General features: G+C 39.3%; 3 protein-coding genes across 9 annotated transcripts; all 3 read left to right on the forward strand.

Moving 5' to 3' along the window:
• Positions 1–19368: 19368 nt before the first annotated feature.
• LOC103401548 (uncharacterized) lies at positions 19369–23277 on the forward strand. The gene is made up of 4 exons (XM_029088127.2): positions 19369–19754; positions 21176–21473; positions 22266–22316; positions 22826–23277. Exons 1-4 carry the CDS (start codon positions 19483–19485, stop codon positions 23225–23227), a joined length of 1023 nt encoding a protein of 340 aa, XP_028943960.1. The 5' UTR covers positions 19369–19482; the 3' UTR covers positions 23228–23277.
• Positions 23278–25327: 2050 nt separating this feature from the next.
• Positions 25328–31026, forward strand: LOC103401539 (probable glycosyltransferase At5g03795). Of its 7 annotated transcripts, none has more exons than XR_011581873.1 (7): positions 25354–26088; positions 26732–27018; positions 27264–27496; positions 29918–30003; positions 30110–30267; positions 30437–30652; positions 30834–31026. XR_011581873.1 is itself a non-coding variant. In XM_008340255.4 (5 exons), exons 1-5 carry the CDS (start codon positions 25684–25686, stop codon positions 30536–30538), a joined length of 1185 nt encoding a protein of 394 aa, XP_008338477.3. In that variant the 5' UTR covers positions 25328–25683; the 3' UTR covers positions 30539–30785. The 7 variants fall into 7 exon arrangements, 1 of the variants encoding a protein (XP_008338477.3); XR_011581872.1 differs by having other exon boundaries at positions 29944–30003; positions 30437–30658; XR_011581868.1 differs by lacking the exon at positions 29918–30003 and having other exon boundaries at positions 30437–30658.
• A 36975-nt stretch (positions 31027–68001) lies between these two features.
• Positions 68002–72081, forward strand: LOC103415150 (1-deoxy-D-xylulose-5-phosphate synthase 2, chloroplastic-like). Its single transcript, XM_008353503.4, has 10 exons — positions 68002–68228; positions 68404–68565; positions 68706–68870; positions 69000–69150; positions 69290–69561; positions 70081–70354; positions 70434–70741; positions 70848–71129; positions 71209–71493; positions 71582–72081. Exons 1-10 carry the CDS (start codon positions 68130–68132, stop codon positions 71726–71728), a joined length of 2145 nt encoding a protein of 714 aa, XP_008351725.2. The 5' UTR covers positions 68002–68129; the 3' UTR covers positions 71729–72081.
• Positions 72082–72089: the final 8 nt, after the last annotated feature.

The raw sequence follows: 72089 nt of genomic DNA on the forward strand, positions 1-72089 counted from the left end.
TCAAAATCTTCAATGTTATGAGGTACCCTAGTGATTTAGAATCTTGTTTGTCTATTGATGCGTTTGACTATTTTGTGTAGGATTGTTTTAATGAAGGTGTGGGACAAGATAATTTAGAAAAGGCGTTAGTGCATAGCATTACACATGGAAATTTTAATTATTCAGAGCACATTGAAGAAGAATTAATCCAAACAGTGGCCTCTCTTGAGTCTCTTTTGCCAATTTGTGGTAAGTGTTCTTCCTATTTTATTTCTCTTCCTACTTCTAACGAAAAAACTCTTCCTTCTGTGATTCAGGCACCTAAATTGGAGCTTAAACCGATCCCTGAACATCTGAAGTATGCATTTTTGGGAGAGAATGAAACATTACCCGTCATCATATCGTCATAACTCACAGCAGAAGAGGGGGAGAAACTGATCCGGGTACTGAAGGATCACAAAACTGCCATAGCTTGGAGCATTGCAGATATCAAAGGTATAAATCCAGCTACATGTATGCATAGGATTCTGCTGGAAGAAGGTGCAAAACCAACTAGGGAAGCTCAACGCCTTTTGAACCTACTCATGATGGAGGTCGTTAAGAAAGAGGTTATCAAACTTCTTGATGTTGGCATCATATATCCTATCTCGGACAGCAAGTGGGTGAGCCTTGTTCAAGTAGTTCCGAAGCGATCCGGAGTCACAGTTGTTAAGAATGAAGCTAGTGAGCTAGTGCCTACACGTGTGCAAAATAGTTGGAGAGTCTGTACAGACTATCGGAAGATAAATAGCACCACATACAAGGATCACTTTCCAGTTCTGTTCATTGATCAAATGTTAGAAAGGTTAGTTGGTCATTCTCATTATTGCTTTCTTGATGGCTATTCTGGATATAATCAGATTGCAGTTGCTCCGGAGGATCAAGAAAAGACGACTTTCACATGTCCATTTGGCACATTTGCTTATAGAAGGATGCCGTTTGGACTTTGCAACGCCCCCGCCACATTTCAAAGGTGTATGGTAAGTATCTTTTCTGATATGATTGAGAAAATAATTGAAGTGTTCATTGATGATTTTTCAGTTTATGGTGATTCTTTTGATACATGTCTACATAATCTGTCCCTAGTTTTAAAACGTTGTCAAGAAACTAATCTAGTGTTAAATTGGGAAAAATGCCATTTCATGGTTTCGCATGGATTAGTTCTAGGGCATATCAAATCTGAAAAGGGAATTGAAGTTGATAAATCTAAAGTAGAACTTGTTAGTTCTTTACCCATCCCTACTACTGTCAGGGAGGTTCGTTCTTTTCTTGGACATGCAGGTTTCTACCATAGGTTTATGAAGGACTTCTCAATGATTTCTAGACCCTTGTGCCGTTTACTTCAAAAGGATGTAACATTTGATATGAATGAAGAGTGTGTGGTAGCATTCAACAAGCTTAAGGAGTTGTTATCCACGGCTCCTGTGATCATGCCACCAGATTGGAGTTTACCTTTTGAGTTGATGTGCGATTACTCAGACTATATTGTTGGTGCAGTTCTAGGGTAGCGTGTCAACAAAGTGCCATATGTCATCTATTATGCATCTCGAACACTCAATGATGCACAGTTGAATTATTCAACAACAGAGAATGAGCTTCTAGCTGTTGTATTTGCTTTAGAAAAATTTAGATCTTATCTGATTGGGACTAAAGTTATTGTGTTTTCTGACCATGCAGCTTTGAAGTATCTACTCACAAAAAAAGATGCAAAACCACGACTCATTCGATGGATACTTCTGCTTTAAGAGTTTGACTTGGAGATCAAGGATAAGAAAGGGAGTGAGAATGTTGTAGCAGATCATCTTAGCCGACTTGTGCATTCAAACACAGAGGAAGATCTCATCCCTTTACGTGAAAGTTTTCCGGATGAGCAACTGTTTTCATTAAAGATTACTGACCCTTGGTATGCAGATATTATCAATTATAAGGTCATCAAAAAGATTCCGGATGATTTTACACGTGCTCAAAAAGATAAGCTTGTCAAAACCGCCAAATACTACGAGTGGGATGATCCTTATTTGTGGAAATATTGCACTGATCAATTGATTAGAAGGTGTGTCCCCGAATCTGAGTTTAAATCTATTCTAACTTTTTGTCATTCTTATGCATGTGGTGGCCATTTTGGAGCAAAGAGGACAGTCCTGAAGGTGTTAGAGAGTGGTTTTTATTGGCCTAGTTTGTTTAAGGATGCGTACGAGTTTTGTGAAACATGTGATCGATGTCAACGAACAGGTAACTTAGGCCCAAGAAATCAAATGCCACAAACCCCTATTTTGGTTGTTGAGATCTTTGATGTGTGGGGCATTGATTTCATGGGACCTTTTCCATGTTCAAATGGTTTTCTTTACATATTATTGGCTGTGGATTATGTTTCTAAATGGGTGGAAGCAAAAGCCACCAAAACTAATGATTCAAAAGTTGTTTCAGATTTTATTAAGAGTAACATCTTTGCAAGATTTGGGATACCTAGAGCAATCATTAGCGATGGAGGGAGTCATTTTTGCAATCGAACATTTGAAGCGTTGCTTAGGAAGTACAATGTCACACATAAGGTGTCTACACCTTATCATCCACAAACTAGTGGTCAAGCAGAAATATCAAACCGTGAGGTGAAACAAGTTTTGGAGAAAACTGTGAGTCTTAGTAGGAAAGATTGGAGCATGCGCTTGAATGATGCATTGTGGGCTTATAGGACTGCTTATAAGACTCCTATTGGAATGTCCCCATTTCGGTTAGTTTATGGGAAACCATGCCATCTTCTAGTAGAGTTAGAGCACAAAGCTTATTGGGCAATCAAAGCCTACAACATGGACATGAGTGTTGCTGGACAACAGAGGAAGCTTCAATTGAATGAGTTAGACGAAATCCGGAATGATGCATACGAGTCTAGTCGAATATACAAGGAGAAATCAAAGGCATTTCATGACAAGATGATATCAAGGAAGAGCTTTTCCATTGGACAAAAAGTTCTTCTATTTAATTCTCGCCTTCGGTTATTTCCAGGTAAACTTCGTTCTCGATGGATTGGTCCATTTGTTATAACTAATATTTTTCCTCATGGTGCAGTGGAAATCCAAAGTGCAAAGACCGGAAACATGTTCAAAGTGAATGGGCATAGACTCAAGCCATATTATGAGTCTTTTGCAGAGCATGATGTGGAGGTTGTACCCCTCCAAGAACCATCTCCCCTTGGATGATTACTCTTGGTACCGTCCGGCTGCGGATGTAAAAGCAAGCGCTTATTGGGAGGCAACCCAATATTTCTTTCCATTGTCTTTTTCTGTCATTTTCCATTTTTCATTTTCTTTTCTTAATTTTCTTGCATGTTGAACTGAATTATTATTATTTTTTTTTTTGTAGGAACATATGGTTATGTCCACCTTTGGAGTTTATTGCAGAATTGCAGTTTGGGGGTCATTACTTGATTTTACTACAAATTGAGGAAGTTTTTAGTCCAAATGCTTTATTTTGTTTCTTTTTATTTTATTTTATGCATTAATGTGTTTTTTTGACATTGGGGACAATGTCCAGTTTAGGTTTGGGGGTAATGATTGAAAAAATGACCAAATTGAAAATTTTCGTACCTTCGACTAAGAACTGGATTGATTTGTTTTCTTTAAAAAAAAACCAAAAAAAAAAAAACATTCAGAAAATGTGAAAATCCAAAAAAATATTGTCTTATTTTCTTTATCGTTTTGAAGTAGATTTTTGTTAGTTTCCCGACCCAATGATATAATTGGATTGAATTTGAACCACGGTGATCAAGAATTTAGTAAGCATGTGTTGTGTGAAATTCCTTATTCTCTTGTTAGCCTTGTACATGTTTAATCATCTTTGAAAAACCAAATGCACATAGCTTTGTTGATGTGAAACTAAAGTATGACTTAAAACTTCGCATGTGAATATAGTGACCATATACAACCTATGTGAGTTTTTGAGCCTATTGAAAGTGTGTGCATTTTTCATACACTCATATTCTTTCATGTGTGATGAACTTATGTGAATTACATCTCTAGAACTTGCTTAACGATCTTTTGAAATGTTTGTCATTGATTGCATGAACTTGAAAATGATAGAGGCATTAGATTTATCATCATGGCCCAAATAAGCATGTTTCCTAAAGAAAAATGATATCATTAGATTGCCAATTTGAGCCGTATATGTTGAGCCTTTTATTTCTTATCACCAGATATGTCTCCCCTTATACCTTAAACATTTTTCCTTACCCTTTCCAAGCTAGCTAGTGAGCAATGTGAGATTGTCTTATGAGAAATATTTGTGAAGTACTTCGAAAGAGTCTGGCAAAAGAATAAGTGTGGGGGTATTTCATGTTTGTATTTAGTTATGTACGAAAATTGGATCAAAACAAAAAAAAAAACAAAACAAAACAAAAAGAGAAGAAAAAGAAAAGAAAAATTGTATACAAAGCAAATAAAAGTTTTTTTTTTTTTAAGTTTCAGTTTAGAGGTGTGGTTGGAGGTATTAGTAGAATGGTTGGAGAGCTTGAGTTCTTATAAATCTCAACAAGAGAATTGCTTGCAATGTAGCTTGGAACTTGTGTTTACCTATCCCTTCATTTCTATAACCCTTTCCCTAAGCCTCATTACAACCAATAAAAGTCTTCTTGATTTAAGTTTTGCAATTATGATTGTGGAGATGAGATCTTTATGCAAGCTTATGGTAGACCTTTCACATTTGATTCTTTGAGCGAAACACGTTAAACTAAACATATATGTGATTGAGTGTATGTCCCGTGAGAAGATCACTAGTTAGCATGTGGTGTTTTAAAAAAAAACTTGAAATTGCATTAGCATGGCTATTACACACACTACACTTCATGGATGATTAAAAGGTTACTGCTAACATTTGAATAAGGAAGATGAGCTTGGATTAGCTTGTTTGGTGCTAGCTAAGGTTCTTGATGATTTGTTTTCTTGAATGAAATTTTATGAGGGTCACATAGGGGGAAGCTATTGTTTTTCATGTTGCTACTTTTTCATATTTTCTTCATTTTGCTCGAGGACTAGCAAAAGCTAAGTGTGGGGGTATTTGATAAGCTCATATTTATATATATTTTACATCAAATTCACTTGTCTTTTCTTAGTTAGTTCCTTATATTTTTGAGCTATTTACTTTGTTTTTGTGTTTAGTAGGATTTGTCAAGCAAAGAAAAGAAAAATAGCACAAGTTGGATATTAAGTGACAAATTCGTCAAAACTGCCTGTGCAGGTCAGCTGACTTTGGAAGCAAGTTTCGAACAGCTCAGAATGAATTAGAGAATGAGCCTTATATTCTTAGAAAGCTACGGATGTCTATTTTCTGGAGCATTTTGCGGATTGTTCATATCATTTTTGTAGAAGAAGTTATGGCCGTTTTAACACTGAAAGGTTTCCAAGATGCTGTGCAGTTTGTAACTGCATTGAAGGCAATAAATCCAATAAAACTTGCAGCCAAGAACAAGCCAGCTGACATCTCCTCAAATATCAGATGAAATGGAATTAAAGATGAGGATTAAGTGGGAGTAATTGGCATAAAGGTTGCCCAAAGAGTTACAATTGTTTTACAATTTCCTCTCACTTATTGTCATCACTAAATGGCTGTTAGTGGGGTGAGTTATGGAGCAGAAATGGGGCAGCAAGCATGGGCATAAAGGCTGCAGGTTGCAGCAGCAAAGGAGAGTTCTTTAGAGAAAAAAAGATAGAAAAAGAAGGAAGGAAAGGAAGGAAAAAAAAAGCAAGGCTGCTGCGTTGAGAAAGGAAGGAAAGGAAGGAGGAAATCTTGGCATTCTCTTCTCTCGGTTTTATCTTCTCAAACTCATGTCTTTCTTTTGGTTTATTTTGAGAACTATGTGTAACTAATTTTTTAGAGGTTAGGGGCTGTTTTGAAGCCCCGAATATGATTGCAATTTTGTTATGACATTTCGTTAAATTATTTTTATGAATGGATGAAACTTGGTTCACTACTTGTCTCATTGATGAATTCTTTATTTGTTTTCTATGGATGCATACGTAGTAAGCATATATAGGATTCTAATGCTATGAGTATGTGTGTGCCTGCCCTTGTCGAATGAGGACCTACATATGTTCTAAAGTAGTACTTGTTAATTGCGATTAATATGTGAACCAATTTCTAGGATAAGTAAGACAACGCCAGTACTTACGATGCCTTGTGATGACTCAAACTCTTTTCGTTCTTAATGATTTCTACTTGTTAAATCTATGAACACGCCATTCTAGATTGCATGCTAGGGACTAAGTTAAGTTGAAAACGCCATTCTCTTAACATACTACGTAAGAAAGAGTAATAGGTTGAGTTCTAACATTGAGCCAACTTGAGCATCTTCATCCGGAAATAAAAGAAATTTGAATGAAACATAACATGTTTGCATGATTATTTGGTGGTGGATAGCAATACCCCTAACTCGTTTTTCTTAATTTGTGAACTACTTAAAATTTGTTTCTATCCTGTTTTTGTTCGATTTAATTTAAATAGCAAATCAACTCCAAAAATCCCAAATATTTGTGTGAGTGTAGCTTTGTGTGTCTAGTATCTACATATAAAATTTCGTAGACTTTAGATATGTATAAGTCAGTCTAATAATTATTTTTCGGTGGCTGGTCAGTAGGGACAGCAACCCAGTTTTTGTGACATTTTAGGTAGTTAGATAAAACAATCTTCTGCGGGAAAGACCCTTATTTTCATATGCTACAATTGACAAATCTTAGTGTTAATAAGGAAAATCAATAGGACATTTGTGTGCTACTTTGTGGTGTGCTTTTAATCCTATCAATAGGCTTTGTCCGCGAAGTCAATTATCCAACATGGGTAGCAAATGTTGTCCTTGTTAAGAAGAATCCGACCAAGGAAAGTCTCCTGCTCCAAAAGGTCTTGTGGAGAATATGTGTTGATTACACCGACCTAAACAAATGATGCCCAAAAGATAACTTTCCTCTTCCTTTCATAGACAGACTTATAGACTCTATGGTAGGGTGTGAACTCCTGAGCTTCATGGATGCTTACTCAGGATACAACCAAATCCTCATGAACCCTCCGGACCAAGAACACACAGCTTTCACTACTGACAATGGACTATATTGCTATAAAGTCATGCCCTTCGGCCTAAAGAATGCAGGAGCGACTTATCAGAGACTGGTCAATTCAATGTTCGCCGAACAGATTGGGAAGAGCATGGAAGTTTACATTGATGATATGCTAGTCAAGAGCAAACATGCTGACCAACACATCACCAACCTATCTAAAACTTTCACCATTCTGAAGAGGTATTGAATGAGGTTGAACCCCAACAAATGTGCCTTCGGCATAGGCTCTGGCAAATTCTTAGGCTTCATGATAAGCCAACGAGGCATTGAGGCTAATCCCGAGAAGATCAAAGTAATCATCGACATGAAGGAACTGGTAACTTCAAAAGACATCCAGAGCCTTACTAGCAATGTGGCAGCTTTAACTAGGTTCATCTCTAAGGCCACAGACAGATGTGCTCTTTTCTTCAACGCACTTAAGGAAAGTAAGAAATACATTACATGGACTGATGAATGTGCTGAGGCATTCAAGAGCCTCAAAAACTACATGAGTAAAGCCCCTTTGCTCTCAAAACCTAAGGTTGGTGACACTCTCATTATCTATCTGTCGGTATCGGCTTCAGCAGTAAGTTTCGTTCTCATTTGAAATGATGGTAATGTCGAACGGCCTGTCTACTACGTTAGCAAGGCCTTACAAGATGCGGAGACACAATACTCCAACATTGAGAAATCAGTTCTAGCATTGGTCATGTCTGCTGGAAAACTTCGCCCTTACTTCCAAGCACATTCCATCATCGTGCTTACCAATCATCCTCTTCGACAGATACTCCAAAGTCCTGACACTTCTGGGCGAATGATTAAATAGGCGATAGCATTGGGTAAGTTTGACATCTCCTACCAACCAAAGCCAGCTGAGAAGGGCCAAGCAGTGGTAGACTTCATCGCCAACTTCACATATCCTGTTGACATAATTTCTACGCCTAAAAAAGTGGTTTCATTACCCTCGGAAGCTCAGAAAATAGAACCAACAGCCCCAGCATGGAGTCGATATGTTGATGGCTCGTCCAACCAATACGGTTGTGGAGCAGGACTAGTCCTTACGACCCCTGACAAAGTGGCGATGGAGTATGCTCTTCGTTTCAAATTCAAGGCGTCGAACAATGAGGCCGAATATGAAGCCCTCCTAGCAGGCTTACGTTTGGCCAAACATCTTGGGGTTAAACGAATTGATATCTTCAGTGACTCCCAATTGGTAGTTAACCAAGTCACCAACAACTTTGATGCTAAGGATAGCTCCATGGCAGCATATCTGGCACAAACACAATTGTTGCTCAAGCACTTCCACTACCAGATCACCCAAATTCCTCGAGCGGCAAACAGTCATGCAGATGCTTTGGCTCACCTCGCCTCAGCGGTGGAAGACAAGATTGGGAGAAAAATTTAAGTTGAATTGTTGGCAACACCAAGCACCATGGCTGCAGAAGTGTGCAACTTACAACAGGGGGATAGTTGGATTACCCCAATTTATATATTCATTGCTCATGGCACCCTTCCAAATGACAAAGTCCAAGCTAAGCAAATTCGATACAAGGCTACCCGTTACTTGATCATTAATGACCAACTCTACAAGCGGGGTTTTAACCTACCATACTTAAGATGTCTTACACCTGCAGAGGCGGAAACTGTCATTCGGGAAATACATGAAGGAGTCTGGGGAGATCATGTTGGATCTCGATCCCTAGCAAACAAGGCTTTTCGCCAAGGATATTACTGGCCAACACTCCACCAAGATGCCATCAAAATATCCCGCTCATGCGATAAGTGTCAATGATATGCAACTATTCCTCACTCCCTTCCTGAGCCGCTAACTCCTATGATCATCCCTTGGCCCTTCGCTCAATGGGGACTTGATTTGATCGGCCCAATGCCTGCAGGGAAGGGCAAGGTTCCCTATGCAATCGTTGCAGTTGACTACTTCACGAAGTGGGCCGAAGTAGAACCCTTAGCAACCATTACTGAGGCAAAAATAGAAGACTTCGTATGGAAGAACATCCTTTGCAGATTCGACATTCCCAATGCAATAGTCACTGACAACGGGCGACAGTTCGACAACAATAAGTTCAGGATGTTCTGCTCTAAGTTCAACATCAACTTATGTTTTGCCTCCCTAGCTCATCCCTAGTCTAATGGATAAGTTGAAGCCATCGAAAAAATAATCAAGCGAACTTTGAAAACCAGCTTGGACAAGGCTAAAGGTTATTGGCCAGAATTTGTACCCCAAGTTCTTTGGTCATACCGCATTTCGTATCGGACATTAACAGGAGAAATCCCATTTTCACTTGCCTTTGGTACAGAGGCAGTTGTCCCAGTTGAGCTTGAGCAAGCAACATTCCAAGTCCAGAACTACGTGCAAAGCGAAAATGACAAACAACTTACCTTCAACTTAGATCTAGTTGAGGAACACAGAAACCAGACTCACTTGAGGAATGTTGCCTACAAGCAACGCATCTCCAATTACTATGACTCAAGGGTCAAACCTCATTTTTTTCAAAGTGGGGGATTAGGTATTGAAGAAAAGATTACTCTGCGACAGAGTCCCGAGTGAAGGAACACTTAGTCCAAACTGGGATGAACCGTTTGAAGATGTTGGCATCAGTCGCCCTGGCTCCTACAAGCTTAGAAGCTTCGATGGCAAGACCCTTGGCCATCCATGGAACGCTGATCACTTGAAGTACTATTACAAGTAAACTCACATTGTACAAGTGTTAAGCTTCAACTGTTCGACATCCTATGTAACGAAGACTATTTGGCATGAATTCAATAAAGAGGTGATTTAGACAACTCGGTCCTAATCCTCTTACATTCCTAGCAATGAAACACTCGGGTTCAAAGCTTCAACATGAATGCTTCCAACATGAAACAAAATCTAAGTATATGTCAACAAGACTATACAAATAAATGAACAGCTTTATAGCATATTCGTTCAATCATACATTCCAACACATTCATACATAAGCCAACTGTGCTTTGAAAGGGTTCAACATACTTTGTATCAATCGACATTTGCTACAATGTGACTAGACACCTTGCCCTTATTCTCACCAACCAGGTGATGAAATGTACAACCTGTACTCTCCTTCATGCCACAAACCAGGTGATGAAATGTACAACCCGTACTCTAATATCATTTGGCAACTTGCCATTCATGCCACCAACTAGGTGATGAAATGTACAACCCGTACTCTCCTTCATGCCATCAACCAGGTGATGAAATGTACAACCCATACTCTAATATCATTTGGCAACTTGCCACTCATGCCACCAACCAGGTGAAAAAGGAACTCATCTTCATGCCACAAACCAGGTGATGAAATGTACAACCCGTACTATCCTTCATGCCACCAACCAGGTGATGAAATGTACAACCCGTACTCTAATATCATTTGGCAACTTGCCATTTATGCCACCAACTAAGTGATGAAATGTACAACCCGTACTCTCCTTCATGCCACCAACCAGGTGATGAAATGTACAACCCATACTCTAATATCATTTGGCAGCTTGCCACTCATGCCACCAACCAAGTGAAGAAGGAGCTCATCTTCATGCCACCAACCAGGTAATGAAATGTACAACCTATACTCTCCTTCATGTCACCAACCAGGTGATGAAATGTACAACCCGTACTCTAATATCATTTGGTAACTTGCCATTCATGCCACTAACCAGAGGAAGAAGGAACTCATCCTCGTGCCACCAACCAGGCGATGAAATGTGATGAAGGTTATGAAGGAACTCACCTTCGTACCACCAACCAAGTGATGAAAGCAACTCACGATTTATTTCACTTACCAGAAGACGAGTGGTACAACTTGTACATGTGAACTCCTAGCATTCATAAATAATCAAAAACCCTCAAGCTTGACAACTCAACTAGGGGGAGCACTTATGCCCAACAAGAGTTATAGTCACCAACAAAGTCTTATTGCAAGCCAACAACAACTTCGGTGCATGGCATACGAAGATCAAGCTATTCAGCCCTCTTGCATCCGCTTCAAACATTTCCCTTCTGTAACAATGCAAACACTACAACTCGTAGAAAGCTTCACACACTCTTGATCAAGACGGTGTAAAGCAAAACCAATTTATGGTGCCAATTAGAGCTTCATCAAAGGAGTTCAACCACAATTCTCAAAAGCTTCACACACTCTTGATCGAGACAATGTGAAGCAAAACCAATTTATGGTGCCAACAAGAGCTTCATCAATGGAGGGCAACCACAATTCTCAAAAGCTTCACACACTCTTGATCAATACATTGTGAAGCAAAACCAATTTATGGTGCCAATAAAAGCTTCATCAATGGAGGGCAACTACAAATTCTCAAAAGCTTCACACTATCTTGATCAAGATAGTGTGAAGCAAATCAATTCATGGTACCCAACAAAAGTTTCAACTCCAAAGCTTCACCTACAAAGCTTCAACACAAAAGCTTTACCAACAAAAGCTTCATCAATGGAGGACAACTACAAATTCTCAAAAGCCTCACACTATCTTGATCAAGATAGTGTGAAGCAGAATCAATTCATGGTACCCAACAAAAGCTTCAACTCCAAAGCTTCACCTACAAAGCTTCAACTTCAAAGCTTCACCAACAAAAGCTTCATCAATGGAGGACAACTACAAATTCTTAAAAGCTTCACGTTATCTTGATCAAGATAGTGTGAAGCAAAATCAATTCATAGTACCCAACAAAAGCTTCAACATATAAGCTTCAACAAAAGAAAAAAATTCAAAGAACTTAGTGAAGAAGGCCTTGGTGTATTTAACACAATACGTTGAAATGAAACAAAGCTTGTTTATTGATATCTCCGATAAGTTACAAATATGTACATATACATGAATCAAAATAAACAAACAAGAAGGAGTCTTCACAAAGGTTGCTCATGAGAAGTCTCAGCAGTCGGCAGAGCCTCAGAAAGAGTAGGCACCGGAGGGTGATCATTTGGAGCCTCAGTACTGGGCAGAACCCCAGAAGGAGGAGGCACCAAAGGTTGATCATTCGAGCTTCATTACGCGGTACAGCCCCAGAAGACGAAGGCAATAAATGCTTTTGGAACAAACCCACAAACCTCTGATGATCAAGCAAAATCTGACCATCAGATTCCTACAGCTGGTCAAGCTTCCTCTTCATGTTTGTAGCATAATCATGTGTGAGACTGTGCAACTGTTTATTCTCATGCTTGAGCCCTCTGATCTCCTGTTTGAGACTTATCACTTCAGCCGCCAATGATTCAACTTGGTGAGTTCGAGCAAATAGGCGTTGGGCCATATTAGACACAAAACATGCACACTGAACACTAAGAGCCAGAGAATCCTTAACAACTAACTCATCAGACCGTTTTGAAAGTAGTCTGTTATCTTTAGGAGTGAGAAGGTTCCTGGCCACCACCGCAGCGGTCATATCATTCTTCATCACATAGTCCCTAACGGTAAGAGGACCAGTAGGGGATAAGAATGATGGGTGCCATACGTTGTCTTGAGAAGGCATGGCTGCCTCTTCACCAAAGTTCAAGTCAAAACGACGGTCGGATGGGCCAGACATTCTCAGAAATGATGAAGGAGAAATAAGGTGCAATAAATCTCTGAAGTAAAGGGAAAATTCCTACAAGCAATAACTCTCTGAATGTACTTCTTGCACACAATTGGTGCCCTTATAAAAGAAAGGGCAACATGGTCGTTGGTTTAAAAATCGAAGAGACACCATTCTCCGGATTCCGAAGAAGCACCACTTTCCACACGCAACATCAGCTTGTCGGGTACCACAGATAACTTTGCCAAAGATCTCTGACAAAGTTTAGACACATAAATTTTGAAGGTCCATCTACCCTACTATTACCCACAAAGGTAAAGGAATAACACCACTGCTTGATAACTAGAAAGTCCCAATGTGTGTCAACCTCCGTGCTCCGTGGCAAGGCAAACTGGAAAAAATGCCCAACCTTTACTCACATTCGAGAAAACACTCCTAACAAGATTTCTTGCTCAAAAATCGAAGAGGCACCGCTATCCGAATCTCGAGAGCTAGACTCCCAACAAGATTACTTTCTCAAAAATCGAAGAGACACTGCTCTCCGAATCTCAAGAGTCAGACTTCCAACAAGATTGCTTTCTAAAAAATCGAAGAGGCACCGCTCTCTGAATCTCGAGAGCCAGACTCCCAACATGATTACGTGCTCAAAAATTGAAGAGGCACCGCCCTCCAAATCTCGAGAGCCAAACTCCCAACAAGATTACTTTCTCAAAAATCGAAGAGACACTGCTCTCCGAATCTTGAGAGCCAGACTCCTAATAAGATTTCTTTCTAAAAAATCGAAGAGGTACAGCTCTCTGAATCTCGAGAGCCAGATATCTAACAGGATTGCTTGTTCGAAAACCGAAGAGGCACCGCTCTTCGAACTTCGAGAGCCAAATTTCCTTGGATAAAGCTTATCTGCAATCTTCACACGCAACATCAGCTTTCCAGATACCACATACCACTTTTTCAAAATGCTCTGACAAAGTTAAAACACGTGAAGCTTGCAGCTCCCACTATATTGCTATGACCAAGAAGGGTAAAGGAATAGCACTAGTACTTGTTGTTAGGGAGACTCCTATATATGTCGACCTCCATCCTCCACAGCCAGGCAAACCTGCAAATAAGAAAATGCTCAACTTTTCTTCACATCTGAGAGGGCACTCTCAGCAGAGTCTCTCGAAATACTCAGCTTCTTTTCCTCCCGATAATACCTTTGCAAACAAGCCATACTAGAGCAAAAATATCTCATATCATCAGGGTTAAAAGCAAGAGTATCCCATATTATGCTTTTTCCCTATCTTTTTCTTTGGCCTTGTTCTTACCTGCAAGACAAGGAGAAAGAGAGCAATCAGTCATTACTTGGAATTAAGCTTCTAGTCAGGAACTGACTGCCTGGAACCTCTTGCCTGATTACTTACCTGGCATTGCTCTTGAGTACTCATCTTCAACATCTTATGCTTCTAGAGAAGATACCACATCTGCTTGAGGAACAGATAGGGCAAGTGAGAAGGATACAAGGAAACATATGGAGACAAGCGTAACAGAACACGTGCCGATACATCCACTACTTTTTCAAAAGCAAAAGTATCCCATATCATCAGATTCCTACAGCTGGTCAAACTTCCTCTTCATGTTTGTAGCATAATCATGTGTGAGCCTGTGCAACTGTTTATTCTCATGCTTGAGCCATCTGATCTCCTGTTTGAGACTTATCACTTCAGCCGCCAATGATTCAACTTGGTGAGTTCGAGCAAATAGGCGTTGGGCCATATTAGACACAAAACCTACACACTGAACACTAAGAGCCAGAGAATCCTTAACAACCAACTCATCAGACCGTTTTGAAAGTAGTCTATTATCTTTAGGAGTGAGAAGGTTCTTGGCCACCACCGCAGCGGTCATATCATTCTTCATCACATAGTCCCTAACGGTAAGAGGACCAGTAGGGGATAAGAATGATGGGTGCCATACGTTGTCTTGAGAAGGCATGGCTGCCTCTTCACCAAAGTTCAAGTCAAAACGACGGTCAGATGGGCCAGACATTCTCAGAAATGATGAAGGAGAAATGAGGTGCAATAAATCTCTGAAGTAAAGGGAAAATTCCTACAAGCAATAACTCTCTGAATGTACTTCTTGCACACAATTGGTGCCCTTATAAAAGAAAGGGCAACATGGTCGTTGGTTTAAAAATCGAAGAGACACCATTCTCCGGAGTCCGAAGAAGCACCACTTTCCACACGCAACATCAGCTTGTCGGGTACCACAGATAACTTTGCCAAAGATCTCTGACAAAGTTTAGACACATAAATTTTGAAGGTCCATCTACCCTACTATTACCCACAAGGGTAAAGGAATAACACCACTACTTGATAACTAGAAAGTCCCAATGTGTGTCAACCTCCGTGCTCCGTGGCAAGGCAGACTGGAAAAAATGCCCAACCTTTACTCACATTCGAGAAAACACTCTTAACAAGATTTCTTGCTCAAAAATCGAAGAGGCACTGCTATCCGAATCTCGAGAGCCAGACTCCCAACAAGATTACTTTCTCAAAAATCGAAGAGACACTGCTCTCCGAATCTCAAGAGTCAGACGCCCAACAAGATTGCTTTCTAAAAAATCGAAGAGGCACCGTTCTCTGAATCTCGAGAGCCAGACTCCCAACAGGATTACGTGCTCAAAAATTGAAGAGGCACCGCCCTCCGAATCTCGAGAGCCAGACTCCCACAGGATTACTTTCTCAAAAATCGAAGAGACACTGCTTTCCGAATCTTGAGAACCAGACTCCCAATAAGATTGCTTTCTAAAAAATCGAAGAGGTACAGCTCTCTGAATCTCGAGAGCCAGATATCTAACAGGATTGCTTGTTCGAAAACCGAAGAGGCACCGCTCTTCGAACTTCGAGAGCCAAATTTCCTTGGATAAAGCTTATCTGCAATCTTCACACGCAACATCAGCTTTCCAGATACCACATACCACTTTTTCAAAGTGCTCTAACAAAGTTGAAACACGTGAAGCTTGCAGCTCCCACTATATTGCTATGACCAAGAAGGGTAAAGGAATAGCACTAGTACTTATTGTTAGGGAGACTCCTATATATGTCGACCTCCATCCTCCACAGCCAGGCAAACCTGCAAATAAAAAAATGCTCAACTTTTCTTCACATCCGAGAGGGCACTCTCAGCAAAGTCTCTCGAAATACTCAGCTTCTTTTCTTCCCGATAATACCTTTGCAAACAAGCCACACTAGAGCAAGAATATCTCATATCATCAGGGTTAAAAGCAAGAGTATCCCATATCATGTTTTTTCCCTATCTTTTCCTTTGGCCTTGTTCTTACCTGCAAGACAAAGAGAAAGAGAGCAATCAGTCATTACTTGGAATCAAGCTTCCAGTCAGGAACTGACTGCCTGGAACCTCTTGCCTGATTACTTACCTGGCATTGCTCTCGAGTACTCATCTTCAACATCTTATGCTTCCAGAGAAGATACCACATCTGGTTGAGGAACAGATAGGGCAAGTGAGAAGGATACAAGGAAGCATATGGAGACAAGCGTAACAGAACAAGTGCCGATACATCCACTACTTTATCAAAAGCAAAAGTATCCCATATCATCAGGGTCAAACGTACTCTAGATTTGATGGACTTGTTTTGACCCTCAAATTCTTGAGTCGGCCTTATACTCTGGAGGAAACCAGAAAACCCACTAGCCCAATTCAAGAATAAGCCTGTGGAAAGTTACTTCTTTAAAAGAAAAAGTATCTCGTATCATTTCTTCTTCATTTGCTTCTCCTTATCCTTTGTGTTATTTACGACAAAAGGAGAATGAGAACAATCAACTAGAAGCCGAAGTTGAACCTTCGATCCAGGTTGCTTGCTTGGAAGTCTGATTGCTTACCTTGTCTGTTACCTCCTTCGGCAAATCTCCTAGCTCGGTGACTTGGGGGACTCCTACTATAGGGTTTATATCGCACTTAACCAAGCCCGAAACTACAAGTAAGCTTCAAGTGAAATTGATACATTACCTTATGCATCTTCATCGGTTAAAGATACCACTCCTGGATGGAGGAAAAGTACTTCCAGAGAAGATGTCACATCTACATATGGGACAGATAAGGCAAGTGAAAATAATACCATACTTCGGTACTTAGAAGTTTCGTGATTAGTCAATAGCTTAGATCTTGCAAGTCCCCAACCGAGGAGTTTCCCTCACTCAGGAACTTAGGGGAGCACTGTGTGTACCATACTTGACTAATCCTGAAACTATTGAGGACTGGTCAACGTTATACCATCAATGACCCAGAAGAGTTTCCCTCCAACCAGGAGGCCAATCACAGCATGACACGTGTCGACATCAGAAGCCAATCATAGCGTGACATGTGTTAACATCAGAAGCCAATCACAACACGACATGTGTCAATGTCAGAATGAAACTAGAAACTCTCTTCTATAAATAGAGATCATTCTCTCACAATATTTCCTAATGTCATTTGTACTAAATTATTCACTAGTACTCACTAAAAGAGAGCTTAAACCTATGTACTTGTGTAAACCCTTCACAATTAATGAGAACTTCTTTACTCCGTGGACGTAACCAATCTGGGTGAACTACGTACATCTTATGTTTGCTTCCCTGTCTCTATCCATTTACATATTTATCCACACTAATGACCGGAGCAATCTAGCGAAGGTCACAAATTTAACACTTTCTGTTGTACCAAAGTCCTCACTGATTTTGTGTATCAAGATATTTCTTGGCATCACAGCTCTACATTGGAAATACCATTGCATATGGGTGCCAAACATACGCTGACCCCTCATATAGTATCGAGGCTGCATAGTGAAGGGATTAGTTTACTATCAATGTTTGGTCTGCAACATGCTTAAGTGTGAATAACTACCTAACTTCTATGAGTGATTCTAAATTAGTTAAAACGTTTTAAAACATTTAAAATAACTACCCAACGTTTTGAAAATTTAACATCGGTAAGCGACAAAAGTTAGGTGATAACTTCACCAATACTAAGTGATGGTATTAGTAACTTAAGTCATGTTCTAGATAATTACGTAAAGGGACATGTTTGGGTTTTCACTAATACGTCATCCATGGAGCTATGAGTCCGTAAATCAACCTCCTTTAGCCAATTGAACATAGGGGGTGTTTGTTTGACTTTCTTAGGTGGGACTGGACTAGACTACACTATAGTCTGATGTTTGGTATGGACAAGGATTAGATTTAATGGGATTAGATCCGACTCGCATGGATTAAACCCCTCGCTAAGAGTTCCTACGAGAGAGATCCTCGCTCATCCTGCGAGAGAGTGTCGTCGACCACCTCATCCCTCGCCTTCTCCTCCTCATCGCCTCTCATCGCCCACAATCTCATATATTTCTTCCTGTCCCTCCCAAACGTTGAAGAATCCAGAGCCTCCCTCGTCGTCCACCTCAGCAAGCTCCTATTCTTCAGATCCCCGATGTTATATGGTTCTTCCTATTCGAATAGTCGAATCCCTCAATTCCCGAGACTTGGAGCTCACTCGATTTAATCGAAGATGTGGGTCTTGTGTTTGTTGCACCTGAGCTTGCTCTGATTTTGATTTGCCAATTGATGTCCAGCTTGGAAGCTTAGGTGCAGGAGAATCAGAGCAACATTAAGAATTTGGAATCTGGTTTAAGATCGAGAAGGCAAAGCTAGAGAGGGGAGAAAAAGAGGCTGAGGGATGGAAAAAATTAGGAAAAAAAATAGGGATTTGAAGTAAGGGACTAGAAGCACCTGTGGGGATAGCAGGCAAAGAAAGATTTGAGATTCAGAATGAAGAGAAAAATAAGAGACCAGAAGCCTCTGGAAAGAAAAAGAGAGAAAAAAAAGAAGGTAGAGAAAAGAGAGAGAGAATTAAAAAAATGACAAAATATTTTATTCAAAAAATAATTTAGTCTATAACTTAGTTTGACACTGCACCAAACGCTTCACTAAGCTAGTCCAGTCCGGTGCAACAAACGTACCCTTAGGGTTTAACTTGGCAGAAAAGAGTTGCACGTGGAGCTTCATAGCTCCATAGATAACGTGTTGGTGAAAACTCGAAGATACCTTTTAGTATTTTCTCCCATCGTCACTTAACCCTGATGACTTCAATTTTTATTCTGCAATTGTCAAAACGTTATCTAAGTTAACATGAAATGTTTTAAAATGTTGTGAACAATAATAATTTTAATTTGGTTTTTTAGTCAAAATGATCCATGAAATCTTTGAGTTTGTCTACCATCAATCATTTTGGTCATTCCTTGAAAAATTAATGTAAATATGGACCAAATAACAAAAATATTCTCAATCAAATAAACAATTGACCAAAACGATATGACAAAAATTGAGGGTATTTTTGACATTTTATCCTTATATAATAAAGATTTTTTAAGGAATTACCAAAATGATTGATGATGGACAAACTCAGGGACCACTTCTATTGATTTCAAATTTCAGAGATCAAAGAGAGAAGTTATGCAAATCTCAGAGATTATTTTGGCTAAAAAAATCTTTTAAATTCTTCGAAAAACTAATAAAAATGGCTTGAAAACTGAGTTTTAAATATAAGAAAAAAATAAATGATAAAATGAATAGTACTATGATTGATTTTTTAATGTAAAAATATGATTTTTCGTTAAAATGAACAATATAGAAGCTACTCGTTAAAATTCCTTTGTTCTTTATCATTAGATACAAATTCCTTTCCCAAAATATTTATATCTGTGGACCTTGACTCAAAAGTTCATAACTTTACCCCTTCCCCTTCCTTTCAAAAGCTGGCTTTTGCTGGGGAATTGATGTATTCGCAGTAGAGCTGCGGGGAGAAAATGCAATGCTCAAACATAATCTCAGCGGCAGCCATTCCCCCCAGAAAGCTCAAAGTTCGGGACTCGTACTCACAGTTATCAATTGGTCAAAGACAAACCCTTACTCCGACTAACTTGTCAGACACTGACTTCAAGCTTCCTCTGCCGTCCCACGTTACCTACATAACCAGCAACTCAAACCCATTCGTCAAACACTGCCACAAGCTCCGCCACAGTTCATCTTATCGCCACAGCCATGGTTCAGCTCTCGTTGTAGGTGCCACACCTATCAGGTTTCATGCCTATCCTTCTCTTTTCCACTTCAATTTATTTGGGTTCTTCGTAATTGTCACTTAACTTGCCCAAATCTCAATTGGGTACCTGCTATATTTCCGTCCTGACCTGTTTGGTTGCTGAGAAAGTGGACACAAAAATAAAGAGGATAAAAATCTAATCTTGAAATCTTTTTCTTTATAGTAGGTTTTGAGAGTATTAAGCTCTGTGCCAAAACGATCAATCCCATAACCTACTGTGCCCCTTTGGTTTGCGTAGTATGATGGGCAACTATCTCCTGATAACCATTTCGTTTTCGGTTTTCAGTATTTGTTCACTTCTTATTGTTTTGAGAACTGAAAGCTAAAAACTAACTGAAATGGTTATCAAACGGGCTCTAAGTTTACAATAAAAGTTTCCGAATCATAATCATAAGAAAGATAACCCTTGAAAGATAAACTTGGTATTTTATGTTGCGAGAAGTGCTAGGATCTTAATTAACTGAAAAAGAAAAACCATAACATAGAAGTTCTAAGTCATTTTGGAATGCTTTGGAAGTGAACAAATTCAGAAAACAATTTTAGAAACCAAGCTCGAGCCTGGCCTGGCCGGGACTGGACTGGACTGGACTGGACTGGATGTGATAAATCGTCCAGAACATTGTGACGAGGAGAGGATCTTTGGGTTGATCTTCCCTTCTTTGCTCAGAAGTCTTATACCAGCTAAGAACGTACTTGCTTTGACGCTCCTCACAATGATGATGCTTTTTTCTGTTTTATTCATTAATCAATGTTGTACCCTGTAACCTGTTCCACATGTAATGTATATTTGTTGTCATAAGCAACAACTTTCACATCCTTTTTATACTTAATCTTGGCTACTCCTCCGTAACTGTTTAGAGGATTTATTAGGATCTCTCCTTCCATTGTCAATGCTGTTCTGTCAAGGACTCGAAGGAAATTTGTTGTTTATTTCATTAACCTTTCAGACCCTGCGTAAAGCGGGAGCCTTGTGCACTGGGTACGATCTTTTTTTATTTCATTAACCTTTCACTGTACGTGTAGCTTGTCATCTGCTGTTATTATTTTCGTTTATTTGATTTGGTGCGATGGCAAGTGCCTTCGCCCATGAGCGGTAGGTCTCGGGTTCGAGACTTGGGAGCAGCCTCTCCATAAATAGGGGTAAGGCTAGCCAACATTCACCTCTCCCAGACCCTGCGTAAAACGGGAGCCTTGTGCACTGGGTACGACCTTTTTTTTTATTTGATTTGATTTTTGCATAATTGTATCGTTGGATGTATGTTTTTGCATTTTTTGGTCATTTTGTATGGAGCTGAAGAGAAGGTTTAGTTTAAATTTATATAATACCATTCAATTTCTACTATAATTGGTGTCTCATATGCAAAATATGTGGTCGTGTATTCTGAAGTTTTCGTTTTCAGGGAAATATGCAGGTTTCAAAAGTCATCGCAAGAGAAAACTGTTATAATAGATTGTTTGCTTCTACTTGATAAAGCTGAGGTCCCTGAGTGGATTAATGAATTCTCTCTTCGTATCGTGCAAGTGAGCTCTGTCGTGATGAAAAAACTTTCAGGGATGCAATCAAGTGAATCCATTGAAGCAATTGCCCTAATGAGAATTCCTACTAGTTTCTCAGACCTAGATGCTGAACAAAAGGAGGTAAACTGCAAGATGTGGTTCCCATCTCCCCATCGAGTTGTAGTTCTTGATGGCGTCCAGGTGACTCTTCCACTGACTTGACACTAGATCATGTTAATTTTTTAAAAGTATTGTATTCTTGCACCTTCGTGTTTAAAGATGTCACCATGTACCTCTTGGCTGTATGGTCACTGATTAGTCTTCTGTCATGTGAAGCAATTGTATCGTCAAGGCCATACTCAGAAAACTATGAATTTTTTAGAGAGTTTTTACTGCTTTGCCCAAAAAATAAATATGGAAACAAATTCAGCCTGGTTTTCATGTCTACTAGAAATTAGATTTCAATGCTTAGTCTTTCGGTGGAAATTTCCTGATTAGTTTGGCGCCTTCTGCAATTTCTTGTATGTTCTTGTTCATAATGGAAAGGCACAACATCACATTTCTATTTGGCTTTATAATTAGAATCCAAGCATTTAGTAATGGATATTCTGATGGTGCGGCCTTTTTCTTGTCTCAAATTCTGCAAATCAATTACATAAGTTTTCCTTATGTCACAAATAAATGACATGCTTTCAATTCTGCAGAAAATAAAGATTAATGATACTATACTTTGACCTACTTTTTACAAGAAACAATGGATTTCATTATAAGTTCGTCTCATCTCTGTAAGTCATCTATTATTAATTGCAAAGATTGTGATAAAATTTGGTTTCCCCTGCTTCTTTATCTTTTCTTTTAGAAAAATGTAAATTTGATGTCTTAGTTCCAAAATGTTGTTTAATCTGCTGGTTGTAATTTCAGGCATTTGATTTCATTAACTTTATGGGCATCTGTATCAACGATCAATAAAAATTAAAAAGTTGTTCACTGCAGGATCCGGGTAACCTTGGTACGCTGCTCAGATCAGCTATGGCCTTTGGATGGGTAAGGAATAAGTCGTAAACCTTAGATTTTTATTTATTTTTCTCTCCTCTTTCCTCTTCATATTTTACTTGGTACAAGTTTTTATTTATTCTTTATTTTGAAAAGCTATTCTCTTGGTTTTCCCAGTCTTTCATATCCTTTCAAGGGTTTATTAAAACTGTTACCTCCATCACTCATCAAAGAATAGACTGAGCTTGATTGGTGTTCCCAACGTTGTTCTTATTTGTATACAATTAATTCAAATAAGTTTGCCAGTGCCACGTTTAGTACATTGTGGAGGACTGTGGTATGTTGATGGCCTTTAGAGTTTCTCTTCAAATATTCTTAACATGTTTAACTAGATCGATTGGCTAAACAGCTGGACTAAGGATGTATCTTCATACTTCTCAGTGTTCCGTTTTTTATGGTGCTATCTTATAATGCTTCTATTGCATTTTCCTATGTACTTTGATTGTTCCATATTAATTAATGTTTAAAAGATGTATGTTTCTGGGGCCGATGTTTAACAGAATGGTGCTTTTCTACTTCCTGGATGCTGTGATCCATTCAATGAGAAGGCACTTCGAGCCAGCCGAGGAGCCTCATTTCAGCTCCCTATTGTTTCTGGTACATGGAATCATCTTCAATCCTTGAAAAACGAATTCCAACTAAAGCTGCTAGCTGGCCATCCGGGAACTGAAGAAAAATCGAAGCCAGTGTCACACCTTTCTCAAAAGCTTGCAGATTCATTCGCAAATATGCCAGTGAGCTTGGTTTTGGGCAGTGAAGGACGTGGGCTGTCTGAGAAATCTCATCGGCTCTGTGAGCTTGTAAGCATTCCAATGGCAGGGGAATTTGAGTCGCTCAATGTTTCAGTTGCCGGCGGAATTTTCTTGTATGTGTTACAGCCTAAAAACCATACAACTTTGTGATTCCATAAACTTCATGATGGTCAATATCTGTGCACGTCTCTCTTATTGAAGGTTCTGTATATAGAGCTGCCTGCGGCTTTCAATTTACTTGAACAACACCCATAGGCCAACCCACCAATGGATGATATGTTGAAATAGGCACCATATTGGAGTGTGCGGAAGTGAGAGCGCAGCTCTAGCTAACTTGATTAACCTTACGTCTGCAATTTTAGTAAAGTAACGTCATTTGTCAAGCTTGTAAAAGTTAACCATAAGACCATTTTGCTTTATATATGTTGATAAGTTCAACTGAAGAAAAAAATTATCGCAAAAATAACCATAACTATCAATTTTTAAGAGGTGATTTCAAATTGGTTCCAACATCGTTTAATGCTATTGGTATCGTTACTTAATGTTGATTACTTGATCGAGGTCTATTTTTCGCTACTCAGTAGTACATTTTGGTAGTATTTCTTTTCATTTAGAAGTGAGAGGTTTTAGGTTCGAATTTTGTAGATAGTGAATTCTATACCAAATTAAGTTGGTCATTGGGTGGCTTAGTCAAACTCATTTTCTCTTAGTGTAAAAATATACTGATGTACTAAAAAATATATTTTAAATGTTAGAAACTGAAATCGCCAGGCAAATAAGTGGATAGCCGAATCCTATAAGCAAATATACCAAATACTTGAACATACTAAAAAGATCAAACCTCGAATTACTTGTTCCTGCATCTTTAATTGCATTAGAAGAATTTCTAGATTCTCACTTTGTTGCAAGTGATAAACTGTCCTTTTTTTAAAATTTTTTTTATTAAACAAATGATATTATCTATGCTAAGGATAAGAGAATTAGGCTAAGTCTTACAATGGACTAGCAATAATATGATTCAAATTCGTTTTTGGTGATAATCAAACCTAAGACCTCTCACTTAGAAGTGCAAATAAATACCACTAGACCGTATACTAAGTGACGATAGACTGTCATGTTGAATATACAATTTATCTTCGTACCGCTAGATTTGGGTTCGAGCCCTCCCCCTCTTAGGCCTTCTACGGTAGATTGTAGATATAGTAATCAAACTCTGTTGAAAATTTTGAGTGTTATGAGAGTAATTATTATTTTTGAGTTCGATACTCATGAATGTGATTCCCATATTATAATAATATGAGGGAGAAAATGAATGAGGATCCTCTTTGTGAGGATCATCTTTGTGGGGATTCTAGAATCCTCCAATCACATTCGTTTATCGTACATCGTACGGTTAGTTTTTGTACTATTTATATTTAATTTTAAATAAAAATATTTACAATGATTTCTGACCGCATGGTATACTATGAACGGATATGATTGAAAAATCCTCGGGATCCTCACAATGAGCTCTGAATCCTCATTCGGAGAAATAAGCCAAATATTTTTTGTGGTCCTTGTCCTTGTGGTAGCAATGCACTTTTATTGTCACCCCCGTGGTGAAAACATTGTTGAGCATGTTGAAGTTGTGCCTAAAAAGCCAATTGTTGTAATATTGGATATTGTGTAACAACTCCATATTAATTAATTTCATTCATGGGTTTGGCATTATACTATAGAGTGTGAATGAGTCTATAGGACTTAAGATATGAAAGCAATGTCCTAAATGAGGTTAAGGAAGGGAGACTATTCCATTGTCACCTAGACCTTAAACTAAGTTCCTAGTTGTTTGGAATGTCAACTAGACGTTGAATACGTGGCGGATATACGTGTACTTGTTTGGTGAACAAGTTCACTGAGCATAGACAATCCAAGAAGCTTAAAAGTATGGATACTTAGGCGATCTCCAATGGAAAGGGTTAAAGATCCAAAAGTAAAAAAAAAAGATCTGATTTGTCTAAAAACTCATCTCCAACAGATGAATAGGCTATAATTTTATAAAGTCCACCGTGCCATTATTTGGCCAAAGAGGCATCAGCCTGGCTAAATGTAGCCCCCTCTTAGCCTTTTTTTAGAGTCTAACTCCGTTAGTTGTTGATTCAAATTCAACGGTTAAATTTAAAAACATCCAAAGATAATTTAAAATAAAATTTTGCAAGATTATAACTTTAAACGCTCTATATGAAGTCCCTTCAATTGGGCATCTATATTAAGTCCCTTCAATTGGAGGTGGGCTTACGACATTTGTTTATAATCGTGTACTACAAACGAAATTCACGGATTTTGTTCTTTCTCTGTTAAAGTTGAAGGGAATTCATTCATTCCCCATGAGAAAAGCGAAAAAATAAAAATAAAAAGACAGATCAAAGTGTCTCCAATTTTGTATTTTAATCAGAATCAAGACCTGATTTTTGCAGCTCCAAAATTCCAAATCAAAGCAAGCAGCGAAAGAGCTAAGCGTACATACCTTAGCTGTGCTTCGACACTGAGCCCCCAGTGCAAGTTAGCAAGCCCATACGAGTGTGGGCAAGCAAAAGCAATCCACGTCGCCGTCGTCGTCGTCTCCGATGTTGTGCTCTTTACAAGGATCTCTCTTGACTCTCGCCATCCTCACCTTGCTCTCCTTCATCTATTTCTCCCTCAATTCCCTCCATCCCTCCGCCTCCGCCTCCCCCACCACTTACATCTCCTCCTCCGACGACGACGCAGACAATGAGCAGTTCTCCGACATCTACCACTCGCCGGAGGTGTTCCGGTTGAATTTCGCCGAGATGGAAGCCAAATTCAAGGTCTACATCTACCCGGACGGCGATCCGAACACGTTTTACCAGACGCCGAGGAAGCTCACCGGTAAGTACGCCAGCGAGGGCTATTTCTTTCAGAATATCAGAGAAAGTCACTTCCGAACTGACGATCCGGATCAGGCTCACCTCTTCTTCATCCCTATCTCCTCCCACAAGATGCGAGGCAAGGTATTGTTTCACCCTAACCCATTCCGATCCGGATTCACTTTATTTTTGTTTTGGACTGCTTGGTTGCTGAGAAAATTGCGGGGAAAGTAGAGCTGCTAGAGATTGTGATTTTCCTTGTTGCTGTGAATCGGAGAAATCTCATATTTTCGTTGTTTGGCATGTTTTTGGATGAGTTGTAAGTTTTACATTGCTAAAAGGGACATGGTACTACAGCCATTGCAATTGTGGATGCTGCGATTTTGCTTTCAGTTCTAGTTGTGATTTGTGTTTGGCAGGGGAAGTGAAACTCTAGTTTTTTACATTGTAGTGGCCATGCCTTTATTTGTTGTGGATTTCGATTTGTTTCATCTTATTTTTTTTTGGTTTAGGATATCGTTATTGCATTCAAGTATTTGGTTGTTTTGGGTTATGTACTAAAGACTTACTAGACGTATTTGCAAATGCGAACCTATTCGAAGAGTTGCGTTATGTTTTAGTCTAGGTTTGATGCATCTCAAATGGGTTTGGTACTGTCTGATTGTAGCATACAGGAGATGGATACTGATAAATGGTTACTCACTGAAACGCTACGCGATTGGATATGATTGACCAATCTCCTACTCTGAATTTGATCTTCATATGTTGGTTTATAATGATCATGCAGGGTGCATCTTATGAAAACATGACCATAATTGTTCGGGACTATGTGGAGAGCTTGATATCCAAGTATCCTTACTGGAACCGAACCTTGGGCGCTGACCACTTCTTTGTCACGTGTCATGATGTTGGGGTGAGGGCAACTGAAGGGCTTCCACTTCTTGTGAAAAACTCAATTCGAGTTGTGTGCTCCCCTGGCTATGATGTTGGTTTCATTCCGCACAAAGATGTTGCCCTTCCTCAAGTACTTCAGCCATTTGCTCTTCCAGCCGGAGGAAACGATGTGGAGAACAGGTAATATAGAAGGATATGTGTTTATTGTATATATATGCTCTGTTATGCACTTATTGACTTGCACAAGCAATATGTTATACTTCTTTTTGGATTAATTTCCATACTCATGGGTGTAGGCCGACCTATCGTATGATATGTTTCATAAGTTGACACCTGTCCAGACGAGAGGGTAATTATAATTTTATTGCCACTAGATTGAGCCTAATAACACAAGTTAATTAATTAGTAGGAGGCATGCTTTGCAGGACAACCCTCGGTTTTTGGGCCGGTCATCGGAACTCCAAAATTAGAGTTATACTGGCACGCGTATGGGAGAATGACACAGAGCTTTATATATTGAACAACAGAATAAACAGGGCAGAAGGGAATTTGTTATATCAAAGGAAGTTTTATGAAACCAAGTTCTGCATATGCCCTGGTGGCTCGCAGGTTAACAGTGCTCGCCCAACTGACGCAATCCATTATGGATGTATTCCTGGTAAGAATTCAGGTATTATTGTTTCTTGAAAATTGCAGTGAGATTTATGTAATGGTGTTTATCATCTATTCTTGGCTTGAATTGGGAATGTCAATGGTCGAATCATATAACCATGTTATTTAAGAAAAAAGAGTAGAGGCGAATTGAAAGCAAACAGACACCTTTATCCATGCTAGGGGATCAGAAAGTTTGCCTTCACGTAAGGAATTTTAATCTCTTTGCGGTGTTTATCTTACATTGCCGGTCCCAAGCCCGGATAAAGGAGGAGGGGGAGGGCGTCAAGTAGTCGACAACTGTCACTCTTAGGTTACGTCGAATCCTTATGAAAATGAATCCAGAACGAAATCGCCCTAAAGCTAGGGCGCTGTGTGGCCCGAGCACAGTGATAAATGAGCAAGGGTCACTGTATCTCCATCGGCTCCCGGATGCAGTGTTAAATGAGGAAGGGGGTCATAGAAACTTCTTTTTGAACGACTCCACTCAAAGTTGTTTGGAAGCATATGCTCTTATCAACTTTACATAGGACAAACAAAAGAAGTATTTTGATCTTATTAGACGGGGGAGGGTGAAGAAGTTAGGACATAAATGTAGAGTTCAAGAGAGTAGAATGCGTTTAGGAACGTGGAATATCGGAACCTTAACGGGAAAATCTATGGAAGTAGTGGAAGTTATGGTGAGGAGAAGGATAAGTATTATTTGCCTACAAAAAACTAAGTGGGTTGATCTTAAGGAAAATGACTAGAAAACTTAGGTTTTAAACTTTGGTATTCAAGCACAAATAGAACGAGAAACGGTGTTGGCATCATCGTGGACAAGATCTTGACACAAGATGTTGTAGATGTCAAAAGGGTAGGAGATAGAATTATGGCAATCAAGATTGTAATAGGACAAGAACTCATCAATGTGATTAGTGCGTACGCACCTCAAGTAGTGTTAGATATGAGTTTGAAGGAGAAATTTTGGGAAGATCTTGGAGACTTGGTGCAAGGAATTGCTCAGACGGAGAAGGTATTTATAGGAGGAGATTTAAATGGACACGTGGGCAAGGAGACAGGCAACTATGGAGGTTTTCATGGTGGTCATGGTTTTGGGGAGAGAAACGAGGATGGGGAAGCCATCTTGGATTTTGCAATGGCATATGATATCTTCTTAGCCAACACCTTTTTTAAGAAGAGAGAAGAACATGTGATCACCTACAAGAGTGGGTCGGTAAAAACACATAGATTTTCTTCTAATGAGGAAAGAGGATCATATAGCTTGTAAGGATTGCAAAGTTATATGGGGAGAGATATTCCTTGGTGTTAACGGGACATATTCAAGATGATATTCCTTGGTGTATGCTTTTTGCATACGATATAGTGTTAATAGATGAAACTCAGGAAGGAGTAAATGTGAAACTTAACCTTTGAAGAGAAGTGTTGAAATCTAAAGCTCTTTGCCTAAGCCGATCAAAGACAGAATATATGGAGTGTAAGTTCAATGCAAATGAAGGCCAAAATGAGTTGGGGGTGAGGATCGGAGATCAGGAAGTACCAAAGAGCGACCGCTTTCGTTACCTATAATCTATCTTGCAAAAGAACGGAGAATTAGATGGAGACCTCAATCATAGAATACAAGCTGGATGGATGAAGTGGAAGAGTGCGTCCGACGTGTTGTGTGACCGTCGTATGCTACTGAAGCTCAACGAAAAATTTTATAGGACGACAATAAGGCCGGTGATGGTGTATGGCACAAAATGTTGGGCGGTGAAGCATCAACACGTACATAAAATGGGTGTAGCGGATATAAGGATGATTAATTGGATGTGTGGGTACACAAGAAAGGATAAGATTAGGAATGAGGATATCTGAGGTAAAGTAGGAGTAGCTGAAATTGACAGAAAGATGAGAGAAAATCGGTTACGGTGGTTTGGACATGTGTAAAGAAGGCCTACTGACGCTCCGGTTAGAAGATGTGACTACTGGACAGAGGTCTAGGGTCGAAGGGGTAGAGGAAGACCTAGGAAAACTTTGGAAGAGACTCTAAGAATAGACTTAGAGAACTTGGATCTAACGGAGGACATGACACAGAACCGAGCTCAATGACGTTCTAGGATTCATATAGCCGACCCCATTTAGTGGGAAAAGGTTTTGTTGTTGTTGTTGCGGTGTTTCTTCTTGAAAATATTTTTAATTTTGAACAGAGATTTCAAGCTAATCAGTCTCTCTCTACAATTTCTCTTTCTTTTTTGTGCTTATAACTTTCGAATTGTTTTCATTTTTATTCAATGGATGCATCCTCAAGTCTGTTCACTGTGCCGCTTGACTGATGTAGTTTGCTTATCGAATGGGTGTGTGCCGCGAGTCTATATTTTCTTTAATTTCACTCATCAGACATTGTTCATCGAGCATGATGACAAGTAAATGTGGTTCTGGAATGCAGCTACACTTTTTTTTTTTCTTTCTTAGGGATGTACATATGGACAGAAACTTGAGGCGGTGGTGATTAGCTTTTTAAAATATTAAATTGTAATTCCCTATCTTAATTTATCCTTTTTCTTTTAGCTTGAATGTAATGTGTACGATTAAAAGTCCTTTTAATCGTTTGTCCACTGTTTGGTTTGATTTCTTGCAGTGATATTATCAAATTACTATGACCTGCCATTCAATGACATTCTCGATTGGCGAAAATTTGCTGTTATACTTAGGGAGAAGGATGTTTATCAACTTAAACAAATTCTTAAGGACATACCCTATTCAGAGTTTCTTACGCTTCACAAAAACTTGGTTAAGGTAAATGCTTTCATTTAGAACTAGAAAATGTCATTGTATGTTGATCTTACACTCTTCAATATTATGTGATAAATATATTTCCTTTGATGTCGTGCGTGTGTGTTGAGAACACTTGTTTCCAATTGTAGGTAACTAAAAAATTCTTTTTGTTTCATGATTTTTCTTTCAGGTCCAGCAGCACTTCCAGTGGAATTCACCGCCTGTCAAATATGATGCATTTCACATGGTCATGTACGATCTTTGGTTGCGCCACCATGTGATCAAATACTGATTTTGCCAGTTAGCTTTTTGTACACTTTCTGGCCAGCAAATCAAAGGGTTGTAAATCATCAGATACAGTAGTCTCGTTCTTCCTCCGTGATCTCGAGGGAGGAAGGAATTAGAGGTACAGGTAATCGAAAGATCTTACTATTTGTTCGTTCTTTATATGGGGAGTATTCCCACTTTTGTACCCACCTCGTTTCATTCTGTAATTCTTTTAGTTAAAAGAGAGACAAGAGGAGCATTATTCTTTGCTATTGGACAAGGTAGTTAGTATTTACCGTTATTTGATTCATGAATTGCAGCTTGAGTGTCGCAATTGGGGTCCGACAAGTTGCATTTCTTGTTACATTTTTCATGACTTGACCAAACCTGCGTGTGAATCATAACGACAGAGGCATCATCTTTGCCATGATAGTGTTACTGAACAAGAAATTTCACTTTTACAAGTGGAAAGATAGCCTGCAAGGTGAACTAAAACACGTTATTGAGATCTTAGTTTTCTTTGTTTCCATTATTTATTCATGGTGAACAAAAGAAGTATGTCATTTGCTACCCTCTTTCCGGGCCATTTTTATGCATGTCAACTGAACCGCGCGGTGCCATTGGGTGATTAGGTAATGTACCATTCAAGTTCATGTTAAGTATTAGTGAACCTTAATCCGATCAATTTATTTTTTTTATTTTTTTTGAACAAATGATGTTATCTATATTGAGAGAGAGGAGGAGCTTCACAACGGATCAGCAATAATTTGGTTCAATTAAGTGGCTAATCCGATCAATTAAGTTAACCATGTGGATAACTTCACAATGACCCAACCAATATATCATCTGTCTCATGTTTGAGTTGTTTCATATTTCTGGAGCCAAAAACTCAACATTCGAACCCTCTAATTTCTGTACATTCCTCATACAACTCCTGAATGAAAAAAAGTCCAAGATTCGAGTTCGCAGCTCGTCTACAGTGGTGTTCATTGTGTCTCTCTGTCTCAAGCCCTCTCGCAACGTTTGCTCTAACTGCAATCCGACCTCACTGAGTTTGTGATACGAAATGAAAAATAATTTTCCCACTTCGATTTTCTTCTCTTCCGCATTCCTTACTTTTCCCGTAAGACTTTCATTGAATAATTAAAGGAGAATCAACGAACAGAAACAAGAAGATAGCTGCAGAAGGAACTTCCGACTATATGAAGAAAAACGGAAGAAAAAGATATGCTAGCGATAAATTGGGTGTTAAACAGAATGCACTTTTTATCCAATTTGAGGTAATGAGTTTCATATGTATCTCATTGTCCTATTGGGCCTTTCTCAAATTTTAAAAGCCCAGTCTCGTACATTAGAATGTTGAATTCTGATTTTATTTATTTCCTTCTTTTCGAGCAATATTATAATCTAATTTAACCCAGGCAAGAAATATTCGAACTTAAGTAAAATTGGAAGCATATTGCTTTAGTTAACTTGACTACATTGATGAATACTAATTGATCAACACATGAAATGTTAGAGGGAATAATAGACACAAAGTTAATGATTAAATGTCACTCAGTATTATGATCCAGCAATATTCTTCTTCACTAAAAATCTTAGGTTCGAAGCTCCTAGATGACGAATTCGATACCAATTTATTTTCCTCATTCTTTAGTGTAAACATTAGCGTCTGCACTTAGACGTCAAAGAGTCAACATGGATCAACGCTATGGGTGCAAGTTGGCTTTGAAATTTCAATCCGAGCCAAAAATTTCTGTTCCTAGTCCTAACATTTTTGAACGAATTTTTTTAAGATTAGGATGACAATTGGAACAACCTACAAATATCGCAAAAATTCAGAAAAAATATTGTATGGTTGATATATAAAAGTCTGAAAATTTTTAGTCTTACAAAATGTAGGATATCCAAATTATGTACTGAAAATTTCGATAATTCGATTATGAAATTGGAACTATTATTTGATTTCGAAACTCTCTTGGATTGGCGTTGAAATGCTTGTTTCCAATTTGAGTCGGACGAAAATCACCCCTAATCACAGCGATCCCACAAGCAACGGCCCTCCTATGCGCTGCTTTGTTACAATCTCTAGCACAAAAGGAGCCTTAGTTATCGTTTTCTTCCCGAGGAAGATACCTCTAACGTGAATTTGGAATTGTACGAACGTCACTAGGCTTTGACTGTTGAGAATTTGAGTCCAAAGTTTTGTGTTTATTGTATAATACTTGAAAAATAAGGCTAAGAGCAGCATCTGGCTTGTTCCATTTCGTGACGAAATCGCCTTTTTGTCTGCTCTGTCTTGTGCATCTCCCATCCATGAACTCCAAGATTCCTTCCAACCCAATGCTTATATTGTATTCGTGGATCATATCTAAATGATTAAGTATTAGTTTGGTACTGAGGTGTTTTTATAAAAAGTGGGTACAAAAAAGAGCTGAGCTCAAAAAGGTGTTTGGTAAACACCTAAAAATAACTTATTTACACAGTTTTGGCTGAAAAAAGGCTAAAAACGTGAAGCAGAAAAAATGAATTTATTCTCACAGCACAACAGAAGCAGTTTTTTTTTTTTTTCATCAAAGCACAACAATACCAAACCAGCCCTAAATATTGTTTGAGTTGGCTAATCTTTTGCAAGCACGAAGTTTGAATGATGAAATAAAATTATTAACAGTACGAATTATGAGATAACGTTGTGAGGTTGATAAAACGAGTGATTAGTGTTGCATTAGCTTGCTAACATGTACCGCTTAAACACTCTTATCAGTAAGTTGTGGATTCCCTTAACAGAGAAGATCTTAATGCCACATAAAGTAGTAATATCGCTTGTAATAATAATAAAAAAAATCCTATATTTTGATATAAATTGAAATTAAATCCCTAACATTAACCCAGACACCAAAGTATGGCCAAGTACTTCTAAACTTGAAAGCGATGGCTCTAGTGCATTGTGCACTTCTTGACAAAGGCTGATGTCAATTCGGGGCTATCGGACGACACATCGACACCTGACTTTTCACATATTTAACCTATAAATTTCGACGCGTTTATTTTAGTGGAGAACACAATATCGATCTCTTTGTAAATGCCATAATGTGATAATCCATTGTTTTTATAAAACACTTTGTTTGTTCTAAATGTAAGATGATTAAAAAATTTAAATCTAGTTGATTTTTTTGCGTATATGATTTATAAACAGTGGCTAAGAAAATACACGGATTCAATTATCAGATCAAAGATGATGATGGAATGGGAGTAGGTAGAACGAGAAATGTACAAATTAAAAGAAAACTAGCTAGTATTCTCTTAGTTTGAAATCTCAATCGACAGGGTTTGTTTAGAGGAAAGATGAAACCAATGAGATTATATAAAATTAAACAATGACTATAAATAAAAGTAAAATTTTAATCTCAAATTTCTCTCTAAAAGAACATAAGCCGTTTAAGTTTCCAAAAAAAAAAAAAAAAGAAAAAAAAAGAAAAAAAGAACATATTCTCTTGGTTGTATTCTTATTGTTCCACATTCTCTTAATCCGTCCCTTGTCGCAAGCATAAAAAAATATTCAGGAACCATTGGTTGGCCCAACTGTCCACGAAAGGCCAATATATTATCCACTTTTTGTGTAAAACAATAAGGGGGGAACCGGTGAAGCTGGCAGTTTAGCAAGCAATTGCCTGGTAGGGATGTGTCTTTGTATTTCTCAAAACATTGTAGTCAGCCGGTTTGCCACTTGGAAGTAATATCTCGTTAGGATCCAAATAGGAAGAGATTCTATCCGAGAAGAATTTACATGGAACAAATTCATCATTATATGATATTAGGATCTAATAATATAATATTATCTGTTAAAAATTTATGCATGTCGTTGTTTAATTAGAACTAGAAATCACGGTAGCGATAAACTCGTTCTATGTAAATCTTTGTAATGAAGAGATAGTTTCAATAGTGTCACCTGCCCGATAATTGTTTTTCATGCGTTCAAAAAGGGTTTCATACCTTTGACAAGAAAAAAAAGGGTTTCATACATCCAATAGACATTTACTAGTGCATAGTAAGAAAACCTACCTTCCATGGGACTTGCATGGAATGAGTCCACTACCACATGACATTCCAATCAAATAATTTCATTATCATGTGTACATTTTTTTCTATGCACAAAACATTAATAGACTGAAAGTGAATAATAATAAGAACACGTTTCATATAAATTGCTCTGCTCAAATAGGGCAGCACTTATATGTCATGGAGTCTCAGTTACAGGTTATAACTAGCTAGGGTTTACATACACTCACACACACCTATGTATATATACAACTCATTTAAAAATCACCTCGTTACCAAACATTTTAATATTTAAACGACTAAGTCTATCAGATATTACATGATGCATACAATATGCAAATAATGAATATGGTCACAAAGCATATATATAGCATTACTGTATCGATTGCAGCATAAGTCCATGGCGAAGAATATTATACAGGGATGTGAAAATGATGCCCATAACTGAAAACTTCAGTGAGTTTGCTTCATGGAGAGAATTTCATGGTGGGTTGATGCAGAAGGAGACAAGCCGTACTTGTTGGCATCTGTCCACAAGACCGGCTAGTTGATGCTCTTGTCAAGAAAATACTTTCGTTTTCACGTGGAAGAAAGAAAAAAACTCACGTGCAACACTGCTAACAGATCAATTACACATCAATATATAAAAATCATTAAAACGCATGGTACTACGAATCGACTTAACATCCCTGTTGTAGAAAAATCTATCTACTTATCTTTTTACTAAGTGCTAACCAGTGATAGACAAAAATATTTCTACTTTAAACCTAACAAGATTCGTTGCACCAAAATTGAGCAACAATCTATAAGTCATAAAAATGCGAATAAACTTATTCCAAATTAAGTCTCCTTTATCTCGGTTACAGATTTAAGGGGTATAATTATATGGAAAATACTTGCATTCCTTAAGGATAACATATATTCATTTTAAGAATTGGGATATTTTGGATGCGGTCCCTAATCCTTAACATTCTTTGATTAAAACCTTAATAGTATTCAAAGTTTGATTAAGGTCCCTTGACTTTGTACACTTCATTATATTACTATTAATATTTATATTTTTATAGTTTTGACATTAATTGTTTGATATTTTATGAGATTTATAATCCTATAAATTTAAAATCCCTCATTATAATACTATTAGAAACGGTTACAATAAAAAAATTCAAATATTTTGATTGAATAAATGGATAAAAACTATATAAAAATAAGAAATAATAAATGGCAAAAGAATGTATCCATAGTGTTAAAAAAATTGGTAGATTTCACATATAACAAAGTGGTACATTAATAAAGAATAATGGGTACATTAGAAATAAATTAGAGTACAGATAAAAGATTAAAAATTATGAATACAAATGAATTTTTAAAAATATAGGCGCTAAAAGAAATTAATACATGGGTACAAAATAAAACTAAAAAGAAAATACTACAAATTTAAAAAAAAATGTTGCAAATTAAAAGTGGGTACAAACTAAAAATATATATGATACAAAGTTTAGGCATAAAACATAAATATACCATATGTAATTTTTCTATCATTGATTAAATATACAATATCACGTGACTGTATACACATGGGTACAAACACAAATAAAACTTTAAAAAATATGGGGACAAAAAAAAACCTAATATATGGGTCCAAATTAAAAATGAAAAGAAAATTGGTACAAATTAAAAAATATTTACAAATTAAAAATAGGTACAAACTAAAAATAAAAATATATGATAAAAAAATTTAGCCATAAATATAAATATACTAATTGTAACATTTTTAACATTAAAGGAATATATTTAAAAATAAAAATATTTTATTATTCAAATAATTAATGATGTTATTAATACCCAAGGACCTTGATCAAAAATTGAAAATGAATAGGATTTTAATTAATGGAGTAACAAAAAGAAGGATGTGAACCTAATTTTCCCTTAAGAATTTTATAATCAGAATCGTTCAATTTCTTAATCTTTATTTATACATCATTTCTACAAAACATCATTTGAATCGGAATCATTTAGTCATTAAAAAAATGTGAAACAAAGTAACGGTGTGAGTAGTAACATATTCATGATGAACTGTACATTTATTTAAAACATTTAGATGACTAAATGATTTTCGATTCGAATAAATTTTTTATAAGAATGACTTTCAAATGAAGAATAAGAAATTGAACTGTTTTGATAATGTAGTTTACAGAGTAAAAATAAGTCCTTCGCAAGAAGTTGGAAAATGGTCAAGCCCTCGTAGGAACACAAGTATTATCTTCGTATTTTTCTTTTTTTTTTTCTAAAATTTTGTTCAGCCAATGTTCCACTTTGTTAAAATCCAAACAGGGCTAGTTATGGAGGATGATTCTCTCACTTCCTAATCTCTCTCTCATTCCCTTCCCTTTTATTTGATCGGTTACGGTTAATCCACATCAACATCTTCTATTGATTTTTTTTATAAAGATAATAAGGCAAAAAGTAATGTGTGAGAGAAGGGAAGGAAAGAGATGAGAATATGAGGGGAGAGAATCATACTCCATCAGTTATATGTCATGGAGTATCTGAAACGAATAATAGAGTTGGGGGATGCGACAAAATCGTTTGAGTAGGAGGAGGGGCTACTGGTATAATTTAAACTTTTTTATATACAACTTTGGATTTTGTTTTGATTTGTTTTTCATTTTTGGAAAATATCATTATCAATGTGTCACGTCAATAATACAAAAGTACCAAACTTGAACAGATAGCACGAGCCGATGACAATAATACAAAATTTCCTATTTAATATATTGAGAATATTTCTCCATAAATATTGGTCAATAGGATGCCGCCATGTGTAGGATAAAACCCTAACACTATGGCCGACCCTCTCCCCTATATATACCCCATATTCTACCAAATTTCATAAGCTTTTGCTACCCTAGAAAGCTCCAAACACTTTACTCTCTAGAGAGAAACTAACTTAGGCATCGGAGATCCATTGGCCTAACCCCCCTATCTCGTGGGCACGTGAGGCTTAGGTCTTTGATAAAAGGTGTTGATTGTTTTGCAGGTGTATTTTCGTCTGAACTTAAGACAGTAGAAATTTGCATCGACAAATTAGTGCTTTCATTGAGAGCTGATTCAAATACTTGAAGAAGCCTCTTGCATTTGGTTTCTTGAATTTCTCACACGTCTTATCAATTAATTTCTAAGGTCCATGGAGAAGTAGGCCGAGCCCAAGAGGCCTCAATGGCAGCAGTTGGAGCCCAGGTAGTAGCCCAAGCCCACCGTTGAGCTCTACTTGCTGCAGATGTAGCCTGGGCCCAGCCCGAGAAGTATGTGCCCGCCCAGCATGCAATGCCACAAATGCGAGCCTAGCGTGCCCACATGCACTACTTAGCCATCCAGCCGAGTTGGTCTGCCCCGCGACCTGCTTCGGTGACCGAGCCTGCGGCTCAATCCAACCCGAGGCCACCTCCAACGATTCAGATTATGACCATCGGTTCCGTGATCGACTCAGGGTTATTTTCACCCCACTTTTCTACAGGAATGCTCACTTTGGGCTCAAGATTTGTACTTGCAGTTTAATACACTTCTAATCCAAATAGCGAGCACCACTTGCTCCAGCAGGTCGCCAATTTGACGAGCGTCCTCGTGCAGCAAATCGCCTTAGTGAACCAACTCCTCAAGTATATCAAGACGCAGCGCGCCCCAGACGAGGTGTCCGGAAGTAGGATAAGGGCAGAAGAACGTGACTCTTTCTAGCGACGTTTTGGCAAAGAGTAGCTCAGCCCGCCATGAATCATGCATTTGAGTAGTGTGCACTCTAGTTTGGGCCTTCAGGGAAATGTCTTCTCCCGCCTAAATGCGCAAAGAAGATTCATTCCTGACTTAGTTCACGAGTCAGTGTGCATTCGAGGTTGGGTCCACACTCTGATAGGCATTCAGGACATTCCAGGTGAAGCGTTCACATGAAGCTAGGCCTACAAGGAGATCCTCCAGCGAGGCACCGGAGCAGGTAGCCATATGGCGAACTGAGGAGGGCACGAGAGCAGTCCAGCTTAAGTTCCACTGGCAGTCCCAACTAAGTGCAATGACAAGTAGCACAGAATGAACCACGTGCACCGTAACTGAGACACAGGTGAGCAGGACATGCCGATAGCAATATGGACTAGTAGGTTAACACCGGTAGTAGCTGGAGGCTCCACTACCCCACTGGCACAAATCCAAGAGGAAGTACAAAGGCTCGTAGCAGAGTAGTTATGCGAATTCCAATGCATTAATACTACTGATGATGCTCTTCGTTGAGACATGGCTAACATAAGAAGATCACCATTTACAGATGAGATCGAGTAGATGGAGCCACCGCAGAAGTTTAGCCTGCCACATTTCACCTTGTTCAAAAGAGATGAAGATCTGGACAGACACTTGATGCACTATCGAAGCGCCATGACCCTTTACACCAACAATGACGTTTTCATGGGCAAGATCTTTGCCACAACGCTCTAAGGCGAGGCACAATGATTCCACACCCTACCACCGCGCTCAATCTGGAACTTCAACGAACTTTCCTTGTTTTCATTAAGGAATATTCATCCCACTGCTCAATCTAAAAGAAGTCTGACCACCTCTTCAACATGAAAAAGGACCCAAAGAAGTCACTCCACATATATGTCAAGAGATTCAAGGCGGAAAAGGTGAAGATCGTTAGATGCGATGACAACATTGCATGCTCAACTTTCTGAAAGAGGCTTCTAGCAGATTGCCCATTTTTCGGAGAACTGATCATATGTGAGAACTTGACTTTGCAGACTCTTATGCTTTGGTAGAAAAACACTCCCTCTAGGATGAGGCCAAACGCTCCCAGAAGCTGCTTGAGCAGCTGCGCAAAGATGCAGAGCCAACTCAGAAGAAGGCAGATGATAACCCACATAATAACAAGGACAAGCCAGAAAACAGACGCATGGACCATTCCTTGACAAAGGGAGACCCAACACCCAATACATACACTAAGTTCTCGGTCCCTATCAACCAGATCCTTCACAACCTCAGAGACAAGCCATGGTTCAAGATGTTGCCACCCATGAGGAGAGACACATCCAAGATGGACCAAACAAAGTTTTATGCATTCCACAGAGGTCCGGGGCACACAACCAACGACTGCACCACATAGGTGAAGTACTTTGAGAATCTCATTAAAGAAGGCAAGTGCGACCATTATGCTGATGCCTAACCCCTAGACAAGACAATCTGAATCAACGACATCTTTGTCAAGTCCAAGCATCTCGGGGCCATCAACAATTCCAAGAAGAGGAAGATCCAGTAGGCGAGATCGGTCTTTCAGATTCAAGCCGTAGATGCTATAGTTGGACCAATCGTCGGTTTCACCAAGCAAGATGCTGAGAGAGTAGACTTTCCCCACGACGACGCCTTGGTGATTTTTGCTCAACTGGTCCACGCCATCATTGATAGAATCATGGTGGACAACAACAACTCAATCAACATCCTATAACTGTCAGTCATCCAGAAGATGGGCTTGGAAAGCACGATCAAATGCAAAGTGGAGGTTTTGACTGAATTCAACAGACTTACCTCGACTGCCATTTACACTATCATGCTCGATGTAACCCGCCCACCGATTGTCTCATCGCATACCTTCATGATCGTCAGTGACCTATTTCTCCATAATGAGATATTGAGCCGACCCTAGCTAGTAAAGATTAGAGCTGTGACCTCGATTGAGTATCAGAAGATTCGATTTCACATCTCGGGATGATTAGTCAGAGAGATCAAAGGCGGCCAGGCCATGTCTCGGAGATGCATGGTACAAGTTCTTAAAGAGTCGAAAAAGAAGTCTTTCACCCCAGCAGTAGCAGCTGAAGTGCAGAAAGATGACTCTACCTCCACCAATTAGCAATTATAGCAGACAAGTCAAGAAGATGGTGTCAAGTTCGACAATGCCCTGGAAGATGAATCAGGATGGAAACTCGAAAAAGACGTCGAGAACATCATTCTTGGCCCCCACCAGCTGAAGAAGACGACTAGAATTGGCTCACGTCTGAGCTTGACGGAGAAGGAAGAACTCACTATTTTCCTTAAGGAAAATTATGATGTTTTCGCATGGTCACCCTCTAATATGCTCGGTAATGATCTAGCAATAGTTTTCCATAAGCTGCACGTCGATCCCACCGCCAAACTTGTGATCCAGAAAAGGTGACATTTCGCACCCGAGCGAGTAGCGATTATCAAGCTACTAGAGGCTGGATTCATTAAGGAAATGGTGTACTCAGCATGGCTGGCCAACGTCCTGTTAGTGATGAAAAAAACAAGGGCAAATGGAGATTATGCATGGATTACACCAACTTTAGCAAGGAGTGTCCCAAGGATAACTACCCGGTTCCTCGAATTGACTTGCTCAGTTACTCAACATCCGGGAACCAGCTGCTTAGCTTCTTGGACCCATGCTCAGGCTACAATCAGATTGCCATGCATGAGCCTGACAAGGAGAAAACTGCATTCGTGATCGAGCAAGGCACATATTGCTACAAGGTCATGCCCTTTGGCCTCAAGAATGCAGGAGCAACCTACCAACGGCTCGTAAACATGATGTTCAAGAAGCAGATCGGAGTAACCATGGAAGTTTACGTCAACGACATCATGGTAAAAGGTAGGCAGTGGTTATACCATATAGGTAACTTGGCAGAGATTTTTGACATCCTCCGAACGTACAAAATAAAGCTTAACCCATCTAAGTGCACCTTTGGCGTCTCCTCAGGCCGATTCTTAAGGTACCTTGTAACCCAGTGAAGAATCGAGGCTCATCTAAGGTAGATCAGGGCGATTTTAGACATGAAGTCTCCCACAATTCTAAAAAATATCTAAAATTTGATAAGACGAGCAGCCGTACTCAATCATTTCCTCTTGCGATCCATCGATTGATGCAAGCCCTTTTTCAAGGCAATAAAAAAGGCGTAGAAGGACAAATGGGATGACGAGTGCGAGAAAGCATTTCAGGACCTAAAACAGTACCTGATGTCACCTCTACTATTATCCAATCCGGAAGCAGCAGAGAACCTGTACATCTATCTGGTGGTATCAAAAGTAGCAGTGAGCTCTGCCCTCATATGGAAATCAGATACCCGAAGATTGAAAAGCTAATTTTGGTGATAATTGTTGCAGCTCAGAAGCTTAGACCTTACTTTTAAGGGCATTTGGTCATCGTCATGACCCAGTACCAAATGCGTTCAATTTTGCATAGTCTAGACGTTTCTCAATGAGTGATGGAGTGGGCGTTGAAACTTGGCCAATATGACTTAGTATACCAACCTCGCACGACAATAGAGGCACATGCATTAGCGGTATTTGTAGCAGAATTCACCTAAAGCTTGAAAGGTGTAGTAACTCAACCCAAAAGTGCCCTAGAGGCAGTCGAGCACACAGTAACATCACCAGCCTCACCTGCAAGAGATTTTTGGCGTTTGCACGTCGACGGATCATCTAATTACCAGGGATCGGGACCAGGCCTAGTTCTTACTTACCTAGATGGTTTGATGCTCGAGCAGGCGATCACTCTAAGCTTCAAGGTTTCAAATAACGAAGTAGAGTACGAAGCCCTACTAGCAGGTCTTCGATTGGTGAAAGACCTAGCGGTGAAGAAGCTTGCGATCTATTCTGACTCCAGTTGATTACCAACCAAACCTTAGGGGAGTACGTAGCAAAGCATCCAATGATGGCTTGCATCGTTTGCCCCAATGATGGCCTTTTTGATCTCATCCGTATTCCGATCAATTTCGAGGGTTACAATCTAAAAAAACGATTCCACATGAGGACAATTTCCCTCTTGAGTAATGGGAAATGGAAATTAGGCTAGTCCTCGGGGAATTACATCGCTATTTGATTTGAAGAATAAGGCCCACGAGCTATCTATTTTTTGCTCAGAAAGTCGGTGATAAGCAAAAAGAGAAGAATTTGAAAGAAGAAAGATAATGTCCTTGCATGAGAACCACACCTATGAGTTAGTAAAACTACCTAAAGGAAGATGGGCACTCACTCAAGTTCCATGAGTAAAGAATGCCTATGCAGACGCACTAGCAGGCTTAGGCTCTGCCTTAGACCATCAGCTCAAGTACTCCATCCAAGTCAAGTACTTGGAGAAGCCGAGCATAGATGATGAACCAGCAATTGAGGTGGCGCATATTAACATAACTTCGAGTTGGCAGGATCCCGTCATCGACTACTTAGTCAACGGAACACTCCCTGTAGACATATTGGAGTCTAGGAAGCTCTAGATGAAGGCAACACGTTACTACATGTGGAACTAAATGCTCGTTTGCAGATCCTTCTTAGGTCTACATCTCCACTACCTATCGCCTTCCGACGACTAGAAGATTCTTAACTCAATCCATGAAAATGTTTGTGGAAACCACTCTAGAGGCCGTTCTCTGGCGTAAAAGGCTCTTAATGCTGGCTACTATTGGCCAACCATGTATCAAGATGCCAAGAAGTATGTATAAAGGTGCGACAGCAGCCAGCGCTTCAAGCCTATGCCTGCACTACCTGCTAGTGAACTTCATCCGCAGACGAGCCCTTGGCCATTCATGAATGAGCAATTGACCTAATAAGACTAATGTCGCCTGCCAATAAGGACAAATGCATGATGATTGTAGCAACCGACAATTTCACAAAATGGGTCGAAGTCGAACCTATGACTATAACCACCCAGACGGACATAGAGTGATTCATATGGAAGAACATCATCTGTCGCTTCGATATCCCTCATTCCATTGTCATAGACAACGGTCGGCAGTTTATGGGCAAAGAGTTGGTGAGGTTCTTCGAAAAATATGGCATCAAGCAGCGCATGTCCATGCCCCGGTATTCGCAAGGCAACGGGCAGGTCGAGGCGTCCAACAAGACCATCCTCAAGAAATCCATCTCAGACAAGAAGGGCAAGTAGCCAAACGAGCTCCCCAGTGTTCTGTGGGCGTATTACACCACCAAGAGACGAGCAACCAGCGAAACTCCTTTCTCTCTAGTGTATGGCTTTGATTAGATCATTCCTTCCAATGTCGTGGTGCCATGCATCAGCACTGTATTGCTGAACTTCAAGTAGAACAAGAAAGAGATGGCCACAAACTTAGACTTGGTAGAGGAAGAGCGCGAGAAGGTTATCACCCATATTGCAGCCTATCATCAGCAACTCATCTTCAACTACAACAAGAGGGTAAAGATCCGGCAGTTCTAGCCAGGAAAATTAGTCATCAGAAAAGCTTTCATAACCACCTGCTGGGAAGGCTTAAAAAAGATGGCTCATATCTGGGAAGGTTTGTACAAAATTAGCTGAGTCAGCGGAAATGGCAGCTACTCCCTCACCACTATGAGCGACAAAAAGTTAGAAAAATAGTGGAATGCCTACGACTTGAGAAAGTATTACGTGTGACCTTTTACCATTTTTAGACCTTGTTCAAGACAAATAAAGTTTGAAGACTCAAGCAGCTCGAAGAACAAGACCTCGCATGCCGAGGATTATAAGTTGTTATGCTATTACTACTTACAAGTAAAGTTTCTACATTTCTTTATTTTCAACCAAGATTGAAGGAATTATTCACAAGCTTGGGCCGAATGCATAAACAAACTAACCATCCATGTGACAGCAGAAGACGCTTCTACCCTTACAGACATAGTGTGTTCTCTCCTATTATGAGAGGGTAAACTGAACTGGAATATCCAGACGTGGATGGGTTGTACGACTGCTCAGTTTCCCCTGAATGCATCGATTACCTGCTCAGTTTCCCATGAAAGAATTTGCGTGACTAGATGGTCCATCCTCGACATGCAAGTCTTCATGAATGTAGCTTGGTTTTAAAGTGTTGCAATACTAGTTAAGCGATCTACGGAATCAAGTTACAACTCGAAAATATATGGCCTCTAAGGTGTGATTCTGTTTACACCATATGCCTAAAATGCCTCCGAGAGCCAGAGACGACGTTTGAAATGGTCACACGGATCGTTTGCTTCTGTAAGTAAGACGCCTGGCTGACGACCCAACAACTTTAACCCAAGGCAATCCCTAAGCCAAGACTTACACTTGCTATGACTACGTGGACCTGTCTACTTATTTAAAAGCAGCGTTTTCGACTAACGGTCTACAGTTTAAGTTTTGCAGAAATAAAGTCAAGGTACGACTATAGCAGCTATGCGGATTTCCTCTGCTTTCTACGAGAAGCAAGTGTCCGGCCGCTGGCTTTATAAGTTAAAAACTTTGCAACATGCCTTGGGAGGGCCAAGGCTCGTGTAGCTGCTAAAGTCAAGGTACGACTATAGTAGCTACGTGGATTTCCTCTGCTTTCTATGAGAAGCAAGTGTCTGGCCACCGCCGACTCTATAAGTTAAAAACTTCGTAACATGCCTCAAGAGGGTTAAGGCTTGTGCAGCCATTAAAGCTAAGATTCACGACTATAGTAGCCACACGAACTCGCCATCTTCCTTTTGGGGCTACGAGTTCGGCCGCCAGCTCTATAAGTTACAAATCTCGCATTTTTTCTTCTTGTAGGTAAACCTCCTTGAGCATCAAAGTCGAAACTAAAACCTAATTGATGACATGGGATCAACTGGTTCATTGAAGTAGCTCGCCCAACCGCTCGTCCTACGGTAAAGTTTTGCAAAAGACATGGAAAAATAGAAGGATGAAGTAAAGCAAGGAAAGCTGTTTATTAAATTTCTAGCAAATTGATAAACCGGCTCGAAGGCCAACAAAGTTTGATTAAAGCAGAACAAAAATGAAAATAAGAAAATTCCTAAGTTTAAGCAAAATGACTACTTATCGGCAGCCTGCACAGCCACTCGTTTTTCGACTACCATGCCTTCAACAACCGCATCGGTCTTAGCAGCTAAAGCTTCCATCAGCTCATCCTCAGCCACCACTGCTTCGACTGCTTGACCCTCAGTTGCTCCACTAAAGGCAGCCTCAAACGAGAAGTCAAGCAGATCAACTGGAGAAATAGAGAAAGTCTCGAAGTCTTTCTCGAAAAACTCATAATCTGACGGCCTACCCTGAAGATGGTTTACATAGCCAAGCTTGTAGAAATTAGTTTGATAAGAAGCAAGCACCACTTCATGACCGACTTTCTTATTCTTCAGTTGCACATTTTCCTCAACAAGCCTAGTATGAGCACTCTGCAGGCTTTCGCTAGCAGACATCACACCTTGCAGATCCACTTCCTTGGACTCAAGCTTACTGGAAACATCCTTGAGATGAGACACTTCAACATACATGAAGACAAGCTCCTCGTCCTTGGCAAAAATAGCAGATCGTAGCTCCGAATTGACACGCTCAAGGTTTTTGACCACCGGTGCAACATGACTGACTTCTTTCTCTGCAGCTTCTAACATTGCCTGAGTTGCACTAAACTTAGCCTTCAAATATGCGACTTCCTGATGAGCGGTCCCTAGCTGCATAGAAGTAGGGGCAAAGACATCGGACCCCTTCAAAACGACGAGTTCAGATTCGAGCTTGTCGATATTTTCAGCAGTCGAGCGAAGCTGAGCCATCAACGCCACTTCGGCATCCTTAGCACACTTGACAGCATCCTGATCAACGTGCATAGACTCAGCTGCTAGGATCAAAGTCTTATGCATTATGGCAATCAGGGAGGACCTCCTCAAGTAGGCAGGACACTTCCCAAAAAGAGTCTGAACGGATGACAACTTTCCCAACACTGTCAATGAACTTGGCACATGCATCAACGTCTTCAAGCAGGTTAGCCTTCAGTAGTGCATAAACCTCAGGAAACTTTCCAGTCTCAGATTTCTTTTTCTATTTAGATGAATCAGTCGCAGCAGAATAAAGAACAGACCTAGGCGCCACCTTAGCAGCAAAACCCACATTCTCGCTCTTCATAGCGACGAGCCTCTTAGAAATCGAACTGGACTTAGATCCCAATTCGTACTTCGACACAAACCTCGACACTGGAGGCACCACCGAACATTTTCGTTAGGAAATCATCTCAATAATGGACGTGGCTACATTCAGAGCAGCAAGTTTCATAGGCTCAAACTTGACGAACTTTTTCGTCCCCTTTGAAGAAGTCAAATTGATACAAGCTTCTCAGTAGCTGACGAGCCCCCACAAGCAGCATAAAAAGTCCTTGGCTTATTCTCAGCTGAAGGCTCACAAGCAGGTGAGGAAGATCTCTTCTTTCCACTTTCATAGGCAGCTGGCTCTACGGTAGTGATCGAGCAAGCAAGCGCCTCATCCTTTATCCGCTTTATCTCTTCCTTCGGAGGTAGCTCACCTTTCTCTCGACAAAGAGGACTGAGCAGCCAGCACCACTCACTGTACTCAGCGAGAATGCCCAAGGTGATATGCACTTTCTTCATATTTGTAAAAAGCACAAATGGCATCAAGAAAGGATCAAGCTGTTCCTGTAACCAAAGCGAAGAACAAGAACATCTTCACCATAAGTGGTGACACTTCAGGCATCATAACCCAAAGCAAGGCGAGAGCTCTCTCTATTGTGGCTTCCACCCCTGTATTAACTTTGCCAAATGAACAAGAGCACCGGAGGCACGAGCTCGTGATCACCTGGCCTCGCTAAGGGTGCCAAGAGAGGAAAGCCTGAGGAAGTACTCAGAGTCCTTACTTTCTGAAGTACTCAGAGTCCTTACTTTCTGAAGTTGACTCGAGCATCAGCTCAGCCATGCAAGTCATGACCACATGAACGACTTCAATTGAGAAGTAGCTGGCTCAAATGAATGAAGGGATCGCAAAACTCACAAATATTGTGGAGGAGAAAGACTTGCAAATCGTTACACTCGCTAACCAATTGGAGGCGCAGCAAGACATGAAAGTCAACCTAAAGGTTGATCCACTAAAGAAAGGAGCCGACGAAGAAGAGAAACCTTTGATGGAAAGAGTCGAAGAGAAGCTAGAGCCAGACCAAGCAGCGGTGCTTATATGATCTCTCTCTATCCAACAACTATAGGAGATGATCACCAGCATCATCAAGGCACAATACGAATGAAACTCACATACCTCTGTGTTGTACTCAAAGTGCTACTCCAAGAAGATTGACACCTTGAATACGCCGAGGGGTGATCAACCACCAAAGTTCATGCAATTTGATGGAAAGGGAAACCCAAAGCAGCACGTCGCCACCCATTTCGTTGAAACTTGCAACAATGCGAGGACAGAAGGAGACACCTCACTAAGCATTTTGCCTGCTCTCTAAAGGGGAATGCATTTGATTGGTACATGGACCTAGAGCCTGAATCCATCAACAGTTGAGACCAATTGAAGCGAGAATTCCTCAACCGTTTCTACAGCAGCGCTGCACGGTAAGCATGCTAGAGTTGACAAGCATGAAGCAATGGAAGGACGAGCCAGTCATGGACTATATTAACCGATGGCGCACTTTAAGCCTCGATTGCAAAGATAGGCTCTCAGAGATCTCATCGATCGAGATGTGCATCCAAGGCATGCAATGGAGGTTACACTACATCCTTCAAGGCATCAAACCATGGACCTTTGAAGAGTTAACCACCCACACCCATGACATGGAGTTGAGCATCGCCTATTATGGAAAAAAGGAGCCAATCTCCGATTTCCAGAAGGATAAGGTATTTGCTCCGAAAGTGGATAATCATGGGAAGAAGCCCGTTAAGAAAGCTTTTACTATCAACACTACCCTCATTAAAACCTCCTCTGCGCCTATCAAGATCTCCTCCAAGAACAAAGTGAAGAAGATAAATAGAGATGAGCCTTCTCGCACCCAAGACAGGTACAAAAACACCTTGAGGGAGCTGGAGCAAAAGATATACCTTTTTCCTAACTCAGATATGGCTGCAATGTTAGCCGACTTGCTAGAAAAGAAAGTGATCGAGTTATCCAAATGCAAGTGCCCCGAAGAGATGAATCGCGATAGAAATCCCAAGTACTGCAATTACCATCGTATCGTAAGTCATCCCGTTGGTAAGTGCTTCATCCTCAAAGAGCTCATCATGAAGCTGGCACAACAAGGGTGAATCGAACTTAACCTAGAATGATGCCATTGATCCACACTACTACAATCGTGTTTGGATCATTTGATCCCGTTCTTCTCCAAATAATGCATGACCACTCCTGTCAATGCTTAAACTACACGGCACCTTTTGCACAACCATCGCTGGGGACAAGCGACTAAAAGCACTTGCCGACGATAAAGAAGGATATACATTGATGACCTACAAAAAGACAAGAAAGCCAAAACCACAAGTCACACAGCCAAAGGTGAAACAAGGAAGAAATTATCGCCACCACAACAACATGAAGCCTAGAGGAAACGTAAGAGCTGCTAAGCCAACATACAGTGGGGAACCTATGGAGGAAGAGCCACGCATTCCCGTCTCCTTGCACGAGTATTTCCTGAATGACTCTTCTAACAGTGCATTACCGTCGCCTATCATATGGTTGAAGTAGAGATGGAAGAGCCCTCAAAAGGCAAAGTTATCGCCACTAAGGAAGAAGAGACCTTCACACCTAAAGAAGGTATGCCAACACACTTTAGCATCGAGGAAGTGCTACGATTACCAAGGAAGATGTGAAGAGCACTAGCAACGGTCTTGGCAAGTCCTGACGACTATGAAGTGCAAGAAAGCAAGGACGAATGCTTGAAACTTCGACCGCATGAGTATGCCACATGTTGTGCTGCCCAGGACGTAATCCATTTTATCGACGAAGACTTGCTGCTAGGATCCTAGCCTCATAACCATCATCTCTTCGTCTCTAGGTACGTAAGGGAGCACAAAGTCAACTAGATGCTTGTGGATAGTGGATCGGCCATAAACATCATGACAAAGTCAACAATGACCACAATCAGCATCAAGGTGGATGAACTATCCCTAAGCCGTCTACTAATCCAAGGTTTTAATCAAGGAGGACAAAGAGCAATAGGCATGATCCGAGTGGAGATGACCATTAGTAATATTCCACGTGATTGATGCAAGAACTTCCTACAACTTGCTCTTAGAAAGGCCTTGGATCCACGAGAATGGAGTAGTGCCATCCACTCTCCACCAATGCTTAAAATTCTACCAAGGAGGAGTGAAGATTGATCATGTGACGTCTCAATACTTGGTCGAACTCCAGATGGCGAAGGCAAAAAGTGCCTCTGGAATATAGCCACGAACCTCTGATGGTCACTTTGAATCTGACCTTTAGAGTCCTGCAGCTGATCAAGCTTCCTTTTCATGCTCGTCGAATAATTACTTGCAAATATGTGCAAATCTCTATTCTTGCGCTTGAGCTGTCTGATCTATTGTTTAAGATTTTCCACTTCGATCGTCAATGATTCAACATGGCGAGCTCGAGCAAGTAGACATTAGCCCATATTGGACACAGGGCCTGCACACCAAACATTAAGAGCCAGAGACTATTGAATAGCCAACTCATCGGACTACCTTGAAAGTAGCCTATTATCTCTAGGAGTGAGGAGGTTCCTAGCTACTACTATAGCCTTTCTTGCATCCTTCATCATAAAGTCTCCAACTAGAAGAAGGCCATTAGAACATAAGAAGGACGGGCGCCATATATTATTCTGATGCGGCTCGTCTATATCACTCTTGAGACTTAAATTTAAGCAAATGTTAGATGGGTAAGCCATTTCCAAAAATGAGGAAAGAAAAGGGTTGGATAGAGTAAAATCTCAGAAATACAACATAGACAATTTTCACAAGCGGGCAATCTTCAAAGTGTGCATTTTGAATACAATCGATACCTCTATAAAAAGAGAAGTCCCCTAAGTCGTCGAGCTAGGAGATTTGCCAAAGGAGGTAACAGACAAGGTAAGCAATCAGACTTCCAAGCAAGCAACCTGGATTGGAGGTTCGACTTCGGCTTCCGGTTGATTGTTCTCCTTTTCCTTGTGTCGTAAACAGTAACAAGGATAAGGAGAAACAAATGGAGAAGAGATGATATGAGATACTTTTGCTTTTGAAGAAGTAATTTTCCACAGGCTTATTCTTGAATTGGGCTGGATGGTTTTCTGGTTTCTTTCAGAGTATAAGGTCGACTTAAGAATTTGAGGGTCAAAACAAGTCCATCAAATCTAGAGTACGTTTGACCCTGATGATATGGGATACTTTTTCTATTGACAAAGTAGTGGATGAATCGGCACGTGTTCTGTTACGCTTGTCTTCACATGCTTCCTTATATCTTTCTCACTTGCCTTATCTGTTCCTCAGGCATATGTGGTATCTTCTCTAGAAGCATAAGATGTTGAAGATGAGTACTTGAGAGCAATGCCAGGTAAGTAATCAGGCAAGGGGTTCCAGGCAGTCAGTTCTTGACTGGAAGTTTGATTCCAAATGCTGACTGATTGCTCTCTTTCTCCTTGTCTTGTAGGTAAGAACAAGGCCAAAGGAAAAGACAGGGGAAAATCATGATATGAGATATTCTTACTTTTAACCCTGATGATATGAGATACTCTTGCTCTGGTGTGGCTTGTTTGCAGAGGTATTATCAGGAGGAAAAGAAGTTGAGTATTTCGAGAGACTCTGCTGAGAGTGCCCTCTTGAATGTGAAGAAAAGTTGAGCATTCTTTTTATTTGCAGGTCTACCTGGCTGTGGAGGATGAAGGTCGACATATATAGGAGTCTCCCTAACAACAAGTAGTAGTGTTATTCCTTTACCCTTCTTGGTCATAACAATGTAGTGGGAGCTGTAAGCTTCACGTGTTTTAACTTTGTCAGAGCACTTTGAAAAAGTGGTCTGTGGTATCTAGAAAGCTGATGTTGCGTGTGAAGATTGCAGACAAGCTTTATCCAAGGAAATCTAACTCTCGAAGTTCAGAAAGTGGTGCCTCTTCGGTTTTCGAAAAAGCAATCCTATCTGCGATCTGGCTCTCGAGATTCATAGAACGGTGCCTTTTTGATTTTTGAGAAAGTAATCCTGTTGGGAGTCTGACTCTTGCGATTCGGAGAGCAGTGTCTCTTCAATTTTTGAGAAAGCAATCATATTGGAAGTCTGGCTCTCTAGATTCGGAGGGTGGTGCCTTTTCGATTTTTGAGCACGTAATCCTGTTAGGAGTCTAGCTCTTGAGATTCGGAGTGCGGTGCCTCTTCGATTTTTGAGCAAGCAATCTTGTTGGGAGTGTTTTCTCGAATGTGAGTAAAGGTTGAGCATTTTTGCTAGTCTGCCTTGCCACGAAGCACAGAGGTTGACACACATAGGGACTTTCTAGTTATGTGCCTAAACTTTGTCAGAGATCTTTGGCAAAGTTATCTGTGGTACCTAAGGAGCTGATGTTGCATGTGGAAAGTGGTGCCTCTTCGGAATCCGGAGAGTGGTGCCTCTTCGATTTTTGAACCAACGGCCCTATTGCCCTTTCTTTTATAAAGGCCCCAATTGTGTGCAAGAAGTACATTCAGAGAGTTATTGCTTGTAGGAATTTTCCCCTTACTTCAGAGATTTATTGCATCTCATTTCTCCTTCATCATTTCTGAGAATGTCTGGCCTATCCAACCGTCGTTTTTACTTGAACTTTGGTGAAGAGGTGGCCATGCCTTCTCAAGAAAATATATGGCGCCCATCATTCTTATCCCCTACTGGTCCTCTTACCGTTGGGGACTCTGTGATGAAGAATGATATGACCACTGCGGTGGTGGTCAGGAACCTTCTCACTCCCAAAGATAATAGACTACATTACAAATGGTCTGATGAGTTGGCTGTTAAAGATTCTCTGGCTCTCGGTGTCCAGTGTGCAGGTTCTGTGTCTAATATGGCCCAACGTCTATTTGGTCGAACCCGCCAAGTTAAATCATTGGCGGCTGAAGTGATAAGTCTCAAATAGGAGATCAGAGGGCTCAAGCATGAGAATAAACAGTTGCACAGGCTCGCACATGACTATGCTACAAACATGAAGTGGAAGCTCGACCAACTGCAGGAATCTGATGGTCAAATTTTACTTAATCATCAGAGGTTTGTGAGTTTGTTCCAAAGGCATTTATTACCTTCGTCTTCTGAGGCTGTACCGCGTAATGAAGCTCCAAATGATCAACCTTCGGTGCCTCCTCCTTCTGGGGTTCTGCCTAGTACTGAGGCTCCAAATAATCACCTTTTGGTGCCTCCTCTTTCTAGGGCTCTGCCTACTGCTGAGACTTCTCCTGAGCAACCTTTGTGAAGGCTCCCTCTTGTTTGTTTATTTTGATTCATGTATATGTACATATTTGTAACTTATCGGAGATATCAATAAACAAGCTTTGCTTCATTTAACGTATTGTGTTAAGTACACCAAGGCATTCTTCACTAAGTTCTTTGAATTTTTTCTTTTGTTGAAGCTTGTATGTTGAAGCTTTGTGAGTGAAGCATGTAGGTTGAGGGGGCTCCCTTAATTTCCTGAGTGAGGAAAACTTCTCATTTGGAGACTTGAAAAATCCAAGTCACTAAGTGGTCGTGAGACTTCTGAGTATCAAGGTGTAGTAGCATATGGTAGGAGTCCCCCAAGTCTCCGGTCGAGGGAGTTGACGAATGAGGCATTTCCTTTCTAAGTGGTAGCCCAAAACTCCTTCTTCATATATATTTGTTATGAAAGTCGTTAGGCTCAAAGAAGAGGAGGCCTAGGCAATTTTTTTTTCGAATTTTTGAATTTTTGAATTTTCGAATTTCCGAAAAAGAAAAAAAATATATATATATATATATATTAAAGTTTTGTAGGTGAAGCTTTGGCGTTGAAGCTTTGTAGGTGAAACTTTGAGGTTGAAGCTTTGTTGGGTACCATGAATTGATTTTGCTTCACACTATCTTGATCAAGATAGTGTGAAGCTTTTGTAGGTGAAGCTTTTGTGTTGAAGCTTTGTAGGTGAAGCTTTTGTGGGTGAAGCTTTTGTGGTGGGTGAAGCTTTTGTTGGTGAAGCTGTTATGGGTGAAGCTTTTGTGGGTGAAACTTTTTGTGGTGGGGGAAGCTTTTGTGGGTGAAGCTTTTGTTGGTGAAGCTTTTATGGGTGAAGCTTTTGTGTTGGGGAAAGCTTTTGTGGGTGAAGCTTTTGTTGGTGAAGCTTTTGTTGGTGAAGCTTTTGTGGTGGGTGAAGCTTTTGTAGGTGAAGCTATTGTGGGTGAAGCTTTTGTAAGTCAAGCTTTGGAGTTGAAGCTTTATAGGTGAAGCTTTGGAGTTGAAGCTTTTGTTGGGTACCATGAATTGATTTTGCTTCACACTATCTTGATCAAGATAGTGTGAAGCTTTTGAGAATTTGTAGTTGTCCTCCATTGATGAAGCTTTTGTTGGTAAAGCTTTTATGGTGAAGCTTTTGTAGGTGAAGCTTTTGTAGGTGAAGCTATTGTGGGTGAAGCTTTTGTAGGTGAAGCTTTGAAGTTGAAGCTTTGTAGGTGAAGCTTTGGAGTTGAATCTTTTGTTGGGTACCATGAATTGATTTTGCTTCACACTATCTTGATCAAGATAGTGTGAGCTTTTATGGTGAAGCTTTTGTAGGTGAAGCTATTATGGGTGAAACTTTTGTAGGTGAAGCTTTGGAGTTGAAGCTTTGTAGGTGAAGCTTTGGAGTTGAAGCTTTTGTTGGGTACCATGAATTGATTTTGCTTCACACTATCTTGATCAAGATAGTGTGAAGTTTTTGAGAATTTGTAGTTGTCCTCCATTGATGAAGCTTTGTTGAATTTCCCTTTTTTTTTTTTTTTTTTGGGAAACTAGAAATTTGAAAATGTGGGAGAGACAACATATACAAATTTTGCTACCACACTGTTGAGTAAGAGATTGTGATGCAAGCCACACTTTGTAGTAGTCGAAGGTTTGGATGAACCATATAAATTGAATTTGCTTCGAACAGTCTTGAATTTGCTTCGGAGGTTTGAGAATTGTAGTTGCCCTCCATTGATGAAGCTTTTGTTGGCACCATAAATTGGTTTTGCTTCACACTGTCTTGATCAAGAGTGTGTGAAGTTTTCGAGAATTGTGGTTGAACTCTTTTGATGAAGCTTTTGTTGGCACCATAAACTGGTTTTGCTTCACACTGTTTTGATCAAGAGTGAGTGAAACTTTTGAGAATTGTGGTTGCCCTCCATTGATGAAGCTCTTGTTGGCACCATAAATTGGTTTGGCTTCACACTATCTTGATCAAGAATGTGTGAAGCTTTTGAGAATTGTGGTTGAACTCCTTTGATGAAGCTCTTGTTGGCACCATAAATTGGTTTTGCTTCACACTGTCTTGATCAAGAGTGTGTGAAGCTTTTGAGAATTGTGGTTGCCCTCCATTGATGAAGCTCTTGTTGGCACCATAAATTGGTTTTGCTTCACACTGTCTTGATCAAGAGTGTGTGAACCTTTGATGAAGCTCGTGTTGGCACCATAAATTGGTTTTGCTTCACACTATCTTGATCAAGACTGTGTGAAGCTTTTGAGAAGTATGGTTGCCTTCCATTGATGAAGCTCTTGTTGGCACCATAAATTGGTTTTGCTTCACACTATCTTGATCAAGAGTGTGTGAAGCTTTTGAGAATTGTGGTTGAACTCCTTTGATGAAGCTCTTGTTGGCACCATAAATTGGTTTTGCTTCACACTGTCTTGATCAAGAGTGTGTGAAGCTTTGGAGAATTGTGGTTGCCCTCCAATGATGAATCTCTTGTTGGCACCATAAATTGGTTTTGCTTCACATTGTCTTGATCAAGAGTGTGTGAAGCTTTGGAGACTTGTGGTTGAACTCCTTTGATGAAGCTCTTGTTGGCACCATAAATTGGTTTTGCTTCACATTGTCTTGATCAAGAGTGTGTGAAGCTTTCTACGAGTTATAGTGTTTGCATTGTTACAGAGGGGAAATATCTGAAGCAGATGCAAGAGGGCTGAATAACTTGATCTTCATATGCCATGCATTGAAGTTGTTGTTGGCTTGCAATAAGACTTTGTTGGTGACTATAACTCTTGTTGGGCATAAGTGTTTCCTTAGTTGAGTTGTCAAGCTTGAAGGTTTTTGATTATTTGTGAATGCTAGGAGTTCACATGTGCAAGTTGTACCACTCGTCTTCTGGTAGGTGGAATGAATGGTGAGTTGCTTTCATCACTTGGTTAGTGGTACGAAGGTGAATTCCTTCATCACCTTTCATCACATTTCATCACCTGGTTGGTGGCACGAGGATAAGTTCCTTCTTCACCTGGTTGGTGGCATGAATGGCAAGTTACCAAATGATATTAGAGTACGAGTTGTACATTTCATCACCTGGTTGGTGGCATGAAGAAGAGTACGGGTTGTACATTTCATCACCTGGTTGGTGGCATGAAGATGAGTTCCTTCTTCACCTGGTTGGTGGCATGAGTGGTAAGTTGCCAAATGATATTAGAGTACGGGTTGTACATTTCATCACCTGGTTGGTGGCATGAAAGAGAGTACGGGTTGTTCATTTCATCACTTGGTTAGTGGCATGAAGATGAGTTCCTTCTTCAGCAGGTTGGTGGCATGAATGGCAAGTTGCCAAATGATATTAGAGTACGGGTTGTACATTTCATCACCTGGTTGGTAGCATGAAAGAGAGTATGGGTTGTACATTTCATCACTTGGTTGGTGGCATGAAGATGAGTTCCTTCTTCACCTGGTTGGTGGCATAAGTGGCAAGTTGCCAAATGATATTAGAGTATGGGTTGTACATTTCATCACCTGGTTGGTGGCATGAAGATAAGTTCCTTTTTCATATTTCATCACCTGGTTTGTGAGAATAAGGGCAAGGTGTCGAGGCATATTGTAGCAAGTGTCGAAGACACAAAGTATGTTGAACCCTTTCGAAGCACAGTTGGCTTATGTATGGATGTGTTGGAATATATGCTGTTTATGTATGGATGTGTTGGAATGTATGATGTTTATGTATGAATGTGTTGGAATGTATAATGTTTATGTTGATTGATATGAGTGATGCTTATGAATGTTTTGCTATGCATGAAGGGATCTATGCTTTTGATATGTGAACCATGTTGGTTGTAACACTTAGTATCACGTACTTTGTGTCAAAGTACGCATGTTGAAGCTCTGAATTGGAGTATAAGGGTAGGTCAGCGTAGACCAAGTGTTCTAGTGCTAGGAACGCAAAAGACTCAGAAGAAGTTGTCTGAATTCCCTCTTCTTTAAATATTTGCCAAATGGCTTGTGTGACAAAAGATCTCAAGCGGTTAACAGTCAAAACATTTGTAATGTGTATGCCTTCTTATAATAGCATTTCCTTCAGTACCTAGTCCTCCACTTTGAAAGAGTGAGGCTTGGCCTCATAATCATAATAGTCGACGGTACGTTCACCCCTAGTTGTCTTGATACGAACTTTTATCCCTCTTGTTGTAATGGGCTTGCTGAAAGTAAAAATCCTTCCTCTTACCAAAAGACAGATACGTTTGGTGACTTAGCGAGTAGCTAAATGAGGTAGGAGATGATGCAATGGGTGTCTGAATGGCCAATATTTTCTCACTTGGTAGAACTTGACTTCCACTTCCCATTTGTTGATAGGGGTTAACCATATGGGGGTTCCCTTGGTATGTCCTTGCTTCGGTGGAGGCCTGGTTGTAAGCATGTGCCATCACCTCAGAGTAAGTTTTCCAAGTGTTAGCATTGATCATGTACTTGAAGAAACAATCATGTAGGCGTGCGTGAAGGCCTTGAGGGTGGTCTTGTCATCTGCCTTAGTGCAACGAGAATACTCATGGTTGAAGTGACCGACATACTCTCGTAGTGACTTGTTCGGCTTTTGGCGAATAATGTACAAGTCATCTGCAAAATGCAAGTGATCCGTCTGGAAGATGTGTTGAAAGACAAACAGTTTCCTCAATTCCTCAAATGAGTCTACTGTCTTAGGTGGAAGACGGCAATACCAGTTTAGAGCTCCGCCAGAGCGGGTGGAGGGGAAGAGGAGACATCGCTTTTCGTCGGTGTGCATCTGATATGCCATGGTGGACTCAAAGAGGTTAAGGTGTTCAATTGAGTCCTCCCTTCCAATATAGAGTTGTAAACCAAGCTTTTGTTTTGTCTTCGCTTGAAGGGGGGTGTTGAGGATCCTTCTTGTGAGAAGGCCAGGCCTGGGTTGGTTCTAGTTATGTATCTCGGCCTGACCTTCGGCCTTCAATTTGTTTACTTCCTCAAGGAGCTGTAGGACAAGGGGATCCTGAGTGGAGTCATGTACCACTAGAATTTTCTTTCATAAGTTTCCATCGCTTCTTGGAAGTAGGAAAGTTTGAGCAAGGGCATGTGGTTTTTTCTTCGACTCGCCGTACTGACTTCTAGGGCGAGTCTGTCGAAATACCTCACAGTCCCCCGTACCTTCATGTTCATCTGGGACCTGTCGTTCCTTCCCTAGATTGGCAGCTGGCTTGGGTCGTGGGAGGGGACCGAGTCTTTCAGAAACCCTTGGGTTATTGATCTTCGAGCATATGTGGAGGGGATTCTCTCGACGTTGCTTTAGGAAGTCTAGGCAGTTACGATAAACGGCTTTCGATCCTTCCAACCCTTCTGCAATGAGGTGTCTTCCTCCACTTCTTCTCCTTCGGGTCGAAGCATCTGGGTTGAGAGAAGTCTTATGTTGATCAATATTTTGATGATTAGCTCGCTCCTTATCAGGGATACCTATGTCGAAAGGAGGTAACCATCCGTGTTGGGGGGCACCCAGATGATGGTTGATGTCCACAAGGGCAACGAGCTCACGTGTTTGAGTATGCCTAGTTTCGTGGAGCGTCTCAAAGAGCTTCTCATACTGCTCTTGGAGGACTTTATTCTTCATTGCTATCTTGTTGTTCTGAGCTTCTAGCTCATCGACTTTAGCTTGAAGAGCGACCCTCTTTCTTTCCTTGTTTCGTTGCTTCGCATTAGGTGCAAGAGAGGTGTCATTCTGTGTGTTGTGGCTTCCTTCACTCCCCATGTTAGAGAGGGATGCCTGGTCAAAAGAGAGTGTACGAATGGTGGAAACCAGCTTGGCAAAGCTGAAGAGAGTGGGAATAAGTGTCGTTCCCACAGACGGCGCCAAATGTTGATGCACAAAATCAGCGAGGACTTTGGTACAACAGAAAGTGTTAAGTTTGTGACCTTCGCTAGATTGCTCCGGTCACTAATGTGGATAAGTAAGTAAATGGATAGGGACAGGGAAGCAAACACAAGATGTACGTGGTTCACCCAGATTGGCTACGTCCACGGAGTAGAGGAGTTCTCATTAATTGTGAAGGGTTTACACAAGTACATAGGTTCAAGCTCTCCTTTAGTGAGTATTAGTGAATGATTTAGTACAAATGACATTAGGAAATATTGTGAAAGAATGATCTCTATTTATAGAAGAGAGTTTCTAGTTTCATTCTGACATTGACACGTGTCGTGTTGTGATTGGATTCTGATGTCGACACATGTCGCGATGTGATTGGCCTTCTGGTTGGAGGGAAACTCTTCTGGGTCTTTGACGGTATAACGTTGACTGGTGCTCAGTAGTTTTGGGATTGATCAAGTATGGTACAAACATATAACATTTATTTAAAATGACTAAAAATTATAAATTTAAAAATTACAAAAACTAACATGGAGCCCCTATTTGAACTAATCCCTGGGCTGCACGTACACCTCCTTGAACATGTCAATCTCTTGAAACTTCAACCCCGCCTACATTAAAAAAAAAAATTAGTTATTAGTTGTGTAATTTATAGTAAGAGTAATAACTTTTTTTTGGAAAAAATATGGTTACCCGACGTCGCTCCTCCATCCTATATGAAAAGCGTTGGGACCAGAGTGGTGGAGAAGCTTCTTCTTTGACCTATTAATTGCGTTGGCCTTGGCTCTTTTTTGTTTAAAAGAAATGAACCGTATTAGTGTTGATATTAATTATAAAGTATTAAAATAAAATAATAAACACAACTGAAGTATTAATAAAATATTATTAATCTATAATCATTTATACAATTTACTTACCAAGTATTTTTCATCCTGAAAATGGGTGCAGTGCCAGGCCCAATTTTCAGGGCACTTCACCAACTCCAAGGGGCAACTGTGTGCTAGAGCGTAGCCAGATCGTCGAATCTCTCGAAATACTTGTGGATGTCGCTCTTCCACAGAGTGAACCAGTTGGTGAAAAGATCTTAGATGTACTTGGCTTGATTGGCATCAAGGTCCTCAAGGTCATAGTGATGCTGCAAATACGAAACAAATTAATCAAAGCTAACAATTATTAAATTTTACAACTTTACTTAAAAAATAATGAAAAAAAAAACTTTACTAACCCATAGCTTATGAAGGACGGAGTCCTTGGTCTCCTGTGGGATAAGTCTCCCAAAATCCCACTGCATAGGGCAACGTTAACACAATGGAGCCAACGTCGTGGATTAAACGGTTGTGCTGCTCCTTTGTTGCTACTGCCCGATGTCGAGCATCCCACTAAATCTTTATATGCTCCTGAGTGGTGTGGGTGAGCTGTGACGTGTCCATGAGTCTACATGAATCCCTAGTTTTTTTAAGACCTATAAAATAAAATAAGTTAGTGTAAAAACAATTTAAATAATCTACGAAAAATTCGACAGGACTTCCCATAAAAATACAACATTTCTCATAACCTACAAACAAATACACAACACAAGTTGACACACCCCGACCCAGAATGTCCACTTAGACCCCGAATCGAGTTGTGTTGGCTGACACCAGGTGGGTAACGCCATAAAGTGTAGTGATGTGGAAATGTGAGTAAATTTAAACCTAAAATACCTAAATGTAAAATTGCGCTATTGAGCGGGAATGAACCCATTTCACACGTGATGTCAGGGCATAAGTAAAGTAAAGTAGAGTAGATTGAGAATTATACCATAGAAGGTAACCTTTGATAACAAGATTTGCCAAGAATCGTCGTCGATACGAAAGCTCAGCTACCAAAATCTGGAGGAGCGAAAAACAAAGGTGAGTGGGCCTAAAAATAAAGTTTGTAAAAATCTTTTCAAAACATAATAACCCCTCTATGTAAAACAAGTATAGTTTCCAAAATATACATACTACGTATGGTATTAAAATTACTTACCGTAGCCTACAATATCTCAAGAATTTAATACGTCAAAATATTTCGTAAATAAACATCTAATGTCTGTTACTCACATAATCTCACACAAACAAACATATCATATCGAGTGCTCATCGACATATGTTGACACACGAGTTCATGCAGAGATATTCTGACATGAACAAGACTAGGTGTAATAGTGATATACGCTCTAGTACTACAATCACGTGAAGACTGGCGTATTACATACAAGTCCTAATTGCCTATGGCAATCTAGGATAAGACTGTCACCTACAATGGATCCAAAGTGAGCGTACGGTGCGATGTGAACATACACGTGAAAAACTGGCCCTGGCCCGGGCAAGTACTAACACTGATGTAACAACGATGAGCAGATAACGTAAATAAAATCATATAGCAGTAAATCAATAACTTGCATCGACATAATACCATTCACTGCCGTAAATATAAATTAGGCATCTAGCAATAATATGCATACCTATACATCCTGTAGGATTCATAATAATCTCACAATTTCAATCATTGCGACAATTCTTATAACGTCAATTTAATTATGACATCACTTAGAAAATGCATTATACTTGGATGGTTTTTTGGGTAAGATTCATGATTTGTTAGCTAATTAATATAATTAGGAATGAATGATTTGGGGGGTTACCTTGTGGAGAAGATTTGATGAGGATGAATGAAATAGGTTTTGAATAAATACCTATTTTGGGCACTTTTGACTTGATTGAGAGATGACTGTCCACTGCTCACGCATATGAGTTCTAGTGTTCCTTAAGGGTAATTTTTGTCATTTTTACCCTAAAATCCACATGTCACCTCCATATTCTTCTTGATTATTTTTGGCTCCAACAAATGCTACTTCTCTTACAACAAATCACATAAGATAAATATTAGTACACAATAATTTACATTGTCACAATTATTTAGATAAAATAAACAAATGCAATAAAATAATTATCTTTTATATGGTAGAAACCACTTTGTCGATGCTTGATTAGAATAAGATTTTAGGTTGAGGCATGTTATCATTGTCTTGTCCTTAAGAGTAGATTTCATCCCTCTAAGACAATGTTTTGGGATAGCAGGTTATGGTGCCCTACTCTCCAAGATATAACAACCTATGATCCTTGTTGGCATACACTTGCAATACTTGGATCGAATGAACAACTTGATTCTTTCTTTTGGTATAGAAGTGAATAATGTAAAAGTACTAGGAAGAAAGACGACTCAAGGGAAAGGAGAAGAGATCAATTCTTGTCTAGACAAATAGAGATTGACAAATACATAACAATTAGGGCTTAGGGTTTAGGTAATCAATGAAATTTACAACCATTAAATTGGAACATTATGATCTCAAATGAATATTGTATTAACATTCTCATAATGGTTGCATGTAAATGAATGAAACAGCTAAAACTGTATTCTAATTCATTAAGCAATAAAGAATTAAGTGAAATGGAGTATTAGTTGTATTTTGCCCAATAAAAATTCCAACATCTTCAACGGCTAATTGACATCGGCTAGCGTATATATATTCATTATTTTTTAGGCGAAATTAAAAAAAAAATTTAAAAAAAAACTCTATTTTTCTTGTATTTTTAATATGGTCTAAATAGTAGTTTAATTAAATTAACTAATAAATTTAAAGAATAAACTTAAGCTAATAAATTTTGAAGGAGCTATGTTTAGTTCATTCGGTTGAAGACAGCATATGAATATGACCTGACATTGTTTGTTAAAAATATATTTTGTAAGACTATAATTTTAGACGGGATTATATTTAACCCTTTCAGTTCAAGATGACCTAAGAATCTTTTCCGTTGTAAAGGAGCTTCCTATCAATTTCTCGTGCAACACGAGGCCTATTAAGGCTACTATAATATTATGCACACATGTAACTCACTTCAGTACTAAATTGCTGCTTCTTTGACCAAATAAAAAGTTAAAAATATTAATTGAAAAAAGATGGCTATTTTCAAAAGAAATTACGATAATAATTTCAAAATACTGAAAGGGGGATCAATGTATAGTGTATATTATTGATATTTACAGATCTTGAAATAGATGTATATGTGTTGGATTAAACATCAGCACATGCATGTTCACGGAATAAAAAGAATAAAAAGAAACATATCAAAATTATGCTAAAAATGAATATTATGAAAAAATGAGTATAATGTCTTGCCAATAAAACATGCAAAATTGTTAATTTTTTTTCTCTAACGCAGTCCGCACAAGCGTAGAATTACTTTGGTGCCTTTACAATCAAGAAATTAAATGAAAGATAAGACATTGTCACACCACATTTAAAAGTCCTCTAATGCCTAAGTTAGACTTAGGGCCAGTTTGAGATTGTTGTGCTTTTTTAATAAATTGTTTATAATGTGTTTTAAGAATAGTTAGCTGCAAAATAAAGTAATTGAGCGTCTAATAATGTGAATTGTTATTAACACTTCAAAAATCTCATTCTACACTCCAAACTTTCTATATTTGGAAAGAAAAATACACTTGTGAGGAGTGTAGAATGAGATTTTTGGAGTGCCAATAACACTTCCCCTAATAAATTGTAATTTAAAAAATGTTATTCTTGAATGAGGTATTCAACTCCAAGGATGAATAAAAAAAGAAATCTTTATTGGTTCTACCTCCCATTTTTTATGAAGAGAATGAATCATTTTATCGAAGGATTAGAAAAAACAAAATGGGTCCAGACCACTATGGGAATGATTTGGAAGATCCAAAATAAAAAATAGTGAGAGTATGAAAACTAGTGTAAATTGACACATCCCGACCGAGGTCAAGGCATGTTGGCCGTCACGTGAGAGTGATGTAGCCATGTGCACAGTGTGGAAGCAATAAAGATAGCAAATATACGAATAATTAAAAACCAAGTTACTAGAGTGCACTTCTAACGAAAGGTGATAGGAGTTAATTATAACAGTAAACACTCCTAATTCAGAGCATAAATTCTAGGTGCAATCCAGTAGGACAAGTACTAGTTATACAGTACCAGGAATGTCCTACTATAATAAGGATAAGTCAGAACTGCCGACGTCCTCTAGCCACCAACAGTAATCTTACTTAAAACCTGGAGGGGCGCAAAACAGAAAATGTGAGTGGGCAAAACAAATGTTATACAAAACCATTTCATTTATCAACATATCTAACCCCTCGCTGTAAAACATGTATAATTTTCTTAGAATCAAGATATAAGCATATACATACATATATATATATATATATATCTGAAATCATAACAATTCAGTTTATGCTTCACATAATCATACTCATAAATATATATGCCATGCCAAGATATAATAAAGTAAGCTATCCGGGTAATTTTAATTTCATAGAAATATGATATGTTAGTCGGAACTCCTGTGGTAGTCTGTACGGCTGAATTCATAGCTCAAACTCAATCTAGCCGGAGTCACTACTATGACCTATACGGCAATATACTGCACATAAGTCGGAACCCTTGAAAAGGGTCTGTACAACAAGGTTGGGTGTAATATAATTATGCTTAATTTACTCTCTCAATGCTAACTGTGCGATAATACATTAGTCACCTACGAGTTGGAACCACTTATAGTGATCTGTACGACAAAACTGTGCACCTAAATTGGATCCAATGTGAGCATATGGTGCGGGAGGTGACATAATATACAGGCCTGTGCCAACTCTCTCTGACTAAATCGCAATCACTCTAGTGCAGGTTATGAGCTATCGTTTCTCAATCACATCTCACATAGCCAACCAAACATGTTCATCACACTTCTCAATTCCTCAAATAAACTTATATGTCATTCATTTCATCTCATAAATTGTATGGCCGCACCTAACATTTCGTTAGGCTACCTACGTACCCTAAACAGGGATCAAGTCGTTCGTAGTTCACCTAGACCAAACATAACTTACCTGTGCCTTCACAGCACCACAATTATATATATATGCAACCATGAAATGCATATTCAGAATATAAAGGCATTTGGCATATTATTCCAAAGCAATACTTTCATTTAAAACACATTTCTGGGAAATATATCAAGTATATAATTATATACTGTAAACAACATCTCACTCACTGATATGTCGAAAGGTCGTAGCCCTTGATTCGCCCGTGGATACGCTCGTCATCGGGATAAGTCTCACCTATATGCAAATAAACTATAAAAACGTTATTTTAAAGAATATAGGCAAAACTAGCTAATAACTTATCATACATTGCTCAAAATAGGTATATGAATATACCACAGTGATCTACTCGACATCGCGGATGTCGAGATATTTTTAAAATAATTTTCCTAGGGCCCACTCGCCCTCACGCGCTGGGTAGGCCATGGTGCCACACGCCCCCCACGCACATCGCATCATCTTCTTTGTCCAGATGCCGGAAAACTTGCCGGTGCCGGAAAATTGGGCAACCCTGTAACGATTTCTCACTCGTTTCTACACCATTTTCCATGAAATTTTCACCAGAACTTCACAAATTTCAAGAGGAAGAATGCTATACCTTTTAAAACTTCCAAATCCTTCGAATACTTGTCGAGACAATTTCACCAAAACTGGCCAACTTCGAACTGAGGTTTCCCGACGTCCACACAAGTCAAACGGACCTCTCCGAGCTTCGTGGGAACCTTCTTAAGCTCGCTATGAGTTTGGATTGTCCTAAAAATCAACCATTACAAAGTTCGTGAATAGTGCTCAACTAGGAGCTTGAGATTTCAGCACTATAACGAACGAGTTCTTACCTGAAATGGGTACCAATGTGTTCCTCTGGTCTCCAGGAGTGTAATGGTAACTTCCAACCTCTCGATCTGTGTCTGGATGTTCGAGTGTGGGTGTGTCCGTACGAAATGGGAGAGAGAGAGAGTTTTGCGAGAGAGAGAGTACGGGAGAGAGAGTACGGGAGAGAGAGAAGGAAAGTGAGTGGTCCAATTCCACCAAATCACAACTAAGAGAGCATTTGTTTCCATTGGTCCCAATTGTTTAGGAAATTATGAAATTGGGCCAATACCTTAGTTGAAAATGCAATTGTACCCCAACGCTCAAGGGCAATTCCGTCAATTCACATCAACGATAACAATGATTCCGGGACGGGCTGTCACATAAATGCAGTGTCTACAAGGATAAATAATGTCATTGTTTAAAATTAATAAGTTTATTACATGAATTAAAAATATTCTAAAGGCTCAACTCCTTTTTTATTAAAGCAACTTTTAAAAGGTGTCGTCTGAAGACCATTGCTTTTAAAATAAGCAGTATATTTTATTATTACCAAACACTTTTTTACTGCTTCACTTTAAAGTAAAACAGTTTTTAGCGAAAAAAAACAATACCAAACTGGAGCTTAACCCAGGAAGATGAATTACAAGGTAAATCTTTCTTGGCTAAGGAACGGTTGCATTTTTCATGGGAATGAACATGCCTTTATATAGTGGCATATCTGAACTAGAGGATGACTCATTAGGGCACGCATGACGCTTCCTAAGTAGTTGTTTTGAACCGCACGGCATCCCATCTCATTTGAACAACAATGGTTGAATATGGGAGATGTGATGTTTAGGACATCAATTAGGAGTTCTGTTTATAAAGGGCACCATTGAATTTTGCCCGGATCCGGTCTAAATCCGATGTAATTTATAAAATATGGATCGTGACTTCTAATCCAATTATCCAAATAAAATCTAAATTTGATTATTAATGAATTTGGATTTTAATATTATAGTAAAAGATTAACCAGACAGATATTGTAGTTCAAATTGACAACTAATAAACATGAAAAATTCTAAGTTCATTTCTTAACAGCATTAATAATTTTTATGATTAAAATACAATGATTAAAAGGCCAAATAAAATTGGGTATGGCTAGCGGCCCGCTCATAAGTCAAATTTTTTAGGCTTATGGGCTGGGCCAAGGCCTTATGTATTTGACATAGGGCCTACCCGACCTATTGAATTTCTAGGGCCCAAAAACAAGGGCGGGTAGGACTTGGCGCTTGACCTCTTACGGTTTGGCCTGGGCAATTTACAGGTTTCGAGTTTTTTCTTAGGTTTTTTCATAAATATCTTCTATTTTTTTTTTGAGAGATTTTTATTGTGTTTTTTCTTTTTATATTCTTGTTGGCAACATGATTTCCAAATCGAGCATAGCAAGCAACCTGATTATTGTGTTGTAGATCTTTGGAGGATGAATATGGAACTTAGCGATTATAGAGAATTGCTAAAACAAACAACATTCCATAATACTATTGTTAATTTGTTCTTGTCAGTCAATGACACTATTTAACTGAAATATAAATTTAATAATAAAATTGGAATCAATGTAATTGCTTTTTTTGTTTTGTTAAAATTGTGACTTGTGTACTCATGTGTGTTAATTTCTTTTACTAACGTAACGCATTAGTTTTTCACATGCATGTAAAAAAATTAATAATAATAAGGTTTTCTAATCAAAATAGTTCTCGAGATTTGCATAACTCCTCACTTTAATTCATGAGACTTGAAATCAATAGAAGTGGTTATTGAGTTTGTCCATTATCAATCATTTTGATCATTCCTTAAAAAATCTCCATTAATAAAGATAAAATAACAAAAACACCATCAATATTTGTCAAATCATTTTGGCCCATTGTTTATTAAATTGAGGGTATTTTTGTCATTTTGTCCTTATTTTTTTAAGAAATGATCAAAATGATTGATGATAGACAAACTCAAAGAACACTTCTATTGATTTCAAATCTCCAAAACCAAAGTGATGAGTTATGCAAATCTCATAAATCATTTTAACTAAAAAGCCTAATAATAATAATAATGAAAAAGAACGAGAGAAACAAAAATAAGTTTCAAACTATGCCCCTCTCCTTAAGAATAATATTGTATTTTTGAAAAAAAAAAAAAAAAAGTTCTGAGGAAGACTTTTTCTAATGACGGAGCAAAAACTCATCTTTTGTTTTTAAAAAATTATTAAAAATCCCTTCTATGAACAATTTTTTTTTCATTCACCCTCTCAAAATTTCCATTTATCTTCTAGTCTCTAATTTTGAAATTTCGGCACCAATTATGAATGAATGCCCAAATAAAACACATTACGTAGAGAAGGTTGTAGAGAGTAAATAGGCGGACCAAATTTTTTTGACAGAAACACTAAAAGTGAAGACTTCAAGGGTGTAAATTTGAATGAAAATCTTGTAAAAAAGAGGTTGGACTCCTACTTAATTGTTAAAACTTAGAAAGGAAAACTATTTATCTGCTTTTCTTTTTCAAGGAAATTATTTTCTTGTTTACAAGAGATTTGTATCATGACCATTTCAGATTTTATTCCAAAAATATATTTTATACTTTGCATGTATAAATAATAATTTATTTTTGAAAAGACAATATAATATAATTTTAAATCAAACAGAGACATTAGTGACAACCTATTATTTTGCCACATAGGTGGCTCGTCCGTGGCATCACCAACTATATAAACCTGTTTCTTGTCCCCCCCCTCCCTGTCTAAAATTCTCACAACCTCCTCCCGTCGCCGTCGTGGTCCTCCTCCTCCTCCTCCTCATTGATTCTAAGCTGGATTCGGTCAGCCATGGCGGTCTTCGGCGTATTCGTTAGACCGAATCAGTACCTGTCTTCATGCCTCATTCCTCCTCCAGCTCCAAAACTGAATCACAGTTGCAGACAACAGGTTTAGTAGAATTACAATATTTCATGTCCATATTTCTTGAGCTGTGTTCTTGCAAATGAGCTCCCATGATGTTTTCATATCATTAAGCTCTTCTTTTGTTTTTGCTTTTGTTTCGGATATATTCTTGAAATTTTTTGTTCTGATGCTTCAATGGTTTTTTTATCATTTGTGGCAGCTCTCTGTTAAGGCATCTGCTGGTAACTCAGATGGTGAGGACTGCAAGTTGATCAGAAAAGAGAAAGATGGATGGAAGATCGATTACTCCGGCGAAAAACCAGGCACCCCATTGCTGGACACAGTCAATTACCCAGCTCACATGAAGAATCTCTCCACAGAGGTAGGCTACCAACACAAATAGTAAAATCACTTCTAAAACAACATATTGAGTTACATAAAGTAAAATTTCGTCGCAAAAGCCATGTTTTGGATTTTTAGTCCTTTTATGTTCTCATAAATTATGATCGCTGTTTTCTTCAGGATCTTGAACAACTTGCGGCAGAGATGAGAGTAGATATCGTTTATAGCGTTTCACAGTCAGGTGGGCATCTCAGTTCAAGCTTAGGTGTGGTGGAGCTGGCAGTGGCACTCCATCATGTGTTCAACACGCCCGACGACAAGATCATATGGGATGTTGGTCATCAGGTGCAAGAAATTTACATTCATTTCTAATTTAACTGAAAAGAAAACACTGTTTTAATTTACAGTAATGATCGAAAGACGTTAAATTGTACTGATCTACTCAATAGTTCTGAGAGGCAATTACTTGTGCAGGCATATCCTCATAAAATTCTTACGGGAAGGAGGTCCAAGATGCACACAATTAGGAAAACTTCAGGTCTTGCCGGTTTCCCTAAAAGGGATGAGAGCGTTTATGATGCTTTCGGTGCAGGCCACAGTTCTACAAGCATTTCTGCTGGTTTAGGTAACAATTCTCACCTTAACCACCTAACACCCCCAAAACCCCATTTCAATCTCGACCTTAACATACATGTCCAAGACAGTAGATGAATACTCTGCTAATTTCATCCGACTTTTGTTTTTCCTTGAAAACTTAATGGCAGGCATGGCAGTTGCGAGAGACCTACTTGGGAAGAATAACAATATCATTTCAGTGATTGGAGATGGAGCCATGACTGCAGGGCAAGCATACGAAGCCATGAATAATGCAGGATACCTTGATTCTAACCTGATCGTCATATTGAATGACAACAAGCAAGTCTCCTTACCCACTGCCACACTTGATGGCCCTGCAACGCCCGTTGGAGCCCTCAGCAGCGCTCTAACCAAGCTCCAAGCAAGCACCCAGTTCCGCAAACTTCGCGAGGCTGCAAAAGTAAACAATCAGGGGTGTATTCAATTGGGATTTTAAGGGATTTTAATTCTTTTAATGAATCTAGGGGTATTCAATCAGGATTTCAAGTGATTCTCTGAAATTCTAGGTGTATTCAATTAGAATTTTAAAATAGTTTATTAAAATCCTTAGAAATCCAGGTGTATTCAATTAAGATTTTAAAGAAGTTTATAACATTGTAGGTGTATTCAATTAGAAATTGATTTTAAAGAATTTGAGAAAGTTGAGGAATCAGAGGGAATTTGAGAGATTTCGTAATGTATTTTAAGTATGCACAAATCTCACCTCATCCCATGAGATTTCGAGGGAATTGAATCAAAATTTTATATGGAATCTCTACAAATCAATTAAACTCCATAAAAATCCATAGATTTATAAATCCATTAAAATCTCTCACATTCTCAATTGAATACACCCCCTTAATCTTGCAAATAATGGTCCTTTTATTCTGACTTGTTCAACTTATTTCAAATAATCTGACTCGGAGAATATCTTTCAAAGAGCATTACGAAGAAAATGGGAGGCCAAACACATGAAGTTGCAGCAAAAGTAGACGAGTACGCAAGGGGAATGATAAGCGCTTCTGGATCCACTCTCTTTGAGGAGCTTGGGTTATATTATATTGGTCCAGTGGATGGGCATAATGTTGCAGACTTAGTCACCATTTTCCAAAGAGTGAAAGCCATGCCGGCCCCGGGGCCAGTTTTAATCCACATCATGACGGAGAAAGGAAAGGGCTATCCCCCAGCTGAGGCAGCAGCTGACAAAATGCACGGTATGAGTCGAACCTTATGATCCCGTAATCAGATAAGGATTCTTATGATGATCCTTATTTTATTTCCCTGTATTTTTAGGTGTTGTCAAGTTTGATCCAAAAACCGGCAAGCAATTTAAGACCAAATCCCCTACACTTTCATATACTCAGTACTTTGCTGAATCTCTGATAAAAGAAGCTGAAATCGATGACAAGATTGTAGCCATCCATGCAGCAATGGGTGGTGGCACTGGTCTCAATTATTTCCAGAAGAAGTTTCCAGATCGTTGCTTCGATGTGGGAATCGCTGAGCAACACGCTGTTACATTTGCAGCTGGTTTAGCTGCAGAAGGTCTGAAGCCGTTCTGCGCTATCTACTCATCATTCCTGCAACGAGGATATGATCAGGTGAGCTGATAAAAGAGAATAAGGGATAGTGGTTTACTTTTCAAACGTAGGTTTTCAACAAAATCACTGCTTGATATGACACTAACGATTTATAACGTGTATACAGGTGATTCACGATGTAGATCTTCAAAAACTTCCTGTCCGCTTTGCAATGGATCGAGCTGGCTTGGTTGGTGCAGATGGGCCAACCCATTGTGGAGCATTTGATATCACATACATGGCTTGTTTGCCCAACATGGTGGTTATGGCCCCGTCTGATGAAGCTGAGCTGATGAACATGGTCGCCACTGCAGCAGCCATAGATGATAGACCTAGCTGCTTCAGATTTCCAAGAGGCAATGGTATCGGAGCGCTTCTTCCTGTTAATAACAAAGGAACCCCACTCGAGGTTAGTATAAATGAAATTCAAAATTATCAAGTGATTATACAAAATAGATGGCTGAAATTCATAGACAACTATTGAATAGGTTGGTAAAGGAAGAATACTGATGGAAGGCAGTAGAGTTGCGATTTTGGGATATGGTTCCATAGTTCAACAATGCGTGGAAGCTGCAAACAAGCTGAAAACCAGGGACATACATGTTACAGTAGCGGATGCACGATTTTGCAAACCTCTGGATTCCAAACTAATCAAGCAATTGGCTAGGGAGCATGAGATCCTTATTACAGTGGAAGAAGGTTCAATTGGAGGTTTTGGATCTCATGTATCCCACTTCCTAAGTTTAAGTGGTATTCTTGATGGACCGCTCAAGGTACTATAATTCTCAGTCACTAACATAACATTACTGATTTTCGTAATTAATCTCTTCCGCCCTAAACATTTGTGAGTTCTCTTTGCAGTTGAGAGCAATGGTACTTCCTGATAGATACATTGATCATGGAGCACAGCAGGATCAGCTTGAAGAAGCAGGGCTATCCTCGAGGCATATCTCAGCCACGGTATTATTTCTGTTGGGGAGGCCAAAAGAAGCTCTACAGTTCAACTGAGTGCACAATGACCTCGATTTTGTTGCCATGGAAGCTGTTCATAAAGCTTTGGCAATCTGGATTCAAGAAAAGACAAATGTCAAAACAAAACTACACAGAGCTTATTTGGGGTGCTCATGTATTATGGTACAAGACCCCATCAAATTCATATCTCAAGATCAAAGCATCATTGATTTAGGGATCCGATATGAACAATCAAGTGATTAGTGCTTATGTTGTTACAAATTGTATTACATTGAAGTACGCATGGAGCAAAACTTGGAACAAACCAAAGAGAAGAATTTGTTTTCCTTGTAGAGAATGCTCACTCATGTACCCTACTTGCTTATCAATGGGCTTCTTTAGTTTGAAAATTTAATCG

This window comes from Malus domestica, chromosome 01 (genome assembly GCF_042453785.1).
Source record: "Malus domestica chromosome 01, GDT2T_hap1".
NCBI classification, from domain to species: Eukaryota; Viridiplantae; Streptophyta; class Magnoliopsida; order Rosales; family Rosaceae; genus Malus; species Malus domestica.

What these genes read in the sequence shown, in the direction of transcription:
- LOC103415150 (XM_008353503.4), top strand. Translation starts at nt 68,130, where the DNA reads ATGGCGGTCTTCGGCGTATTCGTTAGACCGAATCAGTACCTGTCTTCA. An exon ending in TGAAGAATCTCTCCACAGAG is followed by an intron (nt 68,566 to 68,705) that starts GTAGGCTACCAA and finishes TGTTTTCTTCAG; the next exon opens with GATCTTGAACAACTTGCGGC. An exon ending in TGCAACGAGGATATGATCAG is followed by an intron (nt 70,742 to 70,847) that starts GTGAGCTGATAA and finishes ACGTGTATACAG; the next exon opens with GTGATTCACGATGTAGATCT.
- LOC103401539 (XM_008340255.4), top strand. Translation starts at nt 25,684, where the DNA reads ATGTTGTGCTCTTTACAAGGATCTCTCTTGACTCTCGCCATCCTCACC. An exon ending in GGAAACGATGTGGAGAACAG is followed by an intron (nt 27,019 to 27,263) that starts GTAATATAGAAG and finishes CATGCTTTGCAG; the next exon opens with GACAACCCTCGGTTTTTGGG. An exon ending in CCATTATGGATGTATTCCTG is followed by an intron (nt 27,497 to 30,109) that starts GTAAGAATTCAG and finishes GATTTCTTGCAG; the next exon opens with TGATATTATCAAATTACTAT.
- LOC103401548 (XM_029088127.2), top strand. Translation starts at nt 19,483, where the DNA reads ATGCAATGCTCAAACATAATCTCAGCGGCAGCCATTCCCCCCAGAAAG. An exon ending in GTAGGTGCCACACCTATCAG is followed by an intron (nt 19,755 to 21,175) that starts GTTTCATGCCTA and finishes TTTCGTTTTCAG; the next exon opens with GGAAATATGCAGGTTTCAAA. An exon ending in CAGCTATGGCCTTTGGATGG is followed by an intron (nt 22,317 to 22,825) that starts GTAAGGAATAAG and finishes GATGTTTAACAG; the next exon opens with AATGGTGCTTTTCTACTTCC.